This window comes from Falco cherrug, chromosome 12 (genome assembly GCF_023634085.1).
Source record: "Falco cherrug isolate bFalChe1 chromosome 12, bFalChe1.pri, whole genome shotgun sequence".
In the NCBI taxonomy this organism is placed as follows: Eukaryota; Metazoa; Chordata; class Aves; order Falconiformes; family Falconidae; genus Falco; species Falco cherrug.
In genome coordinates, this window is record NC_073708.1 from 10,223,474 (window position 1) to 10,295,562 (window position 72,089).

General features: G+C 41.6%; 2 protein-coding genes across 3 annotated transcripts; both read left to right on the plus strand.

Moving 5' to 3' along the window:
• The first annotated feature begins 336 nt into the window (after positions 1-336).
• Positions 337-14,124, plus strand: RGS13 (regulator of G protein signaling 13). Of its 2 annotated transcripts, XM_027798196.2 has the most exons (6): positions 337-533; positions 3,081-3,149; positions 3,720-3,869; positions 5,675-5,736; positions 7,603-7,769; positions 10,656-14,124. In XM_027798196.2, the coding sequence occupies exons 2-6, from the start codon at positions 3,085-3,087 to the stop codon at positions 10,839-10,841; spliced, it is 630 nt and encodes a 209-aa protein (XP_027653997.1). In that variant the 5' UTR covers positions 337-533; positions 3,081-3,084; the 3' UTR covers positions 10,842-14,124. The 2 variants fall into 2 exon arrangements, with proteins under 2 accessions (XP_027653997.1, XP_005434263.1); XM_005434206.4 differs by lacking the exon at positions 3,720-3,869 and having other exon boundaries at positions 345-533.
• A 38,233-nt stretch (positions 14,125-52,357) lies between these two features.
• On the plus strand, positions 52,358-55,371 carry RGS2 (regulator of G protein signaling 2). Its single transcript, XM_055725079.1, has 5 exons — positions 52,358-52,440; positions 52,672-52,770; positions 52,870-52,931; positions 53,794-53,960; positions 54,396-55,371. Exons 1-5 carry the CDS (start codon positions 52,373-52,375, stop codon positions 54,588-54,590), a joined length of 591 nt encoding a protein of 196 aa, XP_055581054.1. The 5' UTR covers positions 52,358-52,372; the 3' UTR covers positions 54,591-55,371.
• The last annotated feature ends 16,718 nt before the right edge of the window (positions 55,372-72,089 follow it).

Here is a 72,089-nt window from a genome sequence, read left to right on the forward strand (position 1 = left end):
AGCAGAAAATAAAGGCTCTCCCATGGCAATCCAAAGTACTTCATAAAGCTGCCTGTAAGAGGATGAAACCTGGGTTTAATGCAAGAATACTTTTGCCTTTAATCTCATTTCAACATGGACTTTAGGTTTCATATAAAGAACTTTGATAAAGGGATGGAAAATATTAGTCACAAAACTTGGACAATACATGCAAGATTTCAATGAAGCAAAACACAGCTTCATTTCATTACAGCTGATCAGGAGAGATGTCAAGATAATTTCAGAGCAAACAGCCTCTATCAGTGGTGAATCAGAGTCCAACTGAACTTTTTCTGACAGAAACCACAGCCACTGTTTGCCTATGGTATGTATAAGAGGAGCCAGCCACTAACACGAGCAGCACAGACATAGCCAAAGGGTAGTAAGATCTTCTACACTAAAAGAAAGTAATGAAGAAAAAAAACAGGTCAAGGAATTTGGAAAATTATCCCTACAAATGCAACTACTAAATGAAACTTTTTTTAACCAAGGGAAACAATCCAAGAAGAGCTTCTGTAAGTATGAGGTTTTGTATTTTGAAATACTAACAGAAAAGTATAGAAAAGGCAGGGAGATTACCTCAGCATAGTGAGGGCATTCATTTTAGAAATGTTTCTGATGTATAAACAACTTCATCCCTATTTATATATGAATATTTTTTGTAACACTCTTAGTACAAACCAAGCTGAGTGACACTACAGAAGGCAGTTAATTAGAACTTTTATATAGCAGTTTCTCTCTGAAGGTTCTGCTGAAACCTGAGTAGTAAAAACTGGACATTAGGCAGCTTACAGATCCACTGGCACAGCATAAGGGCGCTGAAAAACTCAAAATGTTTGTGTAGTTTGAAAAATAAAGAGCTCTTGTTCTTTGATCTACCAAAGTAGTTTTCTTGGTAGTTTTCCAATATAAAATATAGTAACAGTTAAACAGTCGTTTCCAGATCAGTACTGCTTATAACTTTTACAGACATGAATAACTTCAGGACTGATTCACTTATTATATCAGACAGGCAATTACTTCTCTGAAAATGTTGTAATCATGTGATTTTCTTTTTGATTACAAGACCCGCAGGGAGCACAGAGCCTACATATTAAAGAACTTATGGCCTTGTGGCAATAAAGTATTATAACGAGAAAAGGAAGAGGTAGATGATCTACCATTTACAATAGAAGGTAGGACACTACCATCGGTAAAGTCATAGACTGCCCTTGTGAAGATCAGCCAACACAAAACTGACACAAATTGCTCAAGGGCATGTTGTAGCTTTGTGTACTATTCCTGTCTTATTTTAGGACTAAGCCTATTGCCAGCAGAAACAGGCAACATTAGAGTAATGAGGCATAGAGTATGCTTCAGTGGAAAGAAGACATTCCAAAGCAGCACTGAAAAAGATAAAATCAGCATGTTCTGTTCCTCAGTCCATTAGGAAGTATTTCTGATACAAAAAGAAGAACGAACCACAAAGCCCTGGGATATATGCTTGGCAAATGTGTGTACTCAAGCCCTGGGGAACAATATTTGCTTAAATGAAATGAATATATGCCAAATGAAATGAAAATAACATTTCCTTATACAAATGTGACTTCATGCAGCAACCACCTGAAGAAAAATAATTACTGATTGACACTTTGAATTTAGGTGGAAGTAGCTGAAATAGATTACTTAATATTACTTCATGTAATATTTCTTGGGCATTTCTGTATAGTAGGCTTATAAGCTTCCTCAAGTTTCAAAAAAACCATGAAGGCTGTATTTGGTTTGTATTTCTGTGAATAGAAGAATCACAATTGCAACATGAAAACAGCGAAAATACAGGGCATTGGGTAAAATACTCTAAGATATGATAAGCAATAACCATATACCAGAATTTAAATGCATAGCTTTATCTTAAATATGGACCATTGTGTCGTTTCAAAAGATTGCTTTCAGACAGAGGGTAAGATGAGTAAATACCAGTGAAAAGGCAAGTGTAGAGGAAGTCATACAGAAACCAAACAGAGAATTCCACAAAAGTAGGAAACGGGCAACAGCCACTGGTGATCCTGCAGGGAGCATGAGCAGCCGGAGTTGCACTATAGCAGTTGGGCAGACTAACAAAGTTTCCATATCCTGTAGGAAATCTACTGGGTAAGACTCTAGTATAATGCAAAATTTGATATAGTTGTCAAGGAAACAAGGAAAATAAGACTAAAGGTAAATTCAATCATTTCACAGGTTCAGAATGCTGGGAGATACAGACTTGTTCCGTGTTTTACAGCGTGTTTAGTTTGGAGGAATAAAACAGTTGCAGAAGTAGAATGTGCCAGTCAAACCCAAATGTGAAAAAATACCTGTGATTTTAAATTTTAAAAAGACTATTGTTTTGATTCCAGGCAGGTCTATACAAACTTACCCACTGTCCTATGTAAACTTTACAAAGAATTTGACATCTCCTGAAAGCCAAAGAATAAAAATTAAACACACTCCAGGTCACAAGAGGTTGTTGGGTTTTTTTAGACAAACATATTCTTGACTGCCTTGTTCCTAATAAAAAATTACAGCCTTTCTTATGGATATAATCTCTATACAAAATCAAGTTTAATACAAATTTTTATTGACTTTGAAATATTTGCTAGATAAATATCAATGTTAATCTCAGGCACTTAATTTAATCAACACTGTCCAGCTCACATTGAGCTCTGATCCCTGATCCAGGTCACCCTGAACTTTCAGCAGAATGATTCCTGGTTTCCTTCTGCTTTGGGTCAGGTTCAAACTTGTAATCTCTTTTCACAATTGAAGAAGCAAAGAAGGAGAATTATTAACACTGTTTCCCTAAGAGATAGCCACAGGACTGCCTGATTTTTTGTATTTTTAATTTTTCAAAAAAGTTCTTGAATGTTACAAAGATATATTTTGGTCTAATGTTTCAGCCGTGACTCATAGGTAAAGATTAGATGCATAGAATAATACTGGTAGAACTGGTTGCACTGCTATATGGAGACTGGATTATAAATGGTATTTAAGATAGCTGGAGCTGAGCACAGCAGGTTTAAAACTCACATATTTTCCATTTTTAGAAGAATGAGTCGAAATACTTGTTGGCTTTGCAAGATATTCAGAGCAGAAGAAAATGGGATCAGTTCTAAGTAAGTAACAATAAGACTTTTGTGTTCTGCAGTACATACAGCTGTCTGAGTAGGAGAGACAGAAATTTTAAATTTCATAGTGGAAGTGTTCTTTGCAAGCTTAAGATCAAGTGAAAGAGTGCAACATCTTCACAACTGCCCCAGCTGCCCATCTTCATATAGCCAATTCATTTGCCGTACATGAAGTGTAAACTGGCATCTCTCTGGTGGAAGGAGGGTATATCCCAGTGGGAACTTCTTTTATATTAAACAAGCATAGGCCGAAACTAAATCCCTGGATTAAATCCAGATGTGGACCTGTGAAGACTTTTTGAGCCCAATATTTTGGGTCAGTCTTTTAAAAGAATTCAGACTGTTGTCAAAGGTTGAGTACACAGGTGGTGGATAAGAGACATGGCCAATTGCATCCTGCAAGCCCTCGGCTGCCACCAGCCTCAGTGGAGACCAGCCATAGCTAGAACTTTGGCCAGCACATCACATCAGGATGGTGAAATGCTTCCATCCAACATGCCTGTCAACTGGTAGCAGATCACACATGTTATTGATTAGAGAAAAATGTGTCCTCCACAGCAATACTGAGGAGTGTCTGATGACTCCTGAAACTGCCATTTGGGTGAGGTTAAGTAGCAGAAATCCAGACAGCATTTCCACAAGTGCCTGCTGGATGAGGACTTCTCTCCCACACAGCAGTGGCCAGAGGAGCCCCTCACACTGGAAAAGGTACAATAAATGAATGATAGCTCACACAAGGCACTACAAAACCATTTTTCAACTTAAACTTTGGAGTCTCAGCTATAAAGCCTTAGTTATTTATAGAGAATATTCAGGTTTTTTCAGTGTAATCTATGTTCTTCAGCAAAATTAATCACGTTGTAAATCAGTGCAGCGAGAAGTTTATTGTCAGCACAGCAGCTATGAAAGTGGCATTAATACAGATCCTAATAACCCATGTTCATATTTCTCTTACTGCCTTTCATATTTTCTGATTTTAAAAGGAAAGTAAAAAGGTTTTCCTCTGTGTCAGCTGCCCCATCAGGCAGCGTTCTTTCTGCTTCACAGATTAATGCTAAAGACAAATAAATCAGAAATGGAAATAAGATGGCCCTACTAATGATGCTCAGTGAGACAAGATTGTCACTTGTTCTATATAGAAGTGCTATTGCTAACAGAGGTGAAAAATTATCTGCGTCAGTAGCAGTGAATATGACTCAGAAGCAGCTTCTAGGGAAAAAAAAAAGCGTTCAAAGGACTAAAGTCTCATTCCTTATAACCATACGCTTTGTGAGTTTATACTGAGAGGCCGCCAGTAGCTCATGAGAAAGAAAAAAGAAATATCTTTTACTGGCAAGAGCTACTAGAGAGTTATTGACACCACAATTTGATAGAGGTACAGTTACTTTTACTATACATTTCTCTGATCAGGTCAGACTGATCAGGAAAGCCTGACAAAATAGTCAGTGAGTCACAGCATGTACTCTTCCAGAGAAAGAGAATTGTATCAAGTTAATAAATAGGTGATCACCAATTTAAAAAGCTACAAAGCTACTAATGACTGTTGTACAGCAGAAGTCTATGAAGCATCATGCAGCACTCATACCAAAGCCAGTTTTGCTTTTAATTTATTTTTTTTTAAAAAAAGTTCAGTGATACTAGCTTTTGTCAAAATTGTAGCTCATATGAAAACAAAATACTCAATGAGAAGGGATCTTCCCCCAGGTTTGGCTGACGTGTAATGGAAAGCACCCACTGGAATACATCCCTTGTGTTTTCTTCTACTAACATAAGCATAAGCATTTTTTCCAGGTTACCGGCACTGATGTCCTGTAACTGCAACGCTTAAAAATTAGTTGGTGTAAATGGAACTACATGGACTTAAATGGAGCTATTTGCCCTCAAACATTTGTTTTTCCTTAAATTGTTTAGTCTCTCACCTCACTACTTCCATAGTCTTTCCCAGAATCAGGCAGGAACCTCCTACAAGCTTATGAAATTATTGCTTAAGAATTGCAAACATGAAAAAAAGAAATCTGATTTTAGTCACCTCCAAGAACTGCCTAGACTGTTACTGATGTGTCATACTGCATTGTAAAACACTTTGATGTTAAAGTCAACTTAGACATTAAAGGCCTTTAAATATTACACTAACATCTTGAGCCTTTATAAGAACATTGCTACAAACATCAACATTTCGTTAACTATACAATACCTGTCCCAAAGAAGTTGCTACCTAGAAAGCTAGTACTTCCCTTGTGCTTCCCCTAAGCACAATTTAGATAAGCGAATGCCATTTCTAGAGGAATTACATGAGAGCACCTTGAGATGGAACTGTATTTGTGATGTCAAGAATACTTGCTTCAGCACATTAAGCACAAGATTTACGACACATAGGAAAACCTTTTAAATGTAAGTTTTGTGCCAATCTTATGTAAAGTAGGGGACAGATTTTCAATAATGTAATTTCATTTTGGTTTTTTTTTATACTTTGAACCACAGCTAATCTTACAGTAATCTTCTTTTTTCTAAAGAGTGTCTTTGGAAGAAGTGCTACAATGGTCCCAGTCTTTTGAAAAGCTTGTAACAAGTAAATGTAAGTAATTGCATATTTGTATTCCAGATGGATTACTGAAAAAAACTTCCCATGAAGCAAAATCAGTAAGTCATGCAGTATAATGTATGCTGTCTTACATGCAACTAATGAAAGAAAAACCTTTGTGTGAAGGCTTAGCATGCATTACACTGAAAATAAACGTAGCATGCTATAAATGCTTTCCCAAACTTGCCATTTCTGCAAGCATGTGTAATTCTTTTAAAGACATATGATAAGGGCAGGTTTATGTTCCATGCTCCCACTTACAGCACTGCATAGCAATATGTATTAGAAGAAAGTGAAAGAAAAGTTGACTCTGTGAATCCTGTGCATGGCAAAGACACCAGACCTAATGCTACATCTGTACAGTGTAATGCCCTGGAAGGTGGCTTAGACCCTCATCGCAAGTACGGGAAGAACTGTAGCTTCAGTAGCAAAACCGAACTTTCCCACTTCAGCATCCCTCTGCCTCATTCAGGGCTCAGAGCTCTCTTACGCTTCTCACATGGCCAGCAGTCTCCAGCGACACTGCCGAGTTACTTTTTTTTTAAATATTGACTAGAAAGTAGTGTAACAGAATTACATCACAGCACAAACCTCTCAGAATTATTCCCAAGGACTGGCACTATTTTCAAACTAGACAAAATACAAAGAGCAAGAAGATTAAAAGACAGAATATGTAACAACTATAAAGAAAAAGATTTTGCCATTAAAATCTTTAATAGCAAGCAATGTAGTATGTTAGAGTTTTCAGGGAAAGCACAGGGAGAAAGCACACAACAAAACATTTAAAAAAGACAAAATCATAGTACAAGCAGCATGCATGCATGCAATCACTGTCACTGCCAAATGACAGGCCGTGCTCAATGTCTTTAAAAACATGAAACCATAAAATGCTTGTAGCTTCCAGCAGTACTTGGATGCTGCCTCTTCTTGAAATACCTCCCTCATTCCCTGTATTTAGATGGCACTATTTGTCGATTCTGAATTTAAGTGCCTAATGACATCAGAAAATCCAAAGATGTACTCATGTGAAAAGCTGGATGCTCTAAAGGCAATGATTTGCAGTTCTTTGTGAAAGGTAGGCAAAGTATTTGCCTATCTTAGGTTTTACTCTTGAAAGTACATCTTACAACTGCAAGCATCATTCCTGCCCGAGTGCTAGCACAGGGTGAGCCTCATAGACTCTCTCCTGGCTAGAGGTATTTTAGCGACTGTCACCTAGTTCTGTACAGAGCAAGTCTAATAACATGACAAAAGGCAGCCTCAGGAACTTCATCTTTGCCAAGATCCTGCTGATTGCTGCCATCAGACTCCATTACCAGGTGTTACAAAGAGATCCTCAGGTGCAAAACCACTTCTTTGCTTCAGAGAGAATTCTTTTAACCACTTGATTACAGCAACAAGAGACAAAGTTATTTCCTCTTCTTTGCTAATTGCTTTTCCCCAAAATTCTTACATCAGGAAAATAAGGTGTTGTTTTTTTTCCACTCAGGTCATGATGGTTTGATAATACTCAGACATTTTCTATACAAAACTAGAGCCAGAATTTTAAAATATTTGATAGTCTTTGGATACATTTCACAGTGTTGCTGGAGCTCAGGAACAGCAAAGTTTTTTGTGCTCTGTCCCTGCACAGCAAAATGCCATGGAAGGTAAAGGAAGTTCTGCCCATGCAGGAAAAGGCAGTGTTGAAGCGTAGGGCTCTGGGTTAGCGTGTTGAGTTCCCCATTTCGATATAGGAATATTTATAGTTGTACAATCAAGAACTATACTGTTTTGTAATCACCCCTATTGCCTTTGAAGGACTCTAAAGATAATGTATATATACATGGTATATAAATTTGGCTTATGAAATATTTACAGATGGGCCTATGATCTACAAGACCTACTTGAAAACAGAGCACAGTGATGAAAACATAGAATTTTGGCTTGCTTGTGAAGCTTATAAGAAGATCACGTCACAGAGGAAAAGGATTTCCATGGCCAGGAAACTTTTTACAAGTTACATTCAACCTCAGGCTCCCAATGAGGTGATATGTGATAACACAAACACTTTTTTTTTTTCCTCTAATAGGAATGCCTGATGCATAATGTGGCTTACAAAAAGCAACAATAAATGTGTAGCACCTCTTGTATTAAAGGGAGTGAAAACTGTTGCTAGTCATCCTCCCAAAACTCTTTGACACCTAGAATTTTAATACTTGCCATCACATCTTGTCTACAGGCAAATCTTTCAACTACATCCAAGGACACAAGCAAAAGGCACAACTAGATTAAGAACCAAGTTCTTGGATCTGTTCTATTCTTTTTAGTGTTTCATCCAGGGGCCATTGATACCTCTTCAACAGATATTGGATGATGACATTGCTACGTGTATATATTACTCTGGTCTTTGCAAGGGTAAATGTAAATGAACTCTACCCGGTACTGTCCCCTTTGTATAGTGAGCTAAAAGAAATATTCCAAGACAGATTCTTTTCTGCTTCCAGAGCAGACTTGTATGCAAAATGTTTGAGAGCGATTTTTTTTTTTTCCAACAAATGGCTATTAAAAAAGTTATTCCTGCTCAGCTAGTCATGCTCTATGACCTTTAACTATTCCTGCTTGTTACTCTCTCCTTGCAAAAATTAGCTAATACTGGCTTTTACTGCCACTGTCTCTGGCAGACTGACATAAATGAAAAATCAGGCTAGAGTATTCTCTGGTTTAGGCAAAACAATAAAATTATTACAGAGTCTCAAAACATAGCTTCCCTGTTGACACTGAAAGACAAGCCAAAACCAACTCAACTGGGTTCCCAAATGCTGAGAGCAGTTGCTGCTTTAAATGACTAAACCACTCCCATCAATCCAAAACTTGAGGAAATCTGAGACTTCCCTCTCCTGGTTTTACATGCCAATTGGCAAGACAATGCATTTTTCTGTCTTTTTCTGATTTATTTTATTTTTAGCATGTGCAGCTATAGGAAACTCAGCAAGACATTTGCATTTCCAAAAGAGAAATGTCAGTATTGCCAAACACAAATGCATTAATCAAAAGTTAGCGCTTAAATCAGGACAGTTAAAAATAAGCTGTATATTTTTTTTTCTAAAATAATACGCATTTGAATCTTGCTGATGGTTGTCTGATTTCTAGGTCTTCAGGACACACTGGTTTCATGTTTTCTTGGTATTTGCTATTAACACAAGAAGTAGGTACCACTCTAAAAATGTAGATGCTCATGAGGATTTAAAACACAGTTTATATTCAGATTTCAGCAGCATTTAAAAAGGTGCAACCCAAACAACTACTCTGGAAGAGCAAGATCCCAACCCATGACAGACATCAGCACTAGCTTCACATCTTTAGAGTTCTCCTTTCAACAGTAAACAAAGTTAAGCTGAAAAAAAAAGCAATGTAATTAATCATCAACTAATGTGTTATCAAAAGCCCCCATTTTATCTGCTATCTTTTCCTTTAACTAGACCTTTCTACTCTTACACATCCACAGAGCTTCAAGTTGTCTGCTACAAACCCTGGATCACATCAGAAAAGCTCTAGGAACCAAAGCTTTTTCTAAACAAGGTTGACTATGGGTTCAGTTTTTGTTTCTCTCAGAGACCATAAAAATTTTAGCATTTGTTTTTCACTGGTACTGTGCACCTCCAGCCACTTGGACTCATTAGAAATCCAAAGTCAGGTTTCCTTTTCAGGGATCTAATCCTAGCTCTAAGAACAATTCTTAGTGAAAGAAAGGGGCTGGATGTCAACACCTTTCAGCTACTTCTTCCACTGCAGCCACTCCACGCAAACCACATCTGCAGGACTTCCTCTGCGTAAATCATACATATGTTCATATGCTTTCTAGAAGTAGTGAGCAAGTCAAAAATATACTGCTTAACCCCACTAAGGTTTGAAGTCTTGGGCCCATATTCTATATATGAGCCCAGCAACAGTGACTTTACCCCTGCTTTTGACCTCCACTGATCACAACAGTCAGGATTAAACCGGCCACTTCATTGAGGGCATGGGGCAGGCTAGGAAATTCAGGCAGATCCCAGTCTTCCAGGCTTCTTGTACTTAGGGGAGCAAACCCCCCGCCATTCAGCCACTAACATACCTCTTACTAAATCAAACACCAAGAGGAACAAATTGGTCAACTAATAAAACCATGTTTTCTGGCATTATAAGGAGAAATCCACTCTGCTAGAATCAATGTTTTTGGTTAGGTGCTTGTGCTGGCTTTGGCTGGGATAATTTTCTTCATAGTAGCTAATATGGGGCTTTGCTTTGGATTTGTGCTGAAAACAACACTGATAATACAGAGAAGTTGTAGTTCCCGCTGAGCAATGCTTACAGTCAAGGCCTTTTCTACTCCTCACCCCACCCCACCAGCAACCAGGCTAGGGGTGCACCAGGAGCTGGGAGGGGACACAGTCAGGAGAGCTGACTAAAGGGATATTCCATACCATATGGTGTCATGCTCAGCATATGAAGTTGAGGAAGAAGAGGGAAGCAGGGGGATATTCAGAGTGATGGCATTTGTCCTCCCAAGTAACTGTTAGGTGTGATGGAGCGCTGCTTTCCTGGAGATGGCTGAACACCTGCCTGCCCATGGGAAGTAGTGAATGAATTCTTTGTTTTGCTTTGCTTGCATAAGCAGCTTTTGCTTTACCTATTAATTGTTATTTAACTCAAGCCACGAGCTTTCTCACTTTTACCCTTTCAACTCTCTCCCCCAACCCACAAGGGGAGAGTGAGCCAGCAGCTGTGGAGCTTAGTTGCCAGCTGGGGTTATACCATGACAGTGCTGATTTTAGATTAAAGGGTATATAAAAAGATATAAATGAAAGGCATTTAGTACAGGTCCCTGTATCTTCCTTACCCTTCTTTGCATGCATTCAGTGATACTTTAGTAATGTTGTTTTCTGTTTCAGATTAATATTGACAGTCCTGCGAGGAAAGCAATCATAAGAAATATTCAAGAGCCAACACAGTCCTGTTTTGATGAAGCACAGAGAATAATTTACATGCACATGGAAAGAGATTCATATCCACGATTTCTTGAATCAAAGTTCTATCAAAAACTCAAACACAGCCTTCAAAATAATGGCGATAATTAAATGATGAAGAGAAAGGCTGAAAATTTAGGAAGGCTTCTTGTGGCATGCAAGTGTCTAAGATTTAAAGTAGACAGGAGAAATCAAGCAGTAATGTGCTCAACTGTTTTGTTGATGTTCAAATTGGCGAGACACTATCCTCCCCCTTCCCTTTCTTTTCCCATGGAAGAGTTCTGGTTTCGTTTTCCTCTCCTCTCAACAAAACCTTAAAAGCTAGCAAAAACTAAGTAAACCAAAGTTTCAGCCAAAAATTATAGCCTAAGGTTCTACTCTTTTATTGATACTTTTCAACTCAAATAACATTTTCAGTATTGTTTTGAATGACCTCAAGTAAAAAAAAAAAAAATTGTCTTCCTGCTAGGAAATAAATATTTATTTGGCTATACATAACACAGAAGAAAAAACATCTGCATTGCTGCATTGACTTTGTGTTGTTGCTTTGTTATACTCTTCCAAAGTAAAATATGATAAGTTGTGAGGTACAGCTGCTTGCTTAAGCCATGAAGCATAGCATTCACGTGGCGTAGAGTCAATTTATGCTAAATTATGGTGTACAACATATGCTGTAAAGGTACTTTGTCTACAGCATACTGTAATACTACCAGTGTTTCCTGAATTTATCTTCACTTATGAAGCTCATTTGTCTTTTTTTCTGGGTATGGACACAAACATATCACTTTCCCTTTGGCATCTGAACATCATACTGTAACGCAAGCAGGTTGGCCTCTCATGCATGCACTGTAAAAGACACCTTGCTTACGTATTGATCAAGTATCAAAAACTGGCTTACATTCAAAAAACAATCTAACTTCTCATGTCTCATTAAAACTGGAATCTCTTAATTATTTTAATGGTCTTAAGCATAGACACTAAAAGACACAGTAAACCAGGGACCTTTTTGCATCCTCTCAAGCTGCATTATTTCAAGGAATACAAAGAACAAATTCTGACAGCAGCCCCATCAACCCCGGTAGCATCACACTGATCCTCTGGGATGATTTCACAGGAGAAATGAAGTATTCATTCAGTTGGATACATTTATTTGACTGAGGCTATTTCAATCATGTTGCCAGTTCATGCTTTTTAACACTTTAAGCTGTAACTTGCCTGCCTAGTTTAAAAAGGTAATTTTTGTGACAATGTGGTAAATCATTGCCTTGCTTCTGCTGGGAAAACTCAGTCTTTCTGTGGGAGGCTCACAGCAGTCCTTTGTGCCACCTGCTTAACCACAGTAAGTTTTTGTTCTCCCCGAGAACCTCCTTTACTTCTCCAATGTGAATGTCCCAGCCTTTTCCTTACAAGGCGAGCATGAAAACACAGGTCAGTGCAGACAGCGAACAAACAATTGGGTTTTACTTTGGTGGCATCTGTCCTGTAGCGAGGCAACACTATACTTGTTAAGATGTTTCTCTTGCCAGTGTAATAACATATTGTATGTAAACATTTTAAGGTAAAGTCTCAATCCCTCCTAAAAAAATAATCATTGTTTAGGGCCTCCCTGAGCAGTGGTACTATTGTGGTGCACAATATAGCTGGGAAGAGGGACAGTGATTTATTGATGGCAGATGAGCATGCTTATCAACAGCTACCAAATGCATGATATTACATCTGGCTTTGCATTAAGTTATATTGGTAAACCGTAACTGTGTGTGTGTGCTCTAATGTCAACAAAACTATAGTATAAGTGGTCATGTTGTAACTTATCAATTATCTAAGGCTCCACAAATTCATTTCATCCATCATTTTTATGAAATTCTCAAGCTAGAATTTATGTACATGCCTAAAGCAGAATGCAAAGCAAGTATAAGCATAATCTACACTAGTACAGAAACCTTAAAGATAGCAAGTACTGTAAGAAAAGAGATTGTTAGTATAGGAGATAATCCTGTCCTTTTGCATTGACCCCATATAAAAGGATCATCATAGCAACATGTGATTATTCAGCTTGTAAAGCCACTGTCAGCAAGCAGAGACACCACAGGAAATCCAGGCAGGGGTAGCATAGCTTTCTGTATGTACTTCTGAGGTACGTACAGTGCACTTTGGCTTCACAGATCCTGCAGATGCCTCAGCCTCAGAGCAAAGAAAAACTATAGGAACTATTAAAAAGCAATTCCTACAGGGAAGTAGACCTGTGACAAAAGTCAGCCTGAGCAGAGGAAAAAGCAAATAAACAAGGGACTACACTATGAAAAGCCTTCCCATGTCTGTGAGGATCAGAAATTCAGAAGACCTAGGTATTGCTCTCTAAATGGAAAAGACTTGTAATGACCAAGGATAATAGCTCTGCATATCCAAACAGGCCTAGCATGCAGTCTTCTGAAGGGCTTACAGGAAGAGGCTGGTCAGGTAGTGTGACAGAACATTTCTCCTTGCAGAAAAGAGATTATCCAGAAGGAGGAAAAAAAAAAAAAATCATCCACAGAGAATGCTCAGAGAAATCATAGAGGGACTCACAAACACTTTTACGGCATGAAGTGTTTAGCATTTATTTTGATAACAGGTCATGAGTCTAGCAACCCTTATTGCTGGTGGACTTATTAACTTTATATTTCCTTCTAGAAATAACTAAAAAGTTGATTGTTTTTTGGGTTTTTTTTTCTAGTGATGTCTCCCACCCCCCCCAAGTTGGAAAAAGAGAGGGTCCTTTTCCCCAAATAGATTTATTGTTAACTGTTAGAGATCTTTCTCTTGCTTGATTTTTCTTTTATGTTATGAGAGGCATGACAGTAACAGTGTATTTCATCAGATCACATGATTCATAAAACAGTAACTACTGGCAGCAGCAAAAATAAATCACCGCTTTTAACATTTTCATTAACAGCACTTGAATAAGCTCAGGTATACTTTCCACTGGCAGACAACACTAAAAGGCATTTGCTCACATTAATCACCCAAAGCTACTGTTAAAAAAGATAAACTTTATAACAGCTAAATTTGCAGAATTCTTTGTCATTCTTCCCTCTTTACTTAACAAGAACAAAAAAAAATAAAAATAAATCCAATGGCAATTCTTCAAACACATTAAATTTGGCAAGACAAAAATGTAGATTAATCAAACCACTATAGCAATTAACTGTATTCAACCCTGGAAACTGTTGACCTATCAAGGCTCTGTAAAAAAACAACCCATAGTGGACAGATGGTCTGGGGTTTTGGGTGGGTTATTTTGTTGTTGCTGTTGTTTTAAAAAGAGCTGACAATTAGATCTTTTTTACTTTGTAAATGTGAGGTGTGCATGAGCTTCTTTCTTGACAAAAGTGATTAAACTTACACCCTATTGTTATATTGCTGTTTTCATGAGTTTTGCGTCTGCTCTCAGTGTCTAGATGATGATAAGTGCAGAATAACAAATGTAGTTTGCATATCAGGTCTAAAAAACAAAGTAAAAATCTGCTTATAAGTAGAGTCAGCCAAAACAAACCAGTAAGAACAGCATAGTCCAGTCTTTTCTGTACAGATGGGTGGTAAATGAGAATATATAATGTCTCTCCACTGTATGATCAAAAGCCTTCAGAGAATAAGTTGCTAGGAGGCTTTCGTCTGAAGTTACCTCAATTATTTCATATCTTCATATTAACTCCAGGTATTTCTGCTTTTAAGTCCCAAGAAATAAAATATAGGCAGTTACACTCTAAGCACAGTAACCAAGTAATGTCCAGAACTCGGTACTGTAGACAACTGATTTAAACAAATATTACAAGCAGAGATGTTTGTCACCAATTCCAGGGCAGATGAGGATGTTTAGGAACCTACAGCCTCAGAGGAAAGGGAAATGACTGTAGCATTTCCAAGTATTGCCAAATATACAGTACTGTTGCAATCACAGGTCCCTTCAGAAACTGATGTTTGGTCTAAAGTTCAGTTCACTAAACATGGAGGAAAGAGCACAATAGAACAAGTCTTCCAAACAGAACATTTTGCTGCACATGACGATTAGCTAGATGATGTGGCTACAGACTGTAGCCTTCCCTGGGCAAAGACTGCATCCTAATATCGGCTTGCATAGGGTGTCCTACAAGGAAGCTTCACAGAGGTGGTAACCTCTCTTGGCAGAATTACCCATCTAATAATTTTGCAGTTGCACTGAGTAACTGTACAGATTTGAGATGCCTTGATTTCAAAATTTAAAATTTCAAACCCAAATTTTAGAAAAATGAAAAACTTCAAAATTCAAATTTAAGATAGCAGTCCCAATTCAGAGTCTGATTAGAATACACAAAGGATTTAACTTTTTTTTCTAAATCAAAAATAAAAGAAACAGGTGCAACAATGTAGAAAAATAAAATCACAAGGCAAGAAAATTAGATATTGGGGAAGCAAATCAAGCACTCTTTTAGATATCATACATCATAAGTGCACAGATTCTAAGAACCATGAATTCTCATCGCAGCAGCAGCAAGATATCAGCCACTGAAGCCAAACAGTGCAACTGGTTCTTTAGAGAGGAACGTAAATTAGTAAGAACATGGTAGCATCATATTATGGATTCCAGCCAGTGTCTTTCAATTGGTTTTCAGGCACCTACATATCCTTATAGAAACAGCAACATGGAATGAGACATCTTGCAGTATACTACAAATGGTCAGAATTCAGTACATATGCATTCTGTCTTGACTCAGTTGCATGAACACTTTATGGTGTGTAGAACCCTTGGGCTAACTAAGGCTTCCCCTGGTGCTGGTAGATCTGACACAGGTAGGTAGACATACTGCCCATTCCCTGCTGCAGTGGCAAATGGATGCCGCATGGCATCCTAGAGCATCTCAGAAGAACTAGGTGCCTGTGTTTACACAACCAAATCAGGCCTGCTTTCTTAACTAAAGATTTCACATTTGCTAGGTTTTTTTACCCACCCCAGCATCTTAAATCATTTACTGAAAAGTTGTTTATAACTTTACAACAATATTTTCCCTCCAAAGTCACTATGACAATTATCTCAAGATGGCCACGCTTATATAGAAATCCTTATGTCCTGTACCTCAGATTTTGCTCAACTCAAAGTACAGTGCAGCTATCCAGGGACTGAGAACAACTCCTTACTGCAAGAACACATACCTCACAAAATGGAAAGTGGGGTCAGTCTACCCTGACAAGTGTAAGCAAGTGGGGGGTTTTAACCACACCAAACCCGCACTGATGGCTACAGACCTCCTTCACAATCCTAGCTTTTCAGTCCTGTGTCTTCCCTCTGGATTTGTGCATCGGCTGCACAGATGTGAGGATAAGAGGAACAACTCAAGGCTTTACAGCATCAGGGCAGGAGGCAGGGCTGCAGTTCCTCTTCCACAGCCCCATGCCACTGTAAGTTTTTTTACAGGGCCCCATCAATCTAGTAGCCTATACTTATCAGGGGGAAACAAGTCAGTGGGTCAAAAACCTACAAATTGTAGCAAAGACTTTATATGAGCATTGCCTTCCTGTCCAGCTGCGAAGAGCAGAAGTTTTGTAATAGCGGTAAGAGTGCGCTCTGCTAGGCTGGTAGCAAGGCTTAAGGTATAACATGAAACCTCACCTGAAAGACTGCATTTTGTGTGAATAAGCAGAAATGACAAATTGTCACTGTATTTGCCGAGTCCAAAAGGAACATGGCATTCATCTAATGACAGATTAAAATTGTTGCCTCTGTTTTGTGTCCTGGCTTGCCTGTCTCACTAGTCTCTGATAAGTCAAGTTTCCCATGCCATCCATCACTAAAGCTATTGCTGCATATTGTACCAGCCAAGCCAAATAGTTTTTTCTTCCACACTCCTTGTCTGCAAACAGTGATTCCAGTAATCACCTCTAACAGGTGAGTAAATAAGGACAAGATTTTCTTTTTCTTAAAGAAATGGTTACATACTCAATTATTTCATGGAGTTATTTCCTTTCTACAATACCATGATCCACTTTGCCTTTGATTAGAGGAAAGAGTACAGGACTGTAACTTCACTTGCACAAATACACAGGGAAAGAACTTTACAGTCAAAGTTCTAAAAGCAGTTTTCAGACATTTGCAATTATAAAGTTTTATCATTCATAACACGTGATCTGGTTAGTTATTAATGAGTCATTCAGTGCCATGACAGATCACTTCTCAACAGTAGGAACCATAAATATTTTTATTAATTATTCTCTACCAATGATGACATACTTAGTTTTTAGTCTCATCATTCAAGAAGTCCACAATAACAAAAATCAAAGGGAAGAAATATCTAGAAACGTCTAGCCTGTGAATCATTTCCCATGTTGCTCCTTCACTCAGTTTTGTCTGCTGCTGAAATAATCTTTTAATAACAAAAGAGTAATTTATAGTTAATATTTGTAATCTCATTTCAGTTCAGATACCAATACAAAAATTGCTTCTTTATTCCTCATTATCTTCTTCACTCTCTCACTATTCATTTTAGCTGTATTTTTGCAACAGTTTCTGTTGGTGGTCACCCTACTTTTGTTTTCTAGAACACATTTTTCTTTGCATATTTATCTCAGTAGCTCTCCAGATTCCTTCCCTTTCTATATACCTCCCATTTCTCTCTACATTAAATACTGATATTTTTTAAAGCATGTATAACACATACATATTTTAGGATATTTCAAAGGGTTTGTTGTCTGTTTTAAAAAACTCAGGATTTAGATCCTGTAAACTGCATTGGTTCTAGATTAACATCTGTCACTTACAGCTCTTTCAGACAAGTTCATACTCTCTCAGGAGTCACCTTAATGCTACGTCAAAGACCTCTCTCCACTTTACACGTATTGAGCCTTCCAGCACAGTCTCTGGCACCACCACCAGTCTGTCTTCATAACCAGGCCAGGTAACATGTCCCAGAGCACCACCAATACATCAGCACACAACACAACCTTCCCAGAAACGCTGTTCACAGACAGGTTTCCTACAGTCCCACTCAAACCATGGCAAGGTAAAACTTAGTTTGCTTATGGCAGCTCTCTGCTGCTGCGCAGGAGTGCCACCCACCCAGCTCACAAGTTGAGTGGGCCTATTAATTGACTCAGACATTGACTCACATGGATTCATTAGAGGACTGAAATGATGAATACCACATTATCAAATGCAATTCCAGAATACAAACACTGCAACAGTCCCACAGGACAAATTACAGTAGGGCAACTATTTAAACTTTTATTGCTGCTACATCAGCATGGCAATTGCTTCCTAGCAACATGGTTACTGGTAAAATAGGATAAAATTGCTCAGAGGATAAGCCTGTATTGTCTTTGCTATTGTAGTACACTGGATGAACAGTTCACTGACATTTAAAACCTTACAGTTTTACATTGCTAAATATTGAAGAGTGGGTGAAATCAACCTCTAGTATCAGTTACAAAAGTAGCAACAGTTGCTGCAAAATCAGAGCCATTGCTGAGATAATTATGTTCTGTCTAGCTCTGCTGCTCATACATTTAAGCTATAGTATTAAAAAAACTTCAGAGTTTTTTTTCCAGCATGAACAGAAATGAGATCAAATAGTAAAGATGAAATCTAGCGAACAAATTACCTGTTCTAACAGGTGAAAGTTTAATAGAACATGCCAATCATTTTGCCTCTAGCAACTTAGCCTGCACTTACTGATTGTTGTGCAGTGGTACATGAAGCTAATAGTTTAAATAATCCAGTTATTTTTCCACAGCTTTTGAAATAATTTTTCTAATTGCTGTATCATTGCTGTATCTGCACTGGGTCTGCCAGCCATTTTGGCTATAAAAATATATTTTCTACCTGGCATTTAACATTTTACAAGTGAAGTAGCTAGCTGGAATACATCTACAGCATTTGTAGAAAGGTGTTAATATACTCTGTCTGCACTTTACCTCAGTAGAAGAAAGATCACTTCCAGTGCCAAGAATGACCTGACCCCACTAGCATAAGTTTATAACCATTGCTGAGAAACTGATGTGATAAAAAGCACGTTTTACAATTCTGAGGCAGTTAGGCTTTAGCAGTGACGTAACTTGGAAGTATTTCTAGACAGTCAGGACTAGATTGTCATTTATTTATGTTACATTAATGCTGGTAGTCCTCACTGAAAGCCCCAGGGCATTAGTGCATGCTACTTGAGAAAACTCGTGAAGGAGTAACAGAGAGCTGAAAAGCCAGCAAGTAAGAAACTTAATGAGACATAGGGGCAAAATATTACCCCAAATAAAAACAAACAGCTGAAAAGTCTGAAAGAAGGCCAGCTCACCCCCCAACCTGACCTCTTCCCCTCCACTTTCCTCTTTGGCTGGGACTCACACCATTAGACAAGCCCATGCTAAGCCACGACAAGCCCTTGAGGACACTCACTGGAGCCACCCAGGACTGAACTGCAGGACAATTTGACCAGTCTCCATTGGCACAGGCTTTGCCTTACAAGGCAGCTGGGAATGGAAAACCCCAACACAGTGGGGCACCTTCTTTACCTGCTACAACCAACCAGGTAAACGTTGCCCCCACAAAAAGGGACAACCTAACCAGTGTTGTACATAGTGTAACCTATCAGTCACACCACGCTGTAAATGGTCATTATGAAGTGTTCAAAGATAGGGTTAAAAAGCTGAAAACAATATTTATAGAACTCAGCTATTTATTAAGATAGATTCTTCCCAAATTCCAAACTAAAACCAGAACATCCACATTTCCACATCAAGCCATTTTAAATTACAGCTTCTATTTCAGTAAGAGTGCACAATTTTATATTAGAAAAGTATTTTTAATATGTACAGCTTACAAAACCCACAAAACCTTTCTTAATCATTTAGGTATCCAGAGGCATTTAGAGAAGCAAACTGCATCAAACTTCTAAACATAAATCAGAAAAAGTTTCCAACAGACTTTTCCCATTCCATTTTATTTGAATTTTTTTCATTTTAAAACACAATCAACATGTGACCAACAGGCTCCAGAAGGCAGGATGTTTTAATTAGGACACCACTCCTGCAAGACCAGAAATAACAAGAGTTAAGAAAGAAGAGAAACAAAACTATAAAAAGACTCTGGCTTCTCATTTAGTCTAACACAAAACCTTCTAAAACCGTCACAAACATTTTAAGTACCACATATGGATGAGATCGGAAGCTTTCTTCTCCCTCCCAACTTGTGCACAGTCCATTCATGCAAACACACCAGCATACATTGGAACAGCAAGATCTAAGACTGATCATATTTAGCCCAGATGTAGTAATATTACTGAAGCAATGAAAAAAGTATTTATGAGCAGTGTTGTAAAGGAGGCAACTGGGATCCCCATGGGAAATACCAGTATAGAAAGTCAACATTCCTTTGGTTCTCGGTGAATTAAGATGGCTTTTGGTCAGTTTTCCACTGTTGCTATTTTTCTTTTGTTTGGAGCACCACTCTTCCCTTTTTTCCTTGGCCAAACAGCTGTGATACATGTACAACAGAGACCTGTCTGGACAGGCATAGAAGAGTTATATGATAAAGAAAATAGGGTCCTCAAACATGTTTGGGAAACGAAAATTGTTACTGATTCTCATCTAAAGAGCTCTGTGGGGAAACAATTGCATCATTAGGTTTGTCGTTGATATTCAGCTGCTTACCATTAGCTTTCTTTTTAATGTAAAGTGAAAGATTTGAAAAGAATTTACATCAACAAATGATTAAAGTCTGTGACAATTAATGAGTGATAAAACCCAGTGAAGCTAAAAGCACAAAGCGTACTCTGCTTTATTGCAGCATGACAAATGAAGTGGCAGATGCAACCACACTATCCAATCCAGAATTAATCCTAGAACACATTCTCAGATAAGTGAAGAAACAAGAAGAACAGTGTCACAAGAGGGGACGTGCCTATACCTGCAACATCAATCTAAAAAGAACAAGAGAAACAAACACAAAACGGTACTTTAAAAGCAAAGGCACAGGGTGAACAGCTTTCATAGCAAGTAAAGCAGTTTAAAGTATGTTGTATTTTTTTCCTGTATCAGTCCTGCAGTGGTCCTGACCCATATGGATCAGGAAAGGGGATGAACAACAAATTGCACCTGGACATGCATGGGGATAGCAAAAGAAGAATTTCTTTTGCTATTAGCAAAGGTAGCTTCACAAACAGAACAGCATTTAGGGAAAAAGATCAGGATGGTGATTATATATATAACATGCAAGTTATACCCTTTTACACATCTCCTTTCCAGCCTCTCTAGAGCTGCATTGATTTCAACATGCAAAAAGACCAGTTGCGTCACTCAGTCACTTCAATATTAAAATTCAGTTGGAATCACCCCTTCCAGTTAGCACTGCTGTTCAGCCAAAACTGCCCAGAGAGAAGGGAAAGCCAGCAACAGGGTACAGCCCATGGGTTCCGTCATGTCACCATAGGTCTTAAGATTCCCTCTATTTCTAGTTCAGGTTTTTAAAAGTAACAGTACTGTCAGGCATCAGTTTGAAAGCCCTCAAAGATGTCTGAAAGGCCTCATCAGATCCCAGCAAGAAAGTAGTTTCCCAGTACTACCTCTGTCACTGCAGTTTTCAGGGAACATGTCGCTAATGTCACACAAAGAAAACTACTGGACTCCAAAAATTAATGAGCTCACCAACATCATTAACAAAAATCCTAGCCATTTTGGTATATAAAGAGAAGCAGTTAACTTAGATGAACAGTTATTTGTTCATTGGAACGTTACTGGTTTCTGTACTTGTTTCTACTCTATTTTCTTGCTTCTTGTTGAAGATCCCATTTAGAAATACACAGGTCTGACTTCCTTATTTAATTACAACTCCCTAATTTACTTCTTAGTTATGTAACCACTTTCCATGGGAGAAGTTTTACTTCAAATATAATGGTATTTCTACAACCATGTCAATTTAGGGCCCTGTATCTGAAGGGACGAATCTGGAAGCGAACTTTTCAAAATTTGCATGCAACTTCTCCAGATGTTTAGGGCCTTCTTTATATGAGCATCATTCTTATTAGGGTCACTTGCCAGCTAAATATTATGTGGATTTTTTTTCCAGTCATTACTTGCATGATAGTTGTGTCTATTTCCTCCACCATAAAGATACATCGTATTTCTGACACAGCCATTCCCATCTGGTTAGTGTTACTGCAAACAGTAGCACGCTTAGAGCAAAAGTGAATTCCCAACACCCCTGAGCACTCAAACCCCTGGTTGGGTGCTTTCCTAAGTGCTCTGATTACCAACTACAAAAACCAGCTTGCTCCATCATCATATGGGAAAGCATATTTACTGCCTGGAACAAAACCTAAAATCCCATCCATCTTTGCCAGTATAAAGGAAGAGAAAACAAGCACATTTAAATGGCCTGCAAATTAACCTGCAAGTTTTGCTGTCAGCTGGTTGTATACTGTGTAGAGATGTTCAGCACCTTTTCTAAGTTTGTTTACTGTTCACAACTTCTACACAGGTGTATGATGCCATGTATTTTGGAATATTAACTACACTGAGCCCTTCGTTCAATATCAAAAGATATTAAAGCTTTATAATTTGCTGCCTTGATGAGATGAAGGAAGATACAGTTCTACAGAGCCAGCAGTGTCTACACTTACAGCTTAGGTTCAGTGGGAAACTAGCAAACAAAAAAGGGGGGGAAATCCAAGTAATTATCCTTCAAAAGGTCACTTCTCTTACTCCAGTTAGAGCAGACAACACATACAACAGTACATAATCTACTAAACATTAACAAAGCATACTCAAAAAGGACGCATGCAAACCTGAGGCTCAGCGAGGAGTCAGGAAGCATGTTCCTTTACTGATAGCAGTCTTGGAGCAATTTTCATAAGTGATACTTTCCTTCCCAAAGGATCTCTTCTGTAAAGCACACAAGCTTAGAACTAACCGATTGCAAAACAACACCTTCCACCACCACAATTTTCTGGTTATGATTTAAAGATAGACATTTAAACATCTCTTTAAAGGGTATATAAAACACAGCATTTTGTTTTGGCAACATTGGGTGCCCCCAGACAATTCTCATCCAAGAAATTCTTACTCCATAGCTTTTTGAATAATCCTTCACTCCTGCACTGTTCAGAGGGAGCATGGACAGAATACAAAACCAGCCAATATCAGCTTTGTAAAACCAGGAGCACAGCACTCATTGTGAATGTCTCCACTCATTGCTGCAATTTGTGTCAGTAAATATGGGGGGTTTCATGTTTTTCTCCTAACATAATCTGCATCCACAACAACGTGAATCTCTTCTTCCATTTCTACCATCCTCACCTTTATATGCTCACACAAACGCTGCAATTTTAGGGGAAGAAGGTTAAACTGCTGCACTGTCATCAGAGATCCCATCCTCATGCAGATGAGAGAAAATTTTCCATGGATCTGTCCGGGGTGCTTGACAGCCTCTCCTGAGAGGTGTTCTGATACCACAGGTTTGGGAAATTACACAGTTGACCCAAAATTTACCAGGAACAAAAAAGCAGCAAGAAGTGTCGGCTGGGAATAAGTTTTAAAGAGTCAGTGGAGCAGGTCTGCTGAGTAAGAATATGTCACTGTTAGTATGCAACTTCACAGAATAAACTTTTTTATGTAGTGTTCCAGGAATATTACCAAATAACTTTAGTGTATTGGGTGAGTCAGTGTGCTGGTGACATGGATTAATAGTCAAAAGGAACAAACCCAAGAAAGTCAGAGTTCAATTTCCTAATGCTGCTGAAAAACTCAGCCACCTAAAACTTGGCAAATTAACAAAACACTAAATGGTAATATATCCTCACAATAAATTAAAACTGCATAGTGCTGGCTCAGCAATCTAAGAAAGAAGATGTGACTATTACAAAGCAGATGTTTCAGTTAATTTGTTATAACACACTTGCTCCAAAGCTGTGGTCTATTGGGAAATAATACAAGACCCAGACCTAGCCTGACACAGATCCAGTAATATTAGCAACAAATAAGTTAGCATTTACAAAGCAATTTTGTCTGTAGTCTCTGAAATCAGCTTTTTCAAAATCATGTAAAATACACATTGCTCAGGACACTGGCAGTGGCTGAGGCTCTCGCTGTGCTTAGTTTTAGCTGCATGGTTTCCAGGGCTTGCCCACCGGCTGATGGAAACATCCCTCATTTCATCCATGCTAGCTGAGAGAGGTGAGCTCTGCAATCACAATGTCAATGTCAGAAAGATTTCTCCTGTAGAGCATGAGCTCTCCAGGTGATCTCCCAAGGTGCAATTACAAATAGCCAGAAGTTGTAGTGAAGACTTAACCAGTGTTAATTGAGACTGAGTGCAGGCCAGGAGTGACACCCATTAGTTTTGGGTGCCCATTTGTCTCTTCAGGAGCCGTACTACAGGAGGCAACTGACTACCAGCCCTTGCTGTACCTCATTCAAAGCCAGAAGCCAACGTCCTAAGTCCCTACAAATAGACTGATTTAGATTATATCACTGGGAGTTCCCACATCCTGCCCAAACCCGGTTGAAATGGCAATTTGATCAGCACCCTCAGCTGCCCTATAAAAGAAATAGCTCCTGTTAAATTTGGTTACACAAAGTTGAGCAGAAGCAATCCGCTGCTTTAGAAAACAAATTGAGGACATCAAGGTTTTGAGCCAGGCACCCCACACTCCACCTGAGTGTCCAGGCAACATATTTTAAAGGTGTTTTTCTCTCAACTTATGAAAAGAGTTTCACCACAGTGCTGAGAAATCCTTCCCATCAGCAACTCAGATACCATTGATTTTTATCAAAACCGAAAAGACTGGTGGAATCGTGATTTTTTTTCTTCCATGGAAAGCTAATGAGAAGTCCTGAAAAGGAGAAAATGTTAATACACAAAGTGCTTGTAGCCAGGGCAACTGAAGTGTTCAGCTGAGCAAAAATTTTCATTTCTGAATAGAATGCAAGTACGCAACTAGGACATCCTTAAGAATTTTACCTTTAGTTTATGGATATGTTTATGCAAGAGAACTGGAATAAGACAGCAAACAAAACTTGCCACACTTTTTTATAAGTTTATTAGCAGGATTAGAGACCAAGACAGACAAGAAAGCTGAAGTTCATCAGCTACATCTGTAACTGTCACATATCTCCAAGTGATATTTGCCATAAGTAAAATGTTCCATTACTTATCATATGGATCTGCTGAATGGTTGCATTTTAATCTTCAACTCCTTTATGTCTTTAAGTCTTTCCATGAAAATAAAGGAACAGTGAAGCCATAAGTGGGGAAAACAAAAAGAGCACCATTACTGCATAGATTTCTCATACTCATTTAGAAAGTGATCCAACAACACAGACCAGATTAGAGGTATGATTGAAAAAAGTCCATTCTTGTGCTTAACTGCACAAGTTTAAAGAAACAGACAGGCATGTAGAAGCACAAGAATCCTCTGTCAGCTGCCTAGATGAGATGTAAAGATTGCCCTAGTTATTTCCTCATCATGCACAGCACACCACTGTGCTGTTCTTTCTTTTCCGTCAGATATGGACCAAAACCCTACTCAAAAGCAACTGACAGCAATGAATTTACATCAAGAACAAACTTAGCATTTCCAGGCAAACCTACAAGGACTACAATACTTGGAAAACCACCCCAAAACCAACAGTGAAATGGGCAATGTGTACTTGCTACTATAATTGGAATCAGAGAGATTAAAATGACTACCTACTGTGCAAATAAAGGATCAAAGCAAACAGCATTGCTTCTGGTACTCAGGAGGTTACTTCATTGTTTTTTGGTGGTTGGGTTTTTTTTTTTGTTTTGTTTAAATAAAGTGTTCTGTTTATTCATTCTTCCATCTTTCAAGAGAACCATCAATGTCCCCAGTCAATGAGGCATACTTCCTCCTGGGATACTTGGAAAGAGCACCCTGCATTTAGAGAACTACCTCTATTGCAAACATTTATTCAGAGGTGACTTCAGAAGACCATGCATGTGATCCCTCTGGGTTTTCTCTTTGGCTTTTTTTTTTTTTTTCTTTTTTTTGCCTCCTCTGAATCCTGGACTACAGGAGAAAGAATGCTACCTACCTGGTGAGATAGAAAAGCATTGCTCATACAGATAACCTTTTATCAAGGAAAGGAACCAGAAGGTGACAGCAGGCAAATGAAAGGGAAGCTTCTACAATAAAATGTGGAGTGGTACAGGAGTAAAGATGTAAAATTACACTCCACACTGCAACATTGCTGCCTTGAAAAGCTCTGCAGTGGAAACTTTTGTCTACTTTCCCCAGTGCAACAGGCCCAACCAGCACAGCTGCCTCCACGCAGCTCACAGACCTGAGCACCAAAAGGCCACCTAGATGACAGTCAGCCCACCTTACATTCCCCTGCTTAGGAGTACCCTCCAGAGCAGTAAGTGGTGGGAAAAGTAGATCCTTTCCTACTATGCTCAAGCTACAACATGTGCCCTATTAGTACACCAAGCCAATAGTAAAACTGAAATAAGGCAAGGTTGTGGGGTTTTTTAATTGTTATTTTTTGATTTTTTGGTTGAATTTTAAACCACGTTTTCTTTCTAGCTTCTGGAATGAAATTGAGAAAAATATTTTGGAATATATTTTAGAAAAGGAAGATCTGTTGGGTAAGATGAACTTTCCCATCTCTCAAAAAAGAGACACATTCAGAAGGACATAATTTAGAGATGTATAGGTTTTAGCCACCTTGACCCAGGAAATGGTACTAATGGTCACTAATGATTTAAATCCTTCCGGACTCCTTGTAGATTAAGTATATTTTGTTTTTATGTTGTAAACAAAGAAATTAAAGGCAGTTTACAATACAAACTCTGCACAAATTCATATGTACAAGACAAATTAGGAATATCAAGCCTGATCTCCAACATAACATTAAAGGCAACAATTAGCTCCGCATTAGCCTTGTCCTGATCAATAAAGCTATACTGACTTCATACCACATAGACATCTGGCCAGATTTAACACACAAAAAATCCCACACACTATACACACAAACACATAACTTTCTCCAGCTTACCCACATAGCTTTTCTGTCTTTCTATGCCAGAAGTACAAAATATTTTAGAACAGACTGTTCAAATTTGCTTGCAGCTTTATAACTGGAACATTAATTCTCTCTGACACTTACTTTTTTTGCCCTGTTTTTCTTTTCAGATACTATCTTCAGTGACATAGTAGCAATATATCAAAAACTGTAATTCTGCAAAACCTTAACTAATAAAACAAGTTCCAAATTACTTCAAGGAAGGTTAGCAAGAAGGAACAATTCATTAAGCCTGGGTAGGTTTCTGTGATGTAAAACAAATACATAATGTTGGTTTTTATACATTTGCAATATCAAAAACATTTATTCTACACTCACTTTCTATAACTGTTTCCAAGGAAGTATTTCAGATGGAAGTAAGGAAACATGATCTGACATTCATTTTCCTCAAGAAGAAACCTGAAGTGGCAGTTGCAGCATTCATTGGTGATTTTTCATTACTAAAAGTTCTCATATAATATATACACATATAATATAAATAGTATATACCAATGACTTTTTTTAACCCTTTAATTTGTAAAGGGCTTTTTGAAGTCATTCACAACCTAATTTTATGCAAGAAAACCTGTGATATAATCTGCTCTCTCCCCTCTCTCTCTTTATGGCTACCAAATCAAAACATTAAACAAGAAGAAGGAAAGAAACAAAATCTACTGGTTTGTAAAGACCACGTAACATCACTTGTACAAATTTGCAGGTAGTGCACATATCATATAACTTTGACTTATTCAGGTGGAAAACTTAACTGTTGTGATGCACAGATTTGAAGATAATCAAGCCTGGAAAGCAGAGCTACAAATATAAGGAACAGGTATATCAATGGCATTCTTCACAAAGGCAAACACTTGCATAGCTATATTATGCAAAGTAGTTGCCAGAATAAGAGATCACACAACAAAATAATGTTCCCATTTCTTTTTGATGCATTAGTGTTGTCAGTAGCATAACCAACATACATAAGTTCATATAGACTGTGATGCAACCAAAATACTACAGCTCTTAAGTGAGACACTTCCAGGCTCTGCATTGGATTTAAAAAGCAAATTAAGTGAGAAAAAAAAAAAAAAAGCATCAGCTTTGTCTCCCCCCCCCCCCCCCCCCCCTTAGTACTGTTTCTACACAGGATCATGCATCTGTCCAGCTCCAGTGACATAAGATATTTTATAGATAAGTAGCCAATGCAGCTCACTAAACACCAAAGAGCAAAGGAAACATTTCTGGGATCTGCCAGTGCAGGTCTGGGCTCAGATTTAGCAGTATTACTCCCTGCTGAATATCCCTGGGTGCAGGGCACACAGCAGAAGGCAATAAATGTAGAACTTGGCTAAAAACTCTTTCCCCAGAAAAAGCACAAAGATGAGCTTAAAACAGGGAAGAACAAAAGGGTACATTTACACATCTCTGTTTAGTGCTGGGAAATGCTGCTAGTCAGACTCAAGCATCAGCTCTATGAATGCTGCTGAGCTTACCAGCTTTAGCAAGTTACTGAACAGCGAGTACATTCTGTCTCCCTGGTAGCAGGTCAAATCTATACCCCTGCTCCTCAAGTTTATTTCTCAGTAGTTATGAGAGATTTTACAATCAAGCCTTTATCAAAAGCTAATAGAAAAATACAAAGAGGAAACAGAATTGGTTAGAGACATAATGTCCAGCATACTCTGGCTGGACGTACCTTGGCCTTATATTGAATGCACAGGTTGACCTTAGAGTACTTTGCAAGCAGAAACAAGCTTGACTGGCTCATTACCAAAGCAGACATGAGCTCTTGCCTATGCTACAAGATGCTCACAAGCTGTACAGCAAAAACCCCTGAAGAAAGCCTCCTGGCATTATGGGCAGGGCTAGCACAGCACTGAACTCAAGGCAGCTACGGTAACATCCCTTCCCAACTGTTCAGTATACAGGCAGCCCAAGATGATTTCTGCCTGCAAACATCTGTACAAACTTCTGAACAGCAGTGCTTGTAGGCCCTGTAATACATAGAACATCATCACAGTGTTCATTTAGACTTTGCTGCTCTGAACCATGTCCCTTTAATGGGCTAAACAGAGTTCACAATCTTTGTTTTAAAATACAGCTACTGTCAGCTGTAAGGAAGATGACATTTACCCAGGACGTAGAAAACCCAAGTTCTGGTCTTTCCTCTAACTGAAGGGGTCAAGCCCATGTTGCACAGGACTTCTGATAAAATATGAGCAATTATTCAATTGAGTATTTACTCAGCATATTTACTCTAAAATATTTTATTACTTGACATATTTTATTATTCAACATATTTATTTAAAATTGTGGCAGTAGAACCCACTGAACTCATTTGCAGATTGTGTATCCAGCCACCTGTACTGGAGGAGCTTGCTATAGGAATGGTCTGCCCTCTCAGCTGCTCAGATGATTTGGTGCAAGTATCCTGTTAGTGAATTAAAAGGACAATTCAGGCTAACTTACATTTCTTACATCACTCAACTATGTATTTTACATAAGTACCTTGAAACAAACTCTTCACATTAAAATTTACAAAACACTTGCCTACCTTCTCAAACACATGCCCTTCCTCCACTCAAAACCTTCTGAAACTTTAGCATCTCTATATAATAGCAGTTAATTGCTCAATTTGCAGTTACCACATCACCTGCTTACTGTTTAGGACAATCCCAACCAATAGGGATTCAGTACTGTAATCAGCAGCAGGTGCTAAATGAGCTGTTAAACCCTGTCTGCAGTGGAACAGGAACTGTTACTTGTTCTAAATTAGGCTACCCTTACTCAGATTACCTATATGGCTAATTTTATATGTGATGTATCTCCCTCCAAAAGTGTGGCATGTTTTTCCTGTTAGTCTTTCTTTATAGTATTCTCTAAAACACATTTTGTCTATTTTCAAACACTGCATTTCATTCACAAGCACATATCCTTGGCATGCAAAGAAAAAAGTGTTAAACTTGAATGTACAGAGCCCTTTGGCATAACACCATCATTAGAGAACTAGAGAAACCTAAACCAGCCGTTCCATTGAGGAGCATTAATGAAAAGAGAACTTTCTGCTTGTAGTCTATATTCCCAGAAGAATGGCTAACTGCTGTTCTTTTTAAGGAACTGAAGAGTTGTCATCTCTGTGTTGCTGTTGCACTGATTTGTAATCACTATTGGCAAAAGTAGAAAGCATTACAGAATCTGTCAATTAATTCAGTGTAAATTTCCAGTAACGACAGGCCAGTGGAGAGTCCTGGCCAAATTTCTTCTGAGTTCAGAGGAAATTGAGGAGATAAAAAATTGATAATCTGTCTTTGTTTTCTTAATAGAAGGTGCACCAGAGGATGGCTATCACAGTTACTCTCTGGAGAAGCTGCCAAGTAGCAATGGTTATATGCTGCACTTCAGGAAATCTGTGCCAAACTTCTCAAAAAAACAGGTGCCAAAAGTTAGATTCATATCTTTGTTTATGCACACAGTGTTATGACCTGCATTTGATTAGCTCCCATGAACTTTGGGTTGTAAGCCTGAATCACAACTGTGCAAGGTTTTAATTAGATATTCGGTCACTCTGCCCTTTCTTAAATTCCAGCCATTTACTTGCATGCTTATACACAAAGCTGGAAGCTTAGGTCTGAGAGACCTTCCCAAGCTAGTAACAGATAACTACCCTCACAAGGCAGCATAAAAAATAATTCCAGCAGGAGAAGCCCATTGCTGAAAGATTGGAGTTTAGCAGGTAACTAACCATTGTGCACAATGCTACATTAGTACTGACCGGTAACGAAGTGATTTTAAAGAGCTACTGTGATTTCCTCATTACACATGACTGCTACATGTCTCACCAAAGGCTTGTATAGTTTTGTCCAAAAATGGTGTATTAATTTCCAGTAATAGTTCCACATCCTCAATACCAGTATAAGAAAGAGTATGGAACAAAAAGTGCATCTGATGCCTACACAAATATTTTCTTTCCAAATCTTATTAACACTTAAAAAATACCTTGTAGACTAATTTCCAGCATCAAGCTAGGAAACAGTCTAAAAATACAACAGAATGTGAGATAAGGCCATTTTTCATTAATTTTGTGGTTCAGTACAGTTTGCACTGCAGCTTTTTCAGATTTATTGCAGTTTCAGCTCAGCTCAATGTATTGTATGCAGAGGAAATCTCTCACATACAGGGTGATTCGTCCAAGCCATACCAGATGGGTAAGCAGAATTTTTTATACCTTTCCCTGCTTATCGTTTACATAAGTCAATATTAGTCCAGTCTTTGGTAGTATTTGGTGCTATTCACAAATACTGCACCTACTCCTTAAGTTTCCTTTTCACTACCAAAAGGAAGGCAAAAAACCTCTTCCTGTTGAGTGAAAAGAAATTGCTTTGCAAGAGCACAGTAATTCCTACAGCCCTCCTTTTACAACATATATTTCAATGCTATGTAGCAAATCCTGGCATTATAAAACTAACCAATTCATCCTCAAAGGGACTGCTTGCCAAATTTAACATATCAAAACTTGCCTCCTGTTTCCTATTCCCCTCTGAACATAGACGTAGTTGAAAACAAGAAGTCATGGTACCCTGAAAACCATGTGATACCCAGTATCTTTCCTGACCTTCTCAATGTCTCTTTTCCTTTTTCTCCTTCCCACATTTCTCTATTACCAGTCCTGTGCTTTGCAGTTATGTTCTTAAATTGAATTATCTCCAATTTTTATCTTTCCCCTATTAGAAGAAGGGACAGTTTGTATCCAGCTATCTACCCTGTTCTTTGAGATTTCCTTTCCTATTGCAGGAATGATTCAGCTGATAATGAAACAACTGCTGAGACTCCACAACATAAAGCAGCACTTTTAGTTTGCCTTGTTATGATATGCTGCAAATCTTGATAGGGGCTCAGGTGCTGGCAGCTGAGTTCTCCCTGCAGCAGGCAGACAGCGATAGGAACTTCTGCAGCTATCCAAGGAATGAAGTCTCTGTTCTTCAGCTAGATTTCATGGACATTTTTCATGGACTTTTACAGGATTGCAGTAATTCCATGTTTTTCTCATGAGTTTGCTAGTAAAGCTAATCATAAGTCAACATTCCTGCTAGAGGAAGTCACTCAAACCCTGACTGTGTCTTTCTATGAAAGACTTCCAGCCTCATTACTGGGAACTGAAGGTTAAATAAATATTTTTGTCAATAATGTAAAATATTATTTTATGCAATGTAAGACTTATCAGACAAGTTTACCTGGAAATACGGCAAATGTTTACAATGTGATTAATAAGGAAAAGCCAGGAAACCACAAACAGGAAAAAATGTTACATTGTATGGGTTAAACAAGCCCTCTGACTCATTCTCTGAAAGTTAAAAGAGTAAGCACATTTCTTTTCTGGCCACACGAATAATACAATTGCGATTAGACAAGTAGAGGGTTGTAATAAGATGGTTTCTCCAGAAGTTGTTCATTGCAGTCATCAAAAATACCAGTGAACAGGTTGCATTAGTGGCTCAGTACCCCTATGGCAACGATCATTTGTTAGCACTCTACATTCAACCCACAGGTTAAGGTAATGTTAATATAAATCGGCAAATAAGTACCCTGAAGATACTTGAGCGGGAGAGCAGCCCCTCCAGCTCGGGCGTGGGCCCTGCCCTCGGGCAGGCCTGGCAGTGGGGCCTCCACCTCTGCGCACTCTCATTCTGATCTATGTCTGAATAAATTGCACTTCATATTGCCCAAAACACACATCCTTATCCTTCCCCAGCTTGTTCCTCCATAGAAGTTTTTAAATGGGTAAAGTCAGAATATTTTTGCTGGTATGAAGTTCTCCCTCCCCGGTGACCTTCCCCCCAGTGCAGGCCTTGCCCCGCAGGCCGCACAGCAGGAGCCATGGGGCAGTGCGGAAAGCAAGGCAGGAGGGCCAGGATGGCCAGGGGGTCTGCGGCAGTGAGGGGCCAGGCCTCGGCGGCCTGTCAACTGACCTCCATATCCTCAGACATCAGAGGAAAGCAGGCAGCCATGTCTGCTGGCAGGCGGGCAGAACCCCAGCCAGCCCTGCCCAGCACAGCGAGGACATGCCCAGGAGGTTGTTCTCCCAGAAATGGCAAAGCCCACCAGGTTCCTTAATATGCTTTTATTTGTCATGGGGCATACAAGCAATTCCCACCCTAGACAATGCTAAACTGTGAATACTTGCTCTCATTAAGACAGAAGAAACATTTCCACCACATCCACTCTTGCTAGTACAGAAGAGCACCTCCTGCCTACAACCATCATGTCCCTTTCCTATTAGTTTTGTTTTTTTTTTAAATCAGTTTCCTTGGTGGCCCGCTCCTTGAATCTGGCTTATTGCTATTTTTTTTTGAATGCAGCCCAAGAATGTCTCCTTCTTCCCTTGCCTGCCTGATGCTTCTGAATTTCTGAGCTCAGACACCAAAACTAAAGATTTTTTTTTTCCTCTCAAAACAGCCACCATCATGCACTTCATGTCCAAGAACCCTTTCCTGGGTTTTGGGTAGGAAGACCTCTCTGGCATTGAGCCTAGTGCTGAGTGAAGAGAACAAGCCAATGACTCCTAAAAATTCTTCATTTGCTTCCCCCGTTTACAGATAAACTATACAGATGTTAAGTAGGACCATCTAATTCTTCTTGTGAACATGACTTTGCACAGAAGAGTATTAACCTACCATCTTAAATAACTATCCAAAAAATAAACTAAGCTAAACAATGCTTTTAGTCTTCAGAATCGTTCCAGCATTAAAGAGCTGTTATTCAAAGCAATACCCCACTGAAAGAGACTTTTATAAAGCCTCTTCTTCTAGTTATGAGAAGAAATGAGGTTCAGGACACACAATGTCTCCCACAAGTACTATGCAGTTATGAGGGAAATGGAAGACAATTGTTTTGGAAACGAGACAACAGATGTCCTTTTCTGAGAACTGAGGCCTGGCTCCTGTTAGGAGAAGGTCCTTCTAGGCTTCTTATAAGCTTCCTTCTATTGCTTCTTATAGCAGTAATATGCAATAACTCTAAGTAGCAAAGCTATACAATAAAACACGCTTGGTTGTTAGCTGTCCTACACAATGAGAAGAAAATAATACACAACAGAAATAATGCATTTTTGAATTTTCAGCATCCCCATGACATCTATTTACAGCAAACCAACCAAAACTCCAATGTTTATACTACCAAAGCCAAGCCAAAATACATAGTAGAAACCAAATTATATAGCACTGTTTACATTCCCATAGGCACTGAAAACTTTCCTTGTGGGAATGTCTGCAAATAATTGTTGAGATTATTTACCTTCTGAGGCACCTCTTTCCTCTTTGAAATTAGTAAGCAAAACTTCTACACAATTGACCTCTTACAACTTTCACACGCACTCATATCCCACCATGCTGGCACTTCTGCAAAGTATTGGGTAGCAAATTTGGTCTTGAGTTGTTCTTCTAACAATCTATTTCTAGTAAAAAAGATTTCCAGATATGGAGTTGAACTTATTCCTCTTGCAGAAATCCTGTCATGCTAGAGAGAGCCTTGAGAGGCAAGAGCACATCCATTGCAAGGTTAGAGAAGGAGTATTTTTCAGGTCATTCTCAGAATATATTTGGAGCAAAGGAAAGTAGATCAACACTCCTGTTGTTATTCCTTGCTTCTTTCCCAGCAAACTTGCAAGAAGAACCTTTGCTGGAAAAGGAGCTCCAGCAGCCATCCTTTCCTCTGCTTTTTTAAATCTTCCTCTGGTCCTGAGAAGGTTGATTCTTTTGATATCACACTGCAAGAGACAGGATCATTTATTAGAAGCAGTCTTCAGAGCCTTTAAGTATCATACTGGGAAGTTTGTTTTCCAGTTTTTCAATATGAGATTGGATTATTTAAACATCTTCCTGAAGTGAAACTGCTTATCTCTCTCTTAATTTTGGAATGCATGCAACCAAAATAATGCTAATTAGTTATCCAAAGCACCTTCTAAAAATGTAAGATGTTCTTGCCCCTTGGAGCTCATGCCTCTCCTGTCCCTTCCCAGGGACTAATGAAATGTGAGAACTTTAAAACTGGAAACTTTGCTGCAGAAGTGGATTGCTTATATTCTTAACAACCCCAAAACAAACTTGCGGCACCCTGTGTATAATAATACATACCAGTACTAAAACTAAGCTGCTGTCACTGAAACTTGACCACAGCAGGCCTCATTGCAACCACAAATCCTGTGCCATTGACAAGATGTGCTATTGAAACACCTGGTCTTTGAAACATATCCCTAATCTCGACTGTAGTATTCAGCCCATCAAGACAACCCATATAATAAGTATACAAAAACATTCATACCTTGTTGGACCCTGTCACCCAAGTTTTTGAGCCATGCAAAGCCCAGCAATAATATTTACAGACCCTAGCACTATCCCCAACTCGATCTATTAACTAAAATGCAGTGTAAGTCATCACCAACACCTGCCACTGTTGCAGTTTTGCTGGCCAGCAGTCATCCATTTAAAAAGTACTGTCAGCCTTCCTTTACTGAGCCCTCTCCTTAACTGTAGCTTAAGGCTGACAGCCTTTCTTTGAACAACTGTATAGGCTGCACTGCACTGGGATTCCTGCCACAGTATTTCTCATGTGTTGCTTTGTTTTTGAGAGAGAGTTTGTTATCTTAAAAAAGGTCAATAAATAGGACAAATAAATTGGAAAGTACAGGCATTTTTAAAACCTGGTCATCTCACAAGTACTCTAAACTGTGTCAAGTATATTTTGTTAGTGCACATAATGTAGAAAGAAAAAAGAGTATTTTATGTCACGTGTATCCTTGGTGAAATCTGCTGATCAGAAGCAGGGAAAGACTGGTGTGTTCCCCTTGTAAAGGAAAGAATAACTTGCTTCTCCAGTGTCCATCAATTCAGGGTTCAAAGAAAATGTTTCACAGCAAGGAAAAAACCAGATATATTTTTTAAAAAATATCTTGCTTCGTCTAGCTGCTGTGCTGGAGTTTGGTTTTGGTTTGGTTATTTTCCTTTTTTTTTTTTTTTATAATTACAGAGTCCCAAGGAAAACAAAGGGAAAAGGCATGATTCAAGATGCAGATTAAACATTGTGCCATGGGACCAGGTCCAATCTTTCAACCCAACCTTGTTTTCATCATAGTTACAGCACACCCTTCTAAAAACTGGCTTCATTCTTATTTTACCAATTATCACTAAAAAGGAGAAGTCATTTGATCCACAAAATACCTGTTTTCCCTCCTAAATTTCTATCCCTCAAAGAATCCTTCTGTTGGTGTCCTGAAGTCCAGGCACAGGATTTGCAAAGCAGTAAGCAATGCATTCCTTAGGGTATAATGCCATGCAGCCAAGGCAGTGTAACCGACGAAACAACACTGACAGGAGGGTTATCCTGCACCCTCTTCCCATCATTTCCCTCGTGTCAGATATAGTGACTGGGCAGGTGAAAAAAGCACTACAGTAACCATCTGAATTGCACCCAGAAGTTGTATGAGGGCTAGACCCAGAGCAGGATGAAACAGGGAGCCCACTCCCTGCAGAAACAAATCACCATTAGATGTGTTTAGCTGTAAGGTGAAACCACCTCACTCCATATCCCTTTTAAGGATGTACAAGTGGTAGGGCTGAGGGACAGCCTGCCTCTGCCAGCAGGAACATCTGGGAGTTACAGAGACTGAAATGGCTCATGTTTAAAGTCACTAATGGTTCTTCCATCTCATAACATAAACACTGTTCTGTAAACATATTTTTTCTCTTTTGCAAGAATTAATTGTCTAGCAATTGCCCCATTTTTCTTCTTCCTTCCTTATTAGTACAGTAGTTTTCATATAGAAAAGACAAAGATGAATACAGACTTCCCAAGACCAGGGTAAATTAGGCCTAATGCTGTGATAAACAAATGTAAGTGACTTCTCTGTTTCTCCTTGAGGTAACATCCTGTCTCAACTTCCAGAAAGGACAAGTCCATGGCTGACATTTCTTCCTGGGATATGACTTGTTGAGCTTAACGTTTTTCTTGCCTCGTATGTTGCAAAGTCTTGACATCTGTGCCACAAAGATATAAATTACCAAGCACAAAATAAATCTCTCTGATGGAAGACTTGTACATCTTGGAGCCAAAAAAAGGTATAAATATTGTAACTGAAGTAAAGGACTGTTGTCTGATGAGGAGGAACACACAGTTTTTTGTTCCTGGTCTGTCATTCCAGCTATACTCACAGTTGCAAAGCCAGTAAAATAGTTAGCTAAAGTGAAATTTTTGATTGAGGAGCTACCAAAATATTACAAAATCATCCAAACTTTTACCATGCCTTTAGGCAGGCACAATCCTATGAATTTTTAAGGGAGTGCTTGATCACAAATGAGTTGCTGGAAGAGAAGAACAGACTTCCAACAACTTGGCAAAGAGAAAACTTAGCAGTCTTTTGCAAGGTGCCTTGCCATTTGTACCACTAAATGTCTCCATTTACCATGCTGTAGCCTGCTTCCCACTTGCAGCTCTTGAGACGTCAGCCCTGAGGTTCTGTGTCAGTGCTTTTTCCTCAGATGGCTACTGAGACCTCCCCTTCCCTTTCCTGCCTCTCTCCCCAAAGGTAAGATGCATCATTAGATCTGATGTATGCCAAAAGCTATGAAACCCACTCATAAAATGTTGTGTGTATGAACCTTTCTCAGCACCCTTTGTGCCACAAGTCCCATTTCATAAACAAACTAAAGGTGAAGCTTAGCACATGCCATTAAATATTATTTCACTGCTAGAGAGAGGAATAGCCCAGTGTCAGCTGAAAAGAATTCAGAAAAACACTGAAGATCGCTCCTGATTTAAAAATCAGCAATCAGGAACCTGTTGAAGTGAAGTTTTGGGTTTTTTCCTGCGTAAAAAAAAATTGCATCTGGTGTCTTTTCTCAAAGGGCTCCTCTTGCCTTTAGGGTCTTTGTGTATTAATGGAGCTGCCTCAAGAACTTCCTATCCGACCTGTAAAATATTTCAAACATATGAAAAAGTATCATCTGGAATGGTAGACTTGGATAGCCAACACAGCTGACAGGGCTGTAAGAACAGATGCATGCCCCCAGGGTGGGAGAGCTCAACTAGCCAGGTGCCAAGACCAGGCAGGAGGCACTGCAAATCCAGCTGAGGAAGAGGCAAAGAGCTCGCTCTCCTCTCCACCGGCTGCCTGGCTGCCTGCCAAAGAGCCTGCCAAAGTGGGACAACAGGCTGGATGGAGCACAAATGAGTCTCATTGAGGCTACATATTCTGGAAAAATGCTTTCATTTGGAAGAATCAGCATTTTCTACCAGAAAACCAGTCAGCTGGAACATCTCAAACAGCTCCACTATGCAGTTTAGTCATTCATGTTTTTCTACCCATCTTCCAGCTAATTAGCTACAGCTAAGGCAACACATGGAGATTTGCTACCTCTGCAGGTAGCATCTCTTTATGAGGTATGCGCAAACCACCAAAAGCAGGTTGTCAACAGCCACTGGGTACTGTTTGTAATCATCTCTTGTCGCTTATTAAACACAGTCTCCTAATCCAGCCATTAGATATGGTTTGATTTCTTGTAAAAGATTAACTTATTTTTCTCACCTCTTTTATTTCAAACTGATAAACATTTTACAAGCAACAGAATACCAGATAATTTTGCTTATCTGATTTTATCTATACCTCATCTTCTAAACATACTTTGAGCCAGGGTAAAATTAGAAAGAGATGTTCTAAGCCCTTGGCACTTAAAATCTCTACTTTGGCTCAGCTGACAGCACTAACTGGATGTGATTATTTATATAGCTGTGTAAATGTTCACGGTACTATTTAACCAAATAAAGTATAGACCCTGAGTCTAGCAAAATCCTGTGTGTGTACAAGGTCCTTACTTGTAGGCTTCTCAGGGGTAAATGCTTTAAATCCTAATGGTGTGGTGGCCTGAGTAATTAATAACACTTATAAGGACGTATGAAATGCTACAGTGGGTCAGAGCGATGCCTCATCTAGATCAGAGGTCTCCAGTGGTGGCTGAAGTAGCTAAGTAGGGAAAGCACAAGAAACCAAATCTTGGTTGCTCCATTCCCCACACAGTTGCTCAACATTAACAAATGTGACATTAGGGATGTTAGAGGATTCTCATCCTTTTCAGCATCTCTTTGTGGATCTGTTGTTTATGAATTTGTTTAATGCCTTTTGGAACCCAGTGACTGCCCCATCTCCACAGCCTCTTGTGGAAGCAAGTTCCAGATATTCACTACCTGCTGGCTAAAGACATGCTTGCTTCTATTCTGTTCTAACTGGTCTCCTACTGCTTTTATCAAGTGATTCCCTAGTTCTAGTTTCACCCCTTGGATCATTGTCATTTCCTTTCTTTGCACTGTTTCCTTGCCCCTGCTAGACAAGCCCCAAACCACTGTCCTTTAGTATCCATTTACAGATTTATTGATGATGAACATCTCAGCTTACTCCCAGCAAGAACTAACAGCATGTGCCGTAAGGTCCCATGCATCCAGAAACAAAATAACATGGATGGCTTATGGTCACTGCGTTTCTCAAATGGCTCTGAACATGACATTCCAAAAAGGACAACAATTAAGCATCAAACAGTAACTGCTTAGTAATGGTTTTGTCTTACATCTTGTGTACTTGCAACATTTCTTGAGAGCATCCAAATTTAACTACTGACTAAAACCTGGTTAGGAAAAATGGATAAAGAAATCAGGAACAAAATTAGTGTTTCAGCATTTCACAAAATGTGTGCCTAGAAAATGGAGGATGTCTTCTGCAGCCATGAAAATGGTATTGTAGGAACTAGCAGAAAAGTTCCGTTTATCCAGGAGCTGATGAAAAATCAACCTGGCAATGACTGAGCAAAAGGTGACTGTGGCAAAGTAAACAATGCAAATGGATGCCTCTGCCTAGAGTCAGAAAAAGAACTGTTGGAGCTCTCAGTCTCTCTCTCTCTAAAATTATCCTAAATCCCAAAGAGCACAAAATGCTGCTATCACACTCTGAGAGCATTCCAGTCCAAATCGAGCTTGGCTGCAGATGAGGATAATTTCATGTGCATTGAGTCTGCTTCTTGAAAAGTTTGGTTTAAAAATGTATCTATTTAAAACCAGCAATTGAATTAAGCAGGAAGCTCAATGTATTACATCGATGGCTGAAAATATTCAAAGATTACATGTATCTTAAGGAAAAGAAGCCCCTGAGCATGTAAATTCTTGTTAATTAATGACAGACATGAGACAAAACACGGAAACTAACCACTGCTCCTCTAAAAGATGATAGCCTAATCATGCAAAAGACAGTGCAGCTGCACGATTTGGTGCCCAGATGCCTAGGATTTAAAAACCTTGTGGTACCAACTAAACTAAGCTAAAAATCTCATCACATCCCTTCACAGCAAGTTTAGCCTTCCACATACATTTTCTTCTGCACTGGTCTGACTGGTTTTAAAACATCATGTTTCTCAAATGCAACCCAGAATAAAGATTCTTGCTTTTGAGTCAATCACTACTCTCTCTGAAGGCAGTGACTAACAGCAGGGCAAAATAAAGGCTAATAGAGAAACTTTTGAGATTGCAAACCCTAAAAATCCTCTGTTACTGTAAAAATAACAGGATGCTTTCCAGGTAACAATTTCTCCTAGACTTCTGCAAACAAATAAGTAGAAATCTGACCAAACCCTCTTCTGTATCCTCCAGGAGAGGCTAGGTTCCCGACAGAGCTTTTTAGCTCAGAGTCTGCAAAGCAGAATGTTTTATAGTCATTTTGTTCCAAGAAGAGTATCTGCTGGCATTTATGTTATCCAATTTATTTTGCTAAATAGTATATGGTTTGTTAACGTAGTTAAGACTCAATTACTATTTAATCTTACTGATCCCGTCCTCGGACCAGGCTTTCAGCTATATACAGCTTATGTAGAGCAAAGCAGGTGAGGATAAATGTTAGCCATGTTGCAGGTTAGAGCAGCCAATATAGACTGCCACAAATTTTCAGGATGCTTCATACTTCCCCATTTCCTCTAGCATATGTTCTGGCACAAACTAGGGAAACACTAGGGAAAACTAGAAGCTGCCCACAGGCAGCTTCCTTACCTAGGAGAACTCACAGGGCTGAAAAATTGTTGTAAACATACTACATGATACCACCTGATCAGGTCAGTACAGACTGGGGAAAACATTCCCAGTTTCTTGTTTCTTTATCCTTTGGGTAAATATTTATAAATCTGCTCTTAAACTTGAGCAACTATAAATGGCAATGCCGTGCTTCTTTTAAAAGCTTAAAACATAGGATTAGTATTGCTATTTCACTGAGGATTTTAGAAAATAATTACAATCACAGCAGCACTGAATACACAGTTCTCAGAGTAGAACAAAACCACAAAAAGTAAAATAATAAAAATAAAAATATATAGAAAGGGAAACCTTCAGCCTTATTATTCAGAGGGTTGAAAGTAACCCTCTGCCAGAGTCATTTTAAAGGGCCTGCTGAGCCCGAGGTTTCCATATATAGGAAGAAGGAAGCCACAGACACATTTTTCTGTAAAAGAAGAAGAGTAAGTGCATGGCCCTGGTGCCCACCTGTCTGGAAATGAGAGAGGGTCCGAAGGGAGCTCCCACCCTTGCAGGGCTGGGGCTGCCCAGCTCTGCCCTCGGGTCAGCCTGGGGGTGTCTCAACCTGTGCAGGGGTGAGAGCCAGCTGCAACCAGGGAGAGATCTGGAGTGAGTGCCATTGCGGGCCAAGTCATTGGCTGGTGTAAATCAGCATAGCTACGTGAGAAATTGGCACTGTGCTGTTTCACACAAAATGTGATCTCGTGTTGAATGTTGTTCCAGGAGCAGATAAGTAGCAATCAGCACAGACGCAGAATGGCAAATGCTAGCGTCTCACCCCTCGATAAAATCTCTTCGCTTTGTGGGTATAGATGTCTTTGAATACACATTTGCAGTAAGTGAATATGTAGTTTTTTGATCACGCCAGGGGAAATGGAGGCTCATAGAGAACAAGGAACAACCTGTCCGCTTCTAAAGGCTACTTTACTCAAAGGCGGTCCAGCCAGACTTCCAGTCCCTTCACCTGTGCTACCAGCTGGGTGGGTGTCTGCCAGATCTAGCAGGAAAGCCACACTGCCATGCCTGCACGAGGCTGGGCTCCAGCTGAGAAATGCAGGGTTTGGGACTAGAGCCACCACAGTAACACAGCTCCATCGCCAAGACAGCCAGCCCAAACGCCACGCAGACCCACTGTGTGTCTGACTGCCCCTGTTCAAGCAGACTTCCCCTATCTAGTTCCTCCAGTTCAGAAAGGACTCACTGTAATAATGTCATGGTTGATTATTAAGCCAGAAACTTAAAAAGCAAGCAGACAGGCAAGCAAAACGAAGTCTTAGTAGATTTGCTTCCATGAGGGATGAAAAAATTGGGGATGGAGTTTAATAAAGAGCTGTTGTTTTCTCAGCTGTAATTATAAATGAAAATAAAGTCCATCAGAAGATAAAATGAGCTGGCTGGTGATGTCATTATAAATGTAAATGCAAACTGGCAAGGAGAACAAAAGTATCTCAGTTGGTTTGAGTTGTAACAGAATAACCTTTTGTTTCAATTCCACAAATTTGCTAGCTTTAATACATGCAAATTAAATAATATGGGGCAGACAGAAGATTTAGTAAAAAATATTCAAAGTAGCTGGCCTGATGATGCATACAGAGTAGTTGCCTGGCACCTCCCAAAAAAAAACTACAGCAGAGGAAACCATCACATCCTTCTTTACTCTCCATTTACTTGCAAACTACCCATATAGAGACTGTCAGTGCAAAAATATCCTGTTGTTTCAAGAGGCTTTTCATGTGTTGATTCTGTGCCCAGTTCCAAATGTGCATCCTTTCTATATTAAATATGTAAGAAAGTTACAATCAAGGTGAATTCCATACGTAAAGGGAAATCAGGAAAACCAGATATAATGAACATATTTATTAAAATTTTCAAGCCTTGACATTGCAGGCCATTAATAAAGTCAGCTAGGGAAAGTAATAGTAGTGACTGAAACTATATTCTTACCACTTACCAGCAACAACAGAAGTATGGTACTAAGAAATTGGTGCCAAACGCTATGTCAACATCAGTCGTTAATGACAGTAAGATATAAAGGAGTTACATATTAAACACAATGATAACAAAGTTAATATTCAATTTACACAGTGTTTTCTGCACATATACACTCTTCCCCCCCTCCCCCCCCCCCCCATATTTTGAAACATACATTTAAAAGTAATCAAGAGGTTACTGCTCTGATTACAAATACATTTACATTCATTTCTGAGAGCTGGCACTAAAACATGCAGCACATTATGAAACAGGGAGATTAAGCAGGTTCATCTGTGTTCCACTTGCTGTTTTCCCCCTTCAAACAATCAAATAAATACGTGTTGTTTTCCCTATGCATATCAAGACATCACCCTTACATTTGCGGCTCACACTCCCCCTTCAGCTGAAGTTAGTAGCAAGGTACACGAATCCCCTAACCACATCGTTAGTTTGCTGATGTCCAGCAGAAGAGGATTGGCCAATTGTTCAGGCAGAAATTCCTTTGTGCATTACAACACGCTCACTATAGCCTTGACAGGAGCCCCCTACCATTGCAGCAACAGCCACAAAGCCGGGGAACAAGCAGTCACTGGCAGCACTGAAGGTCCTCTCTGCTGTTCAGTTCCATCAGTGCTCCAGTCTTGGAGCAGTTACAAAAGTTGTGGCATTGCAAACTCAAGTATCTCTTGTCATTTTTTTCATTGTCTAATCTTCTTCCTCATCAGAGTAAACACAAGTTTGCCTTGAACAAACTCAGGGCTACTTCTGAATGACTTACAGAAAGAATGAGAAAACAGCGGTCGTTTGATCTAAGTGTCTTCAAACGGACCTGTGAGTAAACAACACTAGAAAACCCACCTCTGTCCAAATTAGACACTGAAGTCCCAGGAGTTTTTACCGGTTGTTCTTTCTTTCACAACTTAATGTGCTTGTAAAATTGCTTTAGTTTAGATTTAGACATATATGATATTTAAAATATGAAACCTCTTGTTAGAACTAACAGCTCCTGTTACTCCTAAAGCACACTGTATTCCTCAGAGGCTTGTCTGCAGATGTGAAATTCATCTCTCTTAACTGCTTACTGTATACAGATTAGAATATTTGTATGAAATAATGAAAATACACTACGCAAAGGAAGACTAATTCCATAATACCTGGAAGAAATTGTCCTCACTTCTCCTGTAGCCAAAGCAAGCAGAAGCTAATTAATACAGTGGGCATTAGTTATTCAGTGGATATTGGAATAGGACATAGCAGAGAGTATTTTCCTTGAGATAATTTTTGTTCTTCTTTCCATTCCTCCTTGTAATTTACCTAGGATTCCTGGTATGTTCAGGTATATCCCAGAGAGTTGATCTAAGCCATCTTGTCCCCTGATTTCTTTCTAAGTTCCAGACTTGCCAGGAATGTTGTCTCAGTCTTCAAATAACAGTTTTTGTTGGAAAGCTACCAAAACCCAGACTTATTGAAAACAAAGAGATTTAGTAAACAACTTGATATAAAAAAACCCCAAACAATCCACAGCAACTAAACACCAGTTTTATGTTCACTGTAAAATAAGTTCCCCATTCTAGAACTTGAACTGCAGCTTACATGTCACACCTCAGAGAAATGTGCATCAGAAAAAGTACTGAAGGATCCCATTTCGAAGTGTACTTTTAGAAACTGCCACACAGTCGGTTTCATTTTTGAAAGAGTTTGGTGTTGAGAAAAGCTTACTGAAAGGATCTGGTAAAATCACAACTAACATCACAGAATGTACACCTCATCTGCAGTAGCTCTTCATCTCCGAAGAGAAGCTGCCAGCCGGGAGAGAAATGCCAATCTGCCAGGTCACCCCCGAGGAAAGCGATGGAAGCATCACAGCCGGGCTCAGGCAACATTCGGCCACTCGGTTGCAACTGGGGAGACCCGTTCTGGGTCTGCCTCCCTTCCCCTCTAGATGCATGCTGGAAGATTGCTTTCTTTCCAGGACTTCGTTACTGTCTTTCATCCTAGCTTGCAGATAGTAAAGGTCAGAATTTATGGTGTCTTTTGAGGTTCCAAATGAGCTGGCCAACATCTTTGGGAGGCTCCACTGCTTGGCAGCCTTGCTAGATCTCTACTGAACTTGCAGATACAAGGCTGTTTACAGGTATATTCAGCTCTCCTCTTTGACACCTCTGACTAATCTACACCATCCTTTAAGAACTGGCAAGACTTCCTTTGTTGATTTTAAATTTTCTTTTTGATATATTTTAGTATTTATGGTCAGTGAAGAAACGTTAAATTGTTGTTGATTCTTTTGCTAATGAAGCATCATTTCTCAGTGATGCTTCAGGCAATCCTTGAGAAGCATCTTCTTGCAACCAGAAAAATACTGCAAACATTCATGTAGAGGTCTCATCACAGCTGCTAACTGAAGCCTGAGACACAGTGTGGAACCAACAGAGCTTTCCAAAACATAATCAATGAGTCATATGCGGCCTCTTAGACTTCTAAGTACAACCCATGGTAATGTGCATTCTTGCACTGCCACTTCCTAGAGCTGTAAACATTCCAGAAAATATTTATTTGATGCAAAATTACCTGTCACTGTTTCTGCCATGGAGTTTTGCCCGTTTAACATACACTCAAATAATACAAGAAGTGATGTTATCACATGTTTTAGAAGTTTAGACTGTTATTTTCCACATGGAACGATTCACCTAAAGTCAGCTATGAATTGCTTTGTTTTGAAGACCTGTTTGAATGATGAACTAATAGCTGATGAGAAAAACATTCTAGAGGAACAATGTACCTGCCTACAACTAATGTACTTGGAGGACTGAGACATTATTTTGCAACACTTGGCATTAAGGGAATGACTAATCTGCCAAACTACTTGTCTATGTCTCCCCCTCAGGCTACCTGCAAGACAGCCTGCTCCTTCAGTCCAATTCTGGCTATGGTCTTAACTCTTCAGTGTACTCTTTAAGTAGCCAGGAGGGATTTTCCAGAGGTTGATGAAGCCAGATAAATATCACCCTATACTTCATTTCTCTCCCAGCCTTCAGGAGTAGACCAGGGTGCCACTGGATAAATGTGTGGTTACCAGTACTGCACATTGGGAGTGAAGGGAAACCTTCATTCTGGCCATTTCTAACTCCAGAGAGCTTAACTTCATCAATTTTGGGATAGTTTTTGTCAATACGATAAGTAGAAAAGGTATAAGGCTACCCTTACTCAAATGAAATGTCCTCTGACTTTAATAAGCAGGTTTGCTCAGACAGTGCTTTCTGCCCTCTCCATTACCATGCATCCTTTGCCAGATCTGAAAGACATTCATTACCTTTCTGCTTTTCACAGAAAAGCCTGTACTGCAACACTGAAGGTGATAAAAAAGGAAATACCACCTTAAAATAGTTTTAAGAAATGAAAAAATTTCTACTGACAAATTTGATATTTTGCTAGTGTTTTTATTTTCCACTAAGAAAGTCTAATTAAATCTCTGCTAGTTCCACCTAGCATGGAGATCAGGTTGTTCCAAGAAGTGGTTTTGTTTCAGTTTTCTGCCAATTATAAAATAGGAAAGACCAACATTGTATCTCCATTTCAAAAGAAATGCTTATTTTCAAAAATCTGAACTTTTAGGTCATGCAGATCTCTTATGCACCTCTCTAATCTTCAGCTCTCTCACTGTTGTGCTCCTGACAGTATTCACCTGTAGGAGTTGTAAAAGGGATTGATTTTGTAAGCCACCGAGACCTTGTAGATCAATATCTGACTAATACCATTTAGGTATTTACAGGGAATTTCATTAACATGGATTAAATAGTCATCAAAAAGGCTGTGTGCTGACTGTGTTGCATGCAGATAATATGATAAAGATGGTGCCCACATCCAGATTTAACAAACATATTTGTTTAATGTCCCTCTGCACACATGATTTAACAAATACGGCCTTGGGGGCAGGGGAAACAAAATAGACTGCAATTTGAACAGAACATGGAGCCAGTGTTCTGCATCACCTAGTTAACCTCAAACAAGATTAATCAGATCTCTTTACCTGAGATGGTGTAACCCAGCTCGTACCTGCTAAGAAAATTTCATTGTTAAAAATACGCTGCTTCTTGCTAAGCTGTTTGCTTTCTGCATTGACAAAAGATGTAAGGAATATGAGAATGTCCTGTCCTTTAAAATGCAGACTGTATTATCGGGTCTCCTTTCAGCTTGTCTTTGCAGAGGAATAAAGCAGATCTTACATGAGCAGGACAGCCAAGCCAGGGTCCTCAGGGAACCCACTGTTCTTACTCCCGCCTGCCATTATTGAGTATCACCCCTTGAAAAACTAGCATTTCCAAATGTCCATGGAATCACAATCAGCTGCTCAATGCCTAAATACACTTTCTTTTTACGGTGTCACTATAACAGAGACGTAAGCATCCACGTAACAGCAGCACTGCAAGTAGACATATAGTTCCAGTTTATCCCCTCTTTGATAAATTTCAGCTCTATTTTTAGAACTTTTGTAAACTAATGTGGGTGTTTATGTAAAACAAGGTGGCTGAGGGCTGGGAATGGCGACTTCTTAGAGAGCTCCATCTAGTTTATATGTTACTCAGATGATTTTGCTGTTCAGTGAAACAAGATCCATTTGTAATGAGACGTATTTTATTTTCTGTTTAGGAAAGACTGAACATTTAATTGGTCCAGTCTTAGTGTTAATGCACGGTAGTGCTAAATTTAGATCCAGAAATGACTTCTTATGATTTGCCTGTTTTCAGCTTTATAACCGGAAAGCAGAATAAGGGGAAGCACAACAGCCAGTCAGGCACAGCCTGCAAGGCTGAACTCAGAGAATGCAACAACTTGACCTCAGCAAGCTTCAAGCAATTAAAAAAAAACCAGAAAAACAAACCACCACAACCCAAAAATAAAAACCACCCACCCACACTACATGCCATTGAAATTGTAAAAGGGACCAGAAAGACAGAATGCAAGGAACAGAAACAGAATCAGACTAAGGGTTTGAGTAAACATCTTCACTTATACAAAAAACGCCAGAAAGAGGGGCAGTTACAGTACTCATCTAGAAAATAGTGCCTTGCCATACATACCATGCATGACTGCTATTATCTAACAATGCATAGCGCAGCAGCATATCACTTCCACCCATCTTCCGCTGGGCATCTCTGTGCTCTTTTGTACAAATACTTGTCAGTCCCCTGTGCCTCAGTGAAAACACAGCCTAAAAGAGAGGTAAGAAGAGAGGCTCAGTTGATGCTATTATAAGCAGCACAGTGGTCTTCCTCGCCAATCTCCTGTTCCGATGCTTACATGAACTATCTCACAGACACAGCACCAGGACTGTACAGCTCTAAATTTAAAGAGAACACTGTAAAAATACAGGAAAGTGCACCTGTGCCATTTGCAATTTGTAATGCAAAACAGAAGGAGATAGCTCAACACCTTATTCCTTCTTTTGGATATGATTTTTCAGCTAAAGACACCAAGTGTTCAGTAAGGCATCCCTCAAATAACTCTAAGGCATGGTTTGAACTACCATGCAAAAGCATATTCTCCCCTCTTGACTTTATGAAACTCAGCTATAAAGTCTCTAGACCATTTTTCTTATGTTCTTTCCCATCATCGAAGCCTTCCCTATAAAAAGAAGAAAAAAGGACTGGTATTTCAGAAAATGCAGACATGGGTTTAAGCATTATGCAGTGAGAACAGCTACTCACTGGGGATTTGGAAAAGATCAGCATAGCTATTGCAACATAATGTAACTGAGATGGAAAAAACCTCATCTTCCATCCTGGATGTTTATTGCATATATTACTGTCCTTTGTACATCCAGACATCACTGATGCTCATAGGGATCGTATAAGCACAAAAAGAACAGAACATTCTCAAGAAAGCCTCTGCAAAGAGAAGTGTGATCTCCAGGGTGAGAGCTTGTGTCATTATATGTCTGACATCAGATTTCACTGCAGGTGATAGTGAAATTCTCACTGACTTCAATAGCAAAGTTTGGGCTAGAGACTCCCCCCTCCATCACTTTCCATTGGCCTTGCTCCTTAGCAATGAGATTAGTGTTACAGAAATAGACTGAAGCTTCAAGCGGCACATAAAGGAAAAGATTTGGTGCTGTTTGTGTTTGTCCTCAGCTAGCAAGAGCTTCACTGTTTGGAAACAGCGGAGGTCAGCATACACAGAGACAAATCTGGAGTGCTGCTCTGTACGCTGGATCGAGTCACACAGGCAGGGTCGCACGCCCCTCGGCCCTATTCCTGACGAGAGGCATCACGAGAGGGAGGCACTTACTTTTCAGCAGCATTGTGCACTGTGCTACGCTAACACACCTGAACCTGTGCTGCAATTGCAATCCAGGGCTTTTCCGGAAAGTGGTGATACCTAATTTTCCTGAATTTTTTCAAAATACTGTTGCAAAAGACAGTGTGGGACAGGGCTGAGATTCCCAGTCTCACTTTGCCAGGTTAGTGTATGGCACCATTGGTGTGAAACCAGACCTGTCTCCAGAAAGGCAGGTTACCAACCTGAGCCATTTTGCCATCCTTGCTTTGAAAAACTAGAAATTGGTAAAACAAAGTAATACTTAGGTTCGGTGTATCTAAAACTACTCAGTGAGCCCAAATGCTCTGGCAGGCAGTGCCTGGCGGAGGGCTGCACACATGGCTCCAGGGGCAGGTGGCTCAAGGGGAGTCAGCCCCCTCCTCCCAGAAGCATCCCCCCTGCCATCTGGGGCCTGGTGACATTGTTTGAGGTCAGATGCGCTTTTTTTGTTGTTTTGTAAGCATAAATGGAAAATACCTTTTATCATGCAGATGTGCAATTGACCTCCTGGCAAAGGTTAGCATCCTAGCCCAAAAACACACTGCACAGCATGATGAATTGAGAAAGTATTTCATAAAGTTTCTCTTTTACTGGAAAAACAGTGATATCCAAGTTCTTAAAGTATAACAAAATTTTAACCTAAAAATATACCTTTAAGGCAGCCAATAAAATTCAGTTTTAATCTGACTAGTTTTTAAACCAAATGTTACAGTAAGTGTGTTTTATAAGGCCATCTAACCTCACTATTCCATATTCAGCTTACTTTTTAACCTGGAACACTATTTTTTCCACTGTTTAAAGATATTACAAATCTTATAGCTACCTTCCTTAACTGGCACTTCCATTTTTATGGGTATCTGAAGGAAGCAATTAAAAAGTTTTAAATAAAAAGTATCAGACAAATAGATGATTCATGCTGCAATTTTCCATATGCTAACTACAGCCAACTTTACAGCTTGGCAGATTCTGGGAATATCCTAGCTCTACCCTTACAAATCTCCTTCAGAACCATCAAGAAAACATTCTGTCAGGCTTCAAACATCTGCAGGATCTCTGGTGTGCTACAGGTAAGCCCCCAAAATATAAATGCTGGAACAAACCATACTGTAGTTTTAGGGCACATTTCCCCGCAATCAACTTTGAGAGTCAGGTGGGAGAAACTTGAAACCAGCATAAGAAACAGGGAGATATCCTACAAGTCGGGTGGAAGGTGAGGACGTACTGTTCCTCTTGCAGACCATTTGGTCCTTTACAGAGGCTCTGCTTTGGATAACGCCTGGGGCTGGGTTTCAACCTGTTGTTTGAAGGCAAGGCAGCCTGCCCCCCCCCCCCCCCCCCCCCAGCCAGGAGGCTGCATGCTGCGAGTTTCGCACGTGCAGAGAGTGTTCCCGTCCTTGTGCGTGCTACAGGCTGTTCAGCAGCTCCTAGCAGGCTCCTGCCCAAATCATTCCCAGCTGCACAGCTCGGCTGACCCTGGCACTCAAAGCGAGTGACGATGGAAGTGCCTGGAAGCGATTCAGCACAGCTCCATCCATCATGCAGGCACTGCCTGCCCTGGGCTTTGCTTTGGCAAGTTCCCCCCTGCAAAGTTTCTGGAACTGATGTTTTACAGCATTTAGAGCCTTACCTCTGTTAGCGTTTCCACATTTACCCCCTCCTACGGTAAAACCCTCGTAATAATTTCCCATTAAAAAGCATGCGTATTGCATATACAAGACTAAGAGCTACCTGTTGCAAAAATCATTTAAAGCATTTTGGTAAAATTTAGAGGATAGAACTTTATCTTCCTATCAGACCATCAACATATGCTGCAAAGGGCTTACAACAGGCAGCACTGAAAATCACCCTTGTTTAAATGCTTGCACAAATGAAATAGCATTAATTTTCATCATACATCTCATTGAAAGCAAAATGCCTTTGCACATCTTTGCGCACATTGGGCAAGCAGAGAGGTTGTAAGACTGTAAGACTAAGGCGATTACCTAAAAGGATCAGACAATTGATGCTACGTGATTGCATTGAAGTCAGCCAGTGTTTTGGGAATCAGTCTCTCTGAACGCTGCTTTCTATAGCAGAAAAATACATTCTGTAGGGTACTGTGGAAAGGAAGACATACGCATGGGAAAGAGAGAAAAGCATGGTATGTTAAAGAGAAACTCATGTGATTCCTAAATCCAAATTCTTAGGACCTGATACCCTTCAGCTGGACACTGCAGATAAGGACCACATGGCCTTTTCCACAAGCTGAAGGGTGGAGCAAAAAACATTGCAGTTTCAGCTTCATGTACTGAGAGTCATTTACACAATTCACTGGTAGGTGGCAACACTATACAGAGATGAAACACACGTGCAGACAGCGTATTAAAGTGATGAACAGCCTGGGTTAGCAGACAAGTGGACACCAAAAATACCGTATACTCGAACTGACCGTTACTTCATTTTTTGAAGAAACGTGGCTAAGACCTTCCTTATGCTTTTTTAGCATGCTGGCCACACTCAAAAGTCTGTATTTCCTTTAAAAAAAGACAAATCTGCAGAAACGCAGGGTACATTTCTGATGGACAGAACAGAAGGGACAGTCACCCCCCTTGGCTGTGCCACAGGGGCGGCTGCTTCTCCCCAGGGTGTCCGTGCCACTGGGTAAAACCTTTCCAAGAGGGTGCTAGTGAGGGCAAGTTAAGAAGGGGGAACAACAACAAAAGAAAAAAAGAGTGGAAGAAAAGGAATAATATAAAAAGAAAAAGGAAGAGGGAAGAAAGGAAAAATAAAGAAAGGAAAAACAAAACGAAAGGAAAAACAAAAAGAAAGGAAAAATGAGAGGGATATTCTTGCCATCGGGTAAAAGCTTTCTAAGAAGGCACTAGCAAGGGCAAGTTGAGAAGGGGGTGAGGGGAATAACAAAACCAAGAAGAAAAAAGGAATGAAAGAAAAGGAAAATAATAAAGAAAAGAAGGTGAAAAAAAGGAAAAAAATAAAGAAAAAAGAATGAAAGAAAAGGAAAAAATAAAAAATGAAGGAAAAAGAAAAAATAAAAAAGGAGGAGAGAGAGAAAATAAAGGAAAGACAAAGAGGAAGGAAAAACCGAAGGAAGGAAAGACAAAAAGAAAGGAAAAGCGAGCGATGACGCCGGGGGAAGGCGGCACCTGCCCGGCGGGGCGGGGCCGGGCGGGGCGGGGCCGGGCGGGGCGGGGCGGGGCCCGGGCGCTATAAGGCGGGCGGCGGCGGCCGGCGGGGCTGTCGGGCAGCGCATGGAGCGGGGCGGGCGGCGGCGCAGCGAGGCGGAGGAGGCGGAGAAGGGCAGGATGAAGCGGACAATGTGGGTCCCCCGGGGCTGGCCGGGGGGGAGCAGGGGCCGGGCCGCACCTTGGCTAACGCTGGCCGCTGGCTAGCGGGGGGGACCGGGATCCCTGCGCCGGGTGGCGGCGGGTGCGGAGCTGGCGCAGCAGCGCCGGGGAAGCTGCCGCAGCCTTTGCCAGCGGCGGGGCCGGTGTCTCAAAGCTCTTCGAGTTGGCGCTTTTAACGTGTGTCCTTGTCTCTGTTCTTCCAGAATTAAAGATTGGAAAACAAGACTGAGCTATTTCCTGCAGAACTCCTCCCATTCTAAAATGAAATCAAAGAAAGTGGGGAACCATCGCACTTACTTCAGGTAAGTTGTGTGAGGGAAACTTTTTAAATAACTGGAGTGTTCTACAAAAACAGTAAATCTTGAGCATTGGAGTCTAATGTTCTCCATCTCTTCATGCAGACCTTCCCCTGAAGAAGCGCAGCTGTGGTCAGAAGCCTTTGATGAACTCCTTGCTAACAAATGTAAGTTTGTCTTTGAAAAGTAGCATTTAAGAGCAAAGGGCTGGTGAAGTTTGTATGTAAGAGATTGCTTCTTGCATGCTGGCATTGTATCTTTCTAATCTAAATAGCTTTGATTCTGGTCTTGAAAGTTAAATGCTTTAAATGGTTTAAAGCCAAAATTCATACAGGTGTTCTTTAAAAAAAATTACACATGTTAAAACATGAAGAATACTTCATTGTAGTACATTTTTTTGTAACCCTTCTAGTTAAAATCATGCCTATCCACTTAGCTTTGCCAAATGTGAGAAGAGCATTTGTTCACTGCTCAACCAAGACCAAAATTGAAATGGATTCAAGTAACTTGGGAAGGATTCTGCAACACAGAAGTTCAGCGCTGTCTGGGTTTTACTGTAGTTCTGCAAGGAAAAGCACTCAAAAGCAGAGCAGAAAGACTAAGAAATATTACTGTTTGCTCTTTGAACTTGCTTGAGTCATCCTTTCCATTGCAAAAAAATATTCCAAAGGTTTTGTGGCACAGTCAAATATTTACTCCAGTGTAAAGGTTAACACAGGAGAGCACATCTAGAAAGAGGTTTTTTAATATATGTGTGGGCATCACAAAAAGGAACATACTGATTAGAGATGGCTTTCATTTTTGTGCTTACCTAAAAAAAAAATTACTAGCTGGGTGAAGCCTGCCAAGCTGTTACAGCATTCATTTGCATGCATACATATTTGTGGAAATATCCTTTATTGCTATGATATCTCTGAAAGAGCCTGACACAGAACTACAGCAAAATGTTTTGGTAGTAACAGATGTAACCAGTGGTAAATTCAAGATTCTTGAATAGTTAATTGAGGTGTGTTTTTTTCCTTACTGTAGATGGTCTTGCTGCTTTCCGAGCTTTTCTGAAGTCTGAGTTCTGTGAGGAGAATATTGAGTTCTGGCTGGCCTGTGAGGACTTCAAGAAAACCAAGTCACCCCAGAAGCTGACATCAAAGGCAAAAAAAATTTACAATGATTTCATTGAAAAGGAAGCTCCCAAAGAGGTAAAGAAAAACCTGTTTAAGCATTGAGTGCCCTGTTCTAAGTTCTTACAGCTCTTACTTGTTTATCTGAACTCCCTTTAAGATACAGGTGCCAAACTGCGCTGTATCTACCTCGGTATCTGTGTCTGAATGTAACTCTCTCCCTAACTGCCTTTTCACCAAGCTGGAAAATGGCACAACCAGTATTTTGGGGAGTTTCTATCTTAAGTGGGGAAGTCAACAACCGCATTGAACACCTGTAACATATTTGAGTTTAGCACTGAGAGATAAATGGTATCTGAATCATTTGGGGTTTTGTATAAAAATTTCTGTAAAGGAAACTTCATTCATTTGACCCTGAGTAATATGGTCATACCTTTTTTTCACCTCTTCAGAAATTTTGTGATTTATTATACTTCAGTTCTCAGAAGTAAATGTCTTTTTTTATTATTTCAGATAAACATAGACTTCCAAACAAAGAACATGATTGCACAGAATATTCAAGAAGCCACGCATACCTGCTTCAGTGCAGCGCAGAAGAGAGTTTACAGCTTAATGGAGAATAACTCATATCCACGGTTTTTGGAATCTGAGTTCTATCAGCAGCTGTGCAAGAAGGCGCCCATCACCAGAGCAGTCCAGGGGACATGAGCAATGGAGGAGAGCGCAAAGATGCCTCTTGGCTAGTGGGGAAGCAAGCCACAGCTGATGGCAGCATCCTGTCCTAAAAGACTGAGATACCCAGTGCTCAGTATGTTTGCCATGGTGCAAGGACAAATGCTGACTTTGGTGCAATGCTGATGGCAAAGAGTGGTGCTGTTGGAGGGCATTCAGAGGTGGTGGCAGGAGCGTGCCAGCCAGCTGCTGGCAGCGCACTGTGCTGCGAGTGCTGCAGTGAAAGGTAACTGTGCATTAGACCCAACCATACAGTGTAAAAGCCCTTCTGTCCCGGCTGAGGTGGTGATGCAGCAGGTCAGAGCGGAGCTGCCTCCTTGTAAACAGAAGCTGCTCTGCAGTTGTGCACCTTTGGGAACTTGAGTAATTGGTTATGTATGTATTTTTCCTAAACATCAACTGGTGTTGCTCTTGTCAGTCACTTGGTGTGTTCATACCAGTTCAGTAAACTGCCTCTAGTTGCAGAGATGTGTTGGGGTTTCTGAGTGACCTCCAGGCAGTAAGTGCTGCGCAGCGTGAAGTGACAAGGGACAGCTCTGTTCTGCAACTGAAATACACGGGGCTGGATTGTGTCAATGGGGCTGCACAAGGCCAGACTGAGGGCAGAACTTGGCCAAGGCGAGCAGGAGCTGTATAGTATTATATTTATATTTGGATTATGATTGTGTTGAATGCTGCAATAATGTCATAATTCTGTCTTGAGGACAGCAAGCTTCAGTGAAGTCTCTTATGTTTTTTAATAAAATTTTGATACAGAGCTTCTTTTGTTGCTTGTTTTGTACACACAGATATATACTGTCTGGCACTGAACTCTCAAGCATTGGGACTGCGTCCTGGGTGTGATCTTAATAGAGCTAATTTTAAAGCTATTGTTTCTTAATCTACCAGGCAAGTGGTTTTTTTTCTGGATTGTTTTTGTTTTTTTGAACAAACAAATCCTCAGAGCTTGGAAACTTAACAGGGAAATACTTATTCAATCACATGCTCAATCTTAAATATGTCCCCATGGAACAAGTCTCCAAGTGCAAGGTAAGTGTATGGCTAACATGACAGATCAGCAAGAAAGCACCAGTATTGCTGCTGGAAGTCACAGGATGCTATTTGGATACAGGCACTATTCCAAATAGTAGTACATGAGTAGCACAGTTGCTCCTGCTCAAAACCTCCCCTTTGAAAAAGGGTTTAGAAGGGCTTTAGCGTCAGGCTGTAAAACCTCTACAGAGTCAGTAGAAGTAACGTTATCGTAAAAGTATTTTGACTCCCTGCTAGGTGAGTATGTCTTAGAGGGAAGGTTACTAGTTGCCATTATTCTATGTCACTCTTTCTGACAACATCCAAACCCAATACTTCTGAAAAAGATCCCTAGTTTGTTAGTTTTGTGACTTGTCTGAACTCTAGGTCTGCTTATGTCCTGGCTCCACATATTTTTTGGCTCCAGTCCTCAGGTTACAGCTTTAATTGCTTAGTTCACATATATCCCCAGTAGTCACTTCTATAGTGGTCTGCTTCTCCAGGCATCAGGAAAATTCTCATCAAAGGATTTTCGACATCAGTTACACATCCAAAAACTGTTCAAAAGCAACTACTTCATGCATGTATATGCATATTGCAGGATATATAGTAGTGTGCATATATACATACACACAACATATATCCATTACGCTGCCTTTACACATGGAAAGAAACAAATTTGATGCAGCCTCTGCTTTGCTTGTAGCCCTGTTCCTGGGGCTGTGAGAGCTAGCCCTCACACAGCAAAGTCTGCTGCTCAGTTAAGTCTGCTTAAAATAAGCACAAGAAAAACTCAGCCCAATAAGTTACTGCAATAGAGAAAGTTTTTTTTTCCAGCCAGGAAAAAGATTTGGGCTGATAATTGCTTTCGTAATCTAACAAAATAATTTGAAGAGCATAAAAATAGCCAGAACTATACCTATTAATGACTCTGAGCCAGGGCAGGAATAATTCCATGAAGCTTCATTGGCTTCAGTGAAGCAGCTTTAATCTGTGCCAATTTGGAATGTGGTAATTAACCACTGCTAATGTCTGGTTTCGGGAAAAGCAACACTTCTAGTTTCAGCAGGTGCCAGAACTACTCATAGAGCAGTATGTAGTTCAGAGGGGAAATTAGGTGGGGCCGTTAGGCAGGGCATCGCTGCCTGAGGGCTGTTCTTGTATATTTTTAAGATCTGAACTGTGAACATTGGTCTTCAGGAAGGCTGTGCAGGCAGTTCCATAGCTTCCACTGAGCGTGGCACAGGGGTAGCCAACCGACCAAGCCATGCTGGCTCCCTGGCACAGCCCCTCTGCAGCGCCTGAGAGCCCTGGCTTTAGGGGTAAGCTTTGCAGCAAAACAGTTTGGTGTATCAACAGGGAAAACAAAAATAAATCTTACTTTTTGTCAAATACAGCTGATCTGTGCACACAACATTCCTTCCAATTGTTGCTTTTCCTATTTTTGATAAAAGCCCTGTTTTCCCAACTCCCAGGGGTAACCACCATTAAAAAGGGTACGACAAGCACGTTGGGGATGCTGCAACCCAAAAGATGGCTACGAACATTTCCTGGAGAAACGCAAACCCACCAATTGCTTTAAGAGATGATGGATCCATGCTGTGGGCAGCCATACCGCTGCAGTTAAAATTGGAACTGTGCTATCAGTTTCCAATGGGAACAAATCATGAACTGCTCGTTCCTCCGCAGCCCGGCCAGCCAGTTGGCCCCTCCACCCCAATCCCACCGGGCAAAACACCAGTCGGGGAACGGCGAAGGGAGGGCGGCAGAGCTGGGGGGGATTCCAGTGAGGGCACTGCTAAGCAGCTGGCCAGAGCACAGTCCTCTTCTTACTTCCATCGGGTTATAAAGCTGCTGCAGCCCATATCCCTACTGACAGGCACCTGAGCAGGCAAATCCAGAGGAGGGACCCCAGCGGGGAGCTGCGTTCCAGGAACCATAGCTGCAAAGGAGCACGAGTCCTGAACAAGTCTGTAAACAAGCTCAGCTTTTTTGGAGAAAGGACTTGCTGCAGAAGGCTAAGGACAGGGAGAAGAGGACCTCTCCAGAGGGCAGTGGGCAGAAGGGCCCCCGGCTCTGCCGGTGCAGCCTCCAGCCACACAGCGAGCCCTGGCTGAGCCCAGGAGACTCCCTGCCACTTCAGCACTGCTAACACGACTGATGGTGGCACGTAGAGTCTGAGGAGCTAGAACTGCTGAAAAATACCAGCAAAGCAGGAATAAAGGCAACTTTTAACTTGCCATGTATCACCGTTTTCAGACCACAGTCTCTCAGTAACTGGTGCTTTTCTTAGCTGCTACAGACGAGCAATTCCCCTGCTTTAATATTACAAAAATTACATTTCTCACCCTTACGATTATGCAGAAAATAAATTTTCAAATTGCAACTGGAGTATCCCTAGTAATTCTCCAAACCAGAACTTAATGCAAAGGATATGCAATCTTATAAAAAAAAGATATCTAATTTTCTAAGCCAATCTCACGATTTTGAGAAACTAGGTCATGAGTTTCAACTGTCTGGATCTGGTAACAGCTTGGCTTTTTTTAAAGGACTTGTGCTGACACTGCAGCATAGGGCGATTTGAAGGAGAGTCCTTTGTGCTATCAAGGCAGCAACGTATAATCTCCTAAAATCCGACCCAAAGCAGCTGGCTCTCGCACGTGCTCTCTGGCCCAAAGGCTGGAGAGGACCTCTGAGAACAGGGCAAGCTCACCGGTGATGCTGACTCACCACTCCAGGCGAATGGGAAAGCAGTGCCACTCGGTAAATAAATGGCAACGCAGCACTCTTGCTCCTCACGTTTACGTACTGTGGCTGAAAAATGTACCAAGACTATAAATAAAACCTGTGTTTCCACTTAAAATTCCCAATTTCCATTTGGAGAAGGGGACACTAATGATGTTTTAAAGGGCTTTATAGGCATAGGTATATGTGTGTGTGGAAGGCTTTCTTGGATGAGACTTTTAACTTGGCAGCTTGCATGGAGCAGAAGAGTGACCTTTAGAAGTAGTTTTAGGCTCTTTATGGATTTTTTTATTTTTTATTTGACTAACTGTGATTCAAGAGGGGAAAAACTGGTTGGAACCTGGAATAGCATCCCATATTCATCTTCCTTCAGGTGGCAAAACATCACCGATGGCTCCCCCTCATCCCACCTGCACAGCAATAGCTGGTGTCTCTACTGGCTCACATGTGCCAGAAGCAAACTGCCAGCCAGCAGCAGGAGATGGGGACGGGGCTAGCAGCAAGGCCGCCTCATCACCCCAGGGTCCATCCCAGAGACAGGGCTGGTGACAGATCTGTCTGCAGCACAGGGCCTGATCCATCCAGGAGAGAGAGGCTGCACCTACAGCAAAGCTCGGGGGAAACACGTGGCTCTCAAGGCTGAGCTGAAACGGGGCCATGGCCACGGGGCAGCACCAGCTGGGGCTACTGAGGGTGCTTAAAGCCACCCCTGTCCTCAGGGCCCTAACACCAATATGAAGGAGCCCCTTTCTGAGGGTTACCGTGCTAGCCATAGGGCCCACAAGCTCATGACCCCAAAACAGTCTGAATTTTTGAGGGGGCTCTGCAGTCGGATTTGCAGTGGAGACCCTCAGCAATCAGCCTCAGACCATTCTGTAAGTGTGGTCACTGGCATCACCCGGAGCGCCGTAACTGGGACAGGGCTGGCCAGCACGGCAGCCCAGGGAAAACAGTCCCGCTGTTATCCTACGTAGGAGTTTAAAATGTGAGTCCTTTGGCAATCTTTCATTAAAATAATCTTTTAGATCAGAGTTTCCAACAGCTACAAAGTACCCATGAGCAGCAATTAAATGAGGTTCCATTAAAAGTATTAAATATTCCATTCAAGATAATCTAATTGACAAAAATTAGTACTTGTGTTCCCCAGCCAGTGTTCCCACCTGGGTTCTCATGGAATAGGCTATGTTTCTGCGTTACAGATTTAGAGCAGAGAGCAGCTCCATGGCTCCCTGGATGGGAGCCTGACTCTGGGCTTTCAGGGGACACGGTACTTATGTATTTATAGGGCTCATAAAGTCAGCTGTCCGATATGGAAAAGGCACTCGGGAGCAGAGCGGGCTGTTTATTGAGCCGGAGCGTTCCTTTGCCGTTGGGGATGTCCAAGGAAAATTGAAATGAGGAGCGTGGCAGGGTGCAGGCGCTGCAGAGGGGCAGCGAGGGGCTGTGCTAGCACCCTCCTGTTTCAGCTATTGCTTTTAACAGCCGAGCTCAGGCTGGGACCAGCTGGAGCTGATGGGGCTGAGCTCAGGAGGCGAAGGGGCGCTGGGGGGGAGCTATTCTGACCACCCCGGGGCCATCTCAGCTGTGGTATGTGCAGATGTCGGAGGCTTCCCCCGCTCTCAGCAGGCTTCATACTGCGTCAGAGAGATGATCTGTCGCGTGTGGCTGCCCTCCCTGGCGTCCGCCCAGGCTGAGTACGTCTGTTTGCAAAGTTGAGCTGTCTCCTGACTTGGCCGTGGTTGGTTCCCACTGTTTACTTTCCCTGATACCCACTGCGGGCTGGGACCGGGCGTTCGAGCAAGGGGAGGAATGACTGTCAGGGACACCAGGACTGTCCCAGCCACCTTTGGTGCCATCGGCAGACTGAAACATCATTTTTGCCGCTTGTCCTTCCTGCAGGCTGCAGGGTTTCGGAGCAGGGTCCTTCTGTTTTCAAAAGGAGAGGTCAGCTTACTCAGCAGCAGCAGCCCTTTGAGATGAAAATGCTGGATAAATATGCGGTATAAATGGGTCACAGTTGAAAGCTGAGGAAAAGCTCAGCCGTGACCTTAGGATCAGATAGTCACAGAGCTTTATGGAGGGCAGGGTGGAGTGACATAGTTATGTGATCCCACTGGCTGCATTTTTATGATGCTATGGAGATCACACTTGTTTCGACAGGCTAATACCTGTGTGAACACATAGGTAGCTACTGAAAGTGTGCAGAATTTTTCCCAATAAAGCCTCTTGGCTTCATCTTTTTAGAGGAAAAACCAAGGTGTTCTACAGAGCTGGCTGTGGGAAGAGGTTGGGTTAGCCTAATGCAAAGGGACCAGATTAATTTTCATCTGGAATTCTGACAACTAGGTTACGTCTCTAGAGATATGCGTACAAATTAGGGCCAAATCTGTCATTTTGAGGAACTCAATAAGCCAGGAGTCAGCTCAGCAGCCACACAGCTCTTTCCGTAAGTCAGCAAGGCCGGAACCATGGATGTGCCTTTTGCTAGCACTAAAGCAACAATATACTACATCACCCTCTTGATTTACCTGCAATTAACATTTGCTAATTGTTCATTGGGCCAAGATTCCCAATCCTGATGGACGCTATCACACCTGCAGGCTGCTGTCAAAATGCTTCTGTTACCCCCAAAACCACTGTGTGTGTGCTTTAGTAACACTGAGAAGCTCAAATCCTTGGCAGTCGCTTGCCATAGCCTGGCAAGGAAAATGTTCCCAACACCTGGAAGAGTCAGTGTGGCAAGAGCTTTTATCCAGACCAATTTCCCAAAAGTTCAGAGGTCTCAGTGGTCTCTCGCTAGGTTAAGCATGCTCTGTGCCTCGGAGCTGCCTGGGGGGATGGCTGGTGCTGTAAAACAATGTCACGGACTGGGATAATTAAGCACTGGAGCAGCAGGCAGATTTGGAAAGAGGTGGATGCAGGTGTGAGAACAGTACATGGAATCAGCCTTCATATCTTCTTTGAAAACTGGGTCCCTAGGAGAGCTCCCAGCTAAGCTGAGCTTCACTCGGCCACAGAGACCCCCCCGAGGCTGGCAGTGGTCCCCAAGCACAGACCTTCACGGCATGCCTTAGACAGTTCCTCTCCAGAATAGACCAGAGGAATTTGGACATGTAATACCTAGGAGACATCATCTCCCTGGAGATTAACATTTTTGCTGAGTGTTTAGATACAACATCTGAAAAGGCAGGCAGAGCACAGCCCTCCCTGCCAGCTGACCTCCTTCTCCTTTTCATACACACACACCCCCATCCAGGTGTTTCTTCCCCACAGCTTGCAACGCTGCGCTTGCACAATAACCTCTTGAAGCTGTTTAGCTCTGAGGAAAATGAGAGGACACAATTTTTATGAAGTGTGGTGTTCTGAAACACATACACACATGTAAACCACATCTCCTTTTGTACATTTCCTTACAAAATCAACAAATTACAACAGTGTAAAAGCCACTGTGCTCTGGAACAAGCAGCCTTTGCACACCAAAAAGGACCTTGTGTCTTGGCGTGCTTGTGCACTGTGACTTCTGGAGAAGGTGCCTACACCACACACACAAGAACTTTAGCAAATCTCTTTCTATTTTTTTCTCAAGGCTGCTAACAGTGGGGCAACCTCCTGAAAGTGAGTCCTAACTACTGTCCCTTTTCATGGCTGGAATCAGAAGAAATGTTTTTTAATCTGCTCCACTGGCCACCCTAAAATGGTTAGTTATTCTCTTTCAGTAACTTCTGTGTTATGAGACAAACCCAACGTTTATCAGGGCAACAAACTAATGACAATGTCTAGTATGGAAAGGAGCACTGAGCAGCTGGGCTGTTCCCTGCATCCCAGCTAATGCACCTGCCCGGCAGCGTTCCTGTCATATTTAACCTGGAGTAATTATTACGTAAAGCCTAGCTGAGCAAAGTCTGGGGTTTTATGGTGTCCATCTAAGTTTTGAGCAAGGTGTTGGATCTGGTGTCAAACATTCCCAGTACAATGCTGAACTTGTATCCTCTGCCATGCTAAGAGTTTACAGAAAGAGAGTCAGCTTGGTGAGATGCCGGCACTGCCCGGCTAGCCACCAGCACTGCCTGGCTAGCCACCAACACTTCAGCCGGGGCTAGCTGTGGCCCTTCTCTTCCGAGCAAGGGGCTTTACATCCATCAGCAGGTTGATCACCGCTGCCTCACTCTGTGGCAGGGATGGGCAAACCAAACCACTAATTAGTTGAGCGGAACGATACATTAGCAAATACGAAATAGAGCTCCTCAGCTTTGTGCGGAGCAATTACATCGATCTACAGCGTCCAGAAGATCTCAGCTAATGTGGCGTAAGTGAAGCAGCGAAGCAGGGGAGTATGCCTATAACTGGCTTGTAATAGCCAGCTCCCAAAAGTAGCCCCAGAAACCTTGGAGTAGGTGAGTCTTTCTGAAACACCACTCCAGCAATCACCAGTATGCTTTTCGTACCGCAGTATGCCTCCAGCCCAGCAGTCTAGCATAACTGCAGGAGTACTGGGACTGCAGAGGAGCATCCTTGGCATGGGGAGAACCTTCCCTAAAGACAGAGCATTCCTGTCAGGCCAGCCGTGTGGCTGGCAGCATGGCCAAGCAGGACGTTGTGGCGGGATGGCTGGCCACTAGCAAGGGGAAGAAACGTGCCAAGCATTTGCTTCAGCCCCATGAATCACCACCAAGAGAAGGTTTCAGCGGCCTCCAGATGGGAAAGTCATCCCCTCTTTGCACGTGAGCAGGTACAATCAGCGCAGACTTGGAGAGCAGTCTGTGTTGAACATACTTTCCACTAGGAAGTAGTAAGTGACTAATGATGATGGCAGTCGTTAATAAGGCAACAAGTTAGGAAATAACGTGCAAAGGCAGCAGCAGCTCCTGTGAGCGAGTGCAGGCTGGGGAAGCATTAGCCCCGCAGCTGCCCCGGGAGGGGAACGCTGGGCTCAGGCAGGTGCTGCCGGTGACAGCAGGAGGACCGGGAATCAATGCCACCAGAAACAAAACAAACTCGAGGGGAACAAAGTACTATTTACAGGCAAAGAACATGCCAGCTGCAGGGTTTGCATGAAGTTTGAGTGCCACAAACAATAGAGGAGTGTGGAAGAAATGTCACTGAGGAAGCGTGGATGCAGCTGCTAGCAGATTGCCAGCAGATGGGAAATATTCTTCCCTTCAGATCAAGAGGAGCTGGAAGAAACATCACTGCTGGCACTCCCCAAGGGCAGAAATAATGCAGCTGCTTTGCTGCTTTACTGACAACAGAGCGTAGCTTGTGCCTGTGGGACTCAGTGGGGCCCAAATTACTCTTTCCTGGAACAAGCCACTTGTAGAACTGATACAACCACAAATGGATGCATAAGGTTATTTTAATAGCAGTTTACCAAAAGCAGCCACATTTGGGTAACTTTTTTTAAATCTCAACATGCTGTTAACATGCATAGCAAAGGACCTTGAGCAACATCGCCAGCTGGGTGACAGCTGTTGGGTCACATCCTTCCTGGTCCCTGCCACACCGGGTGACTGACAAGGCACAGGATACGCCTTTGCTGGGACACCAGCAGCATTCCTCAGGGAGCTTTCTGTTGGCAGTTGCTAGCAGCATGGATTCAGGGAATTTTGCTCAGACAAACCAAGGATATGGTTTTCATGTTAGGCTTTGGGATGACGTACCAGCAGCAGCTGCTTTACCGGGAAGCGGGACAGTTGTGCTCCCCCACTCCCTCCCCTTGCCCAGTCTCTGCACATCCCTCGCTGCCCTCGCATCTGATTCAGCAGCTGTGCAGCTGCTGCAGAGCAGGATGAGCAAGTTGGTTGGGCATGAAATTTTTCTTTTCTTGGTGGATTTGTTTTCCATGGGATCAGATCACTGATCCAACTTACCCTGTGGTCGCCCAGACGCTAGATGAGGGTGATGGGGAGGAGAGAAATGCGCTGATGGGGGCCCATGGCCTGAGATACAGGAAGGAGAGGCTGATTGACCTCAAGGTTCAAGCCCGTCATCACTGGTTTTGTTATACTTTCCCCTTTGTGCTCCTCCTCCACCTTCCTCTGGCGCATCACCAGCCTCTTCGGAAGGAATGCCATTCATCTGGAGTCGGAACTGCTGATTTTCTGCCCCTCCTTCCCCGATAACCCAGCCAGACTGGTCACACAACAGCACATCAGGAGACATTCACAGACTGGGGAGCAGTTCAAATGGTAGATATTACCAGCAAATCTGTGAACACAGTGTTGCCCAAACAGGGAAGGGGCATCGTGCGTCAGTCATTAGGAAAGAGAAGGGCTTCTTGGCTGGTTTAGCATCCAATAAATGGTTGCACGTTACAGATCAGCTGAATATACCTACTGACGCCTAACAGCCTTGCTGGGAGGTCCAAGGTTCAATTATAGCCTGAAAATAATTTTAGCACATTGGCAATCTGAGTCATTGGCATAATGTAAATGGGTAAAAGTGTAAAAGGACAAAGCTGCTCAGCATCATCGTTTTCCAAGCAGCTTACCCGATTTCCAAACAGAGCTAGGAAAGCAGTGATGCAAATGCGTATCTTCCGGCAGTATATCCTCATATGTTTAGTGGCTTTCCAGTAAAGAGTGCAGTTTCCAGAGTAAGTAAAACCCATGCTGTTATGGCATAAGGAATGCTATCTGCAGAGTATCGATTTTTATAAGATAAGTATCCGATTGAATAACTCTTTACTACAAATCAACTGCCAGGAGCCAGTTTCACCAGCAATTCAGGCAGCCAGCTGAATTTGCTGCTTCCTGCAGTATTTCAGTACCACCAAGCACTGATGCATCTTCCTCAGCTAGTTGGTATCGTATTGGCTTAAGGAGGAATCCAGTATATTTGAGATGAGCATTCGTTTTAGCTTGATTTGCTACTGCATCTTTCTTACTGCGTAGTTTATAGATATTCTCCCCCTCTCACGCCCTACCCATGATAGAGAAAACGATGTGCTGGGAAGCGGCGCAGCTCAGCAGCCGTGGCTGAAGCTGTTGTTATTATTGACTGCGTGGCCTTTTCTGCAGTTACCAGACTTACACTCTGACTAAGGCCAAACAAACTAATTCCGGTTAAAGCATGGACTTTAACGGTTCTTGCTTGAACAGCTTCAACTTTCACCTAGAATCTACTAAAGTTTCCTCGAAAGTTTAGAGTGCATATGTGTTTCTAAATAACCCATACATCCTAGCATCTCCCACAGCGAGGCAGGGGACACAGCAGCGGCCGGCAGGGCTCCAGTGACTGACCCCTGCTGCAATTTCAGAAACGGCAAAAGACTCGGATAAGTTGACGTAGCAGGTTACTTCCCTTTCCCAGACCCTGATTTACCATGATAATTATTTCTATTCTTGCAATCTTTTATGATTCCTCAGCTACTGTTTCTGTTTACTGCCACAGCTGCAGTATTGCAAAACTGAGGGAATCCTTTTCACCCACATTTCCTCCTTGGCAGGAGTAAATGAAGGCAGCTCTGTCCAATGTCTCGTTTTCTCTGACATCTTGTTAGAAAGAACCAAATGGGTCCTTGGTACTAAAAGCTGGATCCAAGGGCCAGAGGCTGTGAGATGACCTTGGAGCCAGGTTTCTGGCTTGAAATGCCTTCGAAATATAGGTTTTTTGTGTCACCAAATGATGGCCAGTTACTGAAGGGCACACCTTGAGCTGCACGCTGCCAGCAGAACTTTCCTTCCATTAATCCCCACAGCAGCCGCTCTCTTCCTGGGGTGTGTTTTCCAAAAAGATGTCTCACACAGACAGCATTTATATTTCTGACTAACCTTTCATGAGAAGCTGGCTTTGTCTGGGGCTGAGCTGGTGTTGGAAGCTCAGCTAGCATCCCTTCAGTCAGGTCACACCCACAGCAACACTGTCTTGCTTGCTTTTAGGGTGAGGATCGAGCCCTCCAAGACCTACAGCTCTGCTTGAAAGTCTCATCTTCAAAAATATGCCTCATTTTTGCAGCTACAAAAGGTGAACTGGGACAGCTCTTGCTTTAGACGCAGAATAAAGCACGGTGAGTTATGTTGCAAGATACCTGTGCACTCTGTAGGTGGTTAGAAGCATTTTTCTCTCTGAGTGGTCTTAGGTTAATGCAGCCAAACCATTGACGAATGCCTAGATCTGGCGCAAAGGGAAATCATCCCATTTACTGCAAGGGCCGATCACACATTTCTACCTACCAGTTAGCGCTTAGGTAGGAGTTACCGTCTTTAAAGACTGTGTTTAAGATACAGATACTCATTAATATTAAAAAAAGATATATCTATCTCTATAGATAGATAGATATGAAATAGCAACTGTTTTGAATAAACGGATGTTGCCCTTAAGTTCAGCCTTTCAGAAAAGCCTGAAATTGAAACCAAGAAACTGGCCACGTAAGCATTGACTTCACCCTCCCTCGTTGCTCCACCTGAGGCCTCTGTGCGTGGGTTTTGTAAGACAGCAGCAAATTCTGAGGAAGGGTTTATTTCTTTGTCTTTTAATCTAAAGCTGGTAAGACATGAAACCTGAAGAAATACAATACTGGATGTTAGGAAAGCCACAGCAATGGGCATAAGAAAGAGAAGCAAGAGAAATACACACACTAAACTTGCAATTCTTTGATCTTCAGGACTGACCAGCACTGGTTTAGGAAAAAAGTATTGTCCTGAATGTAAAAGGGAGGTTTGTTTCTGCACCATTGAGCCCAACTGTTGTACTGGGTTCTAGGTCATTAATTTTGAGTTAATTGGGTGTATGTGCAAACTGCAGTCAAAGCTGTGACTTTAACTCTTGCAGAAGAGCCTCCACGTCTTCCTCGCTGGCCTGGTGCAGCAGCAGGTGATGGGGCAGCCCAGACAGCCTCTGCCTCTGCTTCCCACCATCTCTCCTGCCCCTGCAGCAGCCCCACATCTCCAAAAAGATTTTTTCTCTCACCTACCTGCTGTGAGCTGCCAACAGCAGCTTTCAGTTCCGCAGTCTTTGCTTCCTGGAAGGTATTTGCCAAGAAGCCCTGACAGAAAAATGGTCGCTGCGGTCAACGCCAACAGTTTTGGGAGGGGGTGAGCGATGAGAAAAGCTTCCAGCCCCCTGGTGCCCTGCGTGGGCAGGCGGGGAGCTGGAGGCGAGAAACCTCATTTTGTGAAATAGCCGAGATTTTGGGGACACATTTGAAACACGCCCTGGCTTGGACTTGGTTCTGCCACACAACGAGGCTGGCCTACTTGTGTTACAAAAAGGAAAGTTATTGCTAAACCTTTCCTGCTTCTCCAACTAAAATGAGGCTTGTCATTCTGAAGGCTATTCTGATCTAAACAAGAGTACAAGATTTTTTGCGAAAAAGAGATGGTTGGTATAAAGACTGGCATTTAGAAATGTCAGCATTAAGGCATAACAGAAACCTTGACTTTTCTGTCCAAAATATCCTCCTCAGTTCTTTAGTCTGGGAAAATATGAAGCAATTCAATGAGGTTACAGTGATGCTTCAGTTTTCTGGGGGAAAAAAAGGGTCTTAATTCTTTCCACAGTTCTATTAAACATTTTTTTTCACAGGAGAATTTGCTGGAATAGTTAATGTGGAATAAAATATTCCACAGTACCTGGTCCAGGATAGAAATATTCAGATGCTGGTACCCAGTTGTCTTTTCCTTACTTAGTTTAGCTCATTCAGGGAATCACATTAAGCTAAAATAGACTTGTGTTTGGAGCAAGGTTCCAGGAACAGAGACATTTGGGAATTGCTTTAAATTCTAAACAAACCTGAGCCAACTCCAGAGCAATTTTCTAACACTAGGTCTCACTTTATTATTGTACGTTACTGGGAGGAGATGGAAAATTAAGAGATGTACAAAATCCCCAGGCAGTTTTAGAACAGCTTTCAGAAGCAATTTTGGCTTCCCAGGGCTCCCACTGCCTTCAGCAGTGAGTGCTTAAGAGAAATCCCGTTACTGATTTAGACAGCTTTCTCTTTCAGAGGTTTGTTTCCCACAGAAAAGCCCATGGGAACAAGATGATCAGCAGAAAGACCCGGATTGTGAAATCGGGTCCACACTCCTCTCCCTGCCGGACTGGGAGAGGGTGGACAGTTCCTCCTTGCACCTCGTTCCCCGACAGCTGGTTTTGAGGGCATTTCATAAAAACAGGTGGCAGAGGGACCTGTTTATAATTTTTCAAACAGGGCAGGGATGTTAAAAAAACAGCCCCAAACGAGCCCTCCTTGCTTCACGCCATACGGGAAGAGTCTGGCACCCAACAGCATCTGCCAGGAGGCAAATCTCAAACAAACAAGCGGGAGCACGTCCTCGCACACTCTGTAATCACACTCTGGATCATCCAGAGGTCGAAAGTATCAACAGTTTTAATAGATGGCTGGCTAGATCAAAAAGAAACCTAAACAAAATTGGGCTGAGTGATTATTAGAGCTGATGGGTCTGCTTGTGAGAACTCTCCAAGCAGTGGTTTGCAGCCAGAGCATGAAAGGAGAGGGGTCAGCTTGTGTTTGCCCCTTCACTGTGCTGAGTAAGGCCAATGAGCAGCAATTCAGGCTGTTGTGCAGAACACCCTTAAAAGTTAGGGGGCTCCGCCAATGCACAGATCTAGGAAGGGGAATGACTTAAGCAAAGCTGAAAAGTTTCTCAGGGCTTTTGCTGAGGTGGTAGTTAGGACTTAGGAGATGCATATTTTACATGCCCCCCCAGCACACTCCTGTAGCACATGCTGCTGGTGCTGCCAGTTGCCGAATTGTGCAGCTGAGGAGGGGGCAAAACCGCAGCCTTTTGCAAATGGTAAAAATCTGTGTGATTAAAAGTTACCTTTCTGCACACCCACTGCAAGAGCTGGGACAAACTGATTTAACATCACAGACAAGCATGTACACTCCAACATGAAAGTACTTGCCTAGCTTTATGTCAGGGATGTGTTTCTACATTGTGCCAAAGCTGATAGCACACGCAGGGCTCAGGCAGCATAGCACAAGGCACTTGGGAGAGAGGTAAAACTTTGAGAGAGAGGTAAAACCAGAATTATGCTGCAAAAATTTGGTCTGAAAATCATATGCTGTTGTCAGAGACTGGAATGCAGTCCCACAGCAGCGTAGCTGGGGACTTCCCATCTATATTTAGGGTGTTGCAATCCTATCCTCTCACCCACACGTTCTCACCCTCAGTGGGATGCCAGCTCCGGCATTTCTGGAGCAGAAAGCAGCTGCCTACATCCCTTTCCACGCCTGTGTCGCAAGTATCAGGCTCTTGGGCTGGGACGAGAGCATGTGGCAAGGCAGGGCTTGGTGGCAAAACTGTTCATCACTTCCAACTGCTTCAGTGACAGAGAGAAAGGTTAGGAAGTGACTCAGAGCTCTCAGATACTTGATAGCATCGTGGTATTAAACCTACATGCATAGTTCTCAAGGGAGCTGCTTGCACAGCACCCACAGCCTGACCCACAGAGTGGGCTTTGATAACCCCTTGCGCTGCAAGCCGCGACAGGGCTGGTAACAACCCCGCAGCCGATGACGCTTTGAGCACGAAGGCAGCATTTACACTGCCATGCCCGTGCCCATTCCCACGCTTCCAGCCAGCCGGAGCGCAGGCATACCTGCTGCCCACCATCCCACCTGAGCTACCGCAAGGCGCCTTCCCTGCACGCACATCCTTCCGCACAGCACCAAAGGGATCAGTTTAAGAACAGAAACTCCATGCTCTCTGCTTGTTGGGTTTGCTGGTCACCTAAGCCAGCCCAGAAAGCCGAGGTGCAGCCTTTTTGTTCTCACTCTGTAGATTTAAGATTTATTCAAACAACTGTCAGGTGGTGCGAGGCTTTCCTTTAGTGAAGCCCCACGTACACCCAGTGCTCCCACATACCTTACTCATGCCGTGTCTTAATATTTTTCCATATCAGTCACTGCTGCACGCCAGGATATACATATTGAAGTTTGCCCTTCCCTTTTGATTCATTCGGCGATGTCATCGTGCACAGCCTCGGATGTCAGCGCGGTGGCACTTACGCGTCCCTGTGACACAGCTTCCTGAGCAGAGCGGTAAAAGTAGATTGGTGGGGAAATAACCTCTTGCTGCTACCAGAGCACAAAACTGTCATGGTATGTTAATTAATTGTGTATTTAGTAATACACTGCAGTAAGATTATTTGACAAGGTTTGGGCAAGGGGAAGTGGAAAGTGAGAGTTTAAGACTTAGAACCAGATGCAGATTAAAAGCACTTTGTGCTCGAGCGGTGGATCTTTTTTGCTTTTATGAGAACCCTCAGTTCTTGGAGATGTGGTTTAACATGACAAATCCAATTTTCTTCTTAAAACATGTTTGTAACATTGGTGGTTGCAGAGCAAAGGCTGAAATACAACTTCCAAAAGCACAAAAGACTACAAGGCTAATAACCCCCCCCATCCTTCCCCAAACCAAATATTCTTTCTTATTATTTTAAAGGTCTTCACTTTTTAATAATTATTATTCTGAGTGTTTAGGGCTGCCATAAAATGGCACGATGTCATTGCCTTTGCTTGGAGCTCCTGTTGCTGCTGGAAGGTGACAGACTCTCGCCACTGTGGAACACCTAAAAATGATTATTTAGTCCTAGTTGCAGAGGGTTAGAGCCAGACTTTCAGCAGCAGCTTCTTAAAATAGCAACTGTTTACCCAGCTTATAAATCTACATACCATTTACGGACACAACCCCACAGACAGGGGTGGGATTCTCTTTTGATGTATGAGCCTAAACTCACGCTTCAGACCAAGAGAATCAAACAAAACTGCCAAAATAAAGGCACATCATTGAAAAACCTGCAGACAGACAGGGGAGGTGATATATGAGCGTGGAGGTACATGCAAATCCAGAAACAGGCACTGCGTTGTTGTTTGTTTAACATCTACCATGTGCGTGAGCACAGGGGGTGAAGGAGCCCCTGGTTTTCGTTACCGTCCCCAGGGTACAACCGTGTCCCAGCCCCTGCCAGCCACAGCGGGGACAGCAAAGCCGCGTGCCAAGCACCAGAGGACTAGCACAGACTGCTGCAAGAGTAAGAATTGCCTCCATGAGGGCAAAGAAGCGATTTCACAATTAGGGCAGAAATGAGACAGGCTGCTACACTCGTCATATCTCCAGGGATGTGACGTCCCTCGCCGGGCACCAGCGTCTCACGCTTCACCCTGCAGCAACTCGTCCCCCGTTCAGCGCAGCCGCTTCTGTTGTGTAGCCCTAAATGTAATTGGTGGTAAAGATTTTCAGGGGGGTTGGGGTGGCTTTAGGGCTTTTGGTTTGGTTTGGCTTGGGTTTTTTTGTTGCTGTTGGGGTTGTTTTGGGGTTGTTTTTTTCTTTTTGTTACCACAAGCTGGATGCAAATAGCATTAATCACATTTAGCAGCCCATTACTCTGGCTTCCAGTGACAACCTGCGGAGTCAGGCAGGGAGCTTTACAGATGCCAAGTCAGTCCCAGGTAAAGGCAGTTTTTTCCTGAAGCATACTGTCCAGACCTCAGGTCTGCATCCACGTGGATTTAGGAGCACATGGATGCAACTGGCCTAAATGTGTTGGGTTTACATCACTTTTTATTCAAACACAAAGCTCTCCTCTGCATGGATGACATTGAGAAGAAAAACGTAGAGAAAGAAAAAAATAAAGTGCAAGCAGAACTCAGACATTTTGCGCAAGAGTTCCTGAAATTGCACATTTTTAAACAAGCACTGTAGTTTAGCTCTAAAACTTCTTGCCTCTTTGTAAATGGAAGAGGCAGACAATAAG

Excerpts from the sequence above, each read along its gene's own strand:
- RGS13 (XM_027798196.2), top strand. The coding sequence starts at position 3,085 with ATGAGTCGAAATACTTGTTGGCTTTGCAAGATATTCAGAGCAGAAGAA. Across the intron at positions 3,150-3,719 it reads GAAAATGGGATCAGTTCTAA|CAATACTGAGGAGTGTCTGA; the intron begins GTAAGTAACAAT and ends TGTCCTCCACAG. Across the intron at positions 3,870-5,674 it reads AGCCCCTCACACTGGAAAAG|AGTGTCTTTGGAAGAAGTGC; the intron begins GTACAATAAATG and ends TTTTTTCTAAAG.
- RGS2 (XM_055725079.1), top strand. The coding sequence starts at position 52,373 with ATGGAGCGGGGCGGGCGGCGGCGCAGCGAGGCGGAGGAGGCGGAGAAG. Across the intron at positions 52,771-52,869 it reads AACCATCGCACTTACTTCAG|ACCTTCCCCTGAAGAAGCGC; the intron begins GTAAGTTGTGTG and ends CTCTTCATGCAG. Across the intron at positions 53,961-54,395 it reads AAAAGGAAGCTCCCAAAGAG|ATAAACATAGACTTCCAAAC; the intron begins GTAAAGAAAAAC and ends TTATTATTTCAG.